This window comes from Oncorhynchus tshawytscha, linkage group LG05 (assembly GCF_018296145.1).
Source record: "Oncorhynchus tshawytscha isolate Ot180627B linkage group LG05, Otsh_v2.0, whole genome shotgun sequence".
Taxonomy (NCBI): domain Eukaryota; kingdom Metazoa; phylum Chordata; class Actinopteri; order Salmoniformes; family Salmonidae; genus Oncorhynchus; species Oncorhynchus tshawytscha.
This window is the reverse complement of record NC_056433.1, coordinates 44898890-44959408: the sequence shown is the minus strand read 5'-3', so window position 1 is coordinate 44959408 and position 60519 is coordinate 44898890. Positions and strand designations below refer to the sequence as shown.

Genomic DNA, 60519 nt, shown 5'->3' with positions numbered 1-60519 from the left:
GTAGGCTTGTGTCACTTGGCAGCTCTCGGCTGTGCTTCCCCTTGTAGTCTGTAATGGTTTGCAGGTCCTGCCACATCCGATGAGTGTCAGAGCTGGTGTAGGACGATTCGATCTTAGTCCTGTATTTAAGCTTTGCCTGTTTGATGGTTCGTCGGAGTGCATTTCGAGATTTCTTATAAGCTTCCAGGTTAGAGTCCCGCTCCTTGAAAGCGGCAGCTCTAGCCTTTAGCTCAGTGTGGATGTTGCCTGTAATCCATGGCTTCTGGTTGGTGTATGTACGTACGGTCACTGTGGGGACAAAGTCATCAATGCACTTATTGATGAAGCCAATGACTGATGTGGTGTACTCCTCAATGCCATCGGATGAATCCCGGAACATATTCCAGTCAGTGCTAGCAAAACAGTCCAGTAGCTTAGCATCTGCTTCATCTGACCACTTTTTTTTATTGATTTATACCTGTGTTCTTATACACTTGTACCTGTGTTCTCTGTTTGTCTGTTGCCAGTTCGTTTTGTTTCATCAAGCCTACCAGTGTTTCTTCCCGTGCTCCTGTTTGTCTCTAGTTCCTGTTTTCTAGCTTTCCCGGTTTTGACCATTCTGCCTGCCCTGACCCTGAGCCTAAAAGTCGTTCTGTACCTTGCCATACCACCCTGGATTACAGACCTCTGCCTGCCCTGACCTTGAGCCTGCCTGCCGTCCTGTAGCTTTCGGACTCTGCTCTGGACTACTGACCTCTGTCTGCCCTTGACCTGTCGTTTGCCTGCCCCCCTGTTTGAGTAATACACTTTTGATACTTCAAAACAGTCTGCATCTGGGTTTTCCCTGAGCCTTGACAGTCTTAACATATTGATGTTGGTTGTTCCTCCTAAAAAAAGCCCAAGAAAGAGGATTTCTACACCCACCATCTCAGATTGTTCTGAAATCGTTTCTGCTGTTAGAAACAGATAAGATTAGCATCCCTGCAACATATTTTTCAGAAATATAATTGACTCTCTGAGAATTTAAGCTAATTGATGGCACCCATACGCTGCTGCTACTCTGTTTGTTATGTATCCTGATTGTCTAGTCACTTTTACCCCTACCTACATGTACATATTACCTCAACTACCTCGTACCCTTGCACATTGACTCAGTACCGGTACTCTTGTATATAGCCTCGTTATTGTTATTTTATTAATCAATTATTTCTTTTTTCTCTTTGCTAATCTTTTCTTCCTTTTTACTCTGCATTCTTGGGAAAGGGAGGTCAAGTCTACGGTAAAGTTCACACATGTGGCAAACACATGTGACATGTGACAAACAAAATAAAATTGTATTTGAGTTCAAAAATGGATTGCCAAATTACTTCTTATCACAATAGAAGGAAACAAATGATTCCCTACAGATGCTCTACTTCAAGGATATTAGATATGGCTTTCATCAGAGCAATCTGTCAGGACATAACACCATCTGCTTTGACAGTTGACACTATTATAGAACTTCATTTTATTGAATGATTCCAAAAGTACATCACACAGCCAGAGGTACAGACAGTGTCTAGGAACGTTTTGCTCTGCAATGTGAGTCATGCCTGGAGATCCATCAAGTTATTGACTATATTTTCCACAAGAGGACCAGACTGTTTCACAAGATGCAATATATCCCTGATGTTACAAGGTTAATTCACTGTGACTCACTCAACCAGGTTCTCTAAATCCTCAAGCCCCGAAATCCGTATTATAAGGATATGTGATGTTTATTTGGGATGAGAGGCACAACTAGACGTCAATAACTTCCTCAGAGGAAGACAAAGGTGTCAATGAAAACAGCACTCAAGAAGCTTTATGGCAGAAACAGGCCAATCAAAATGGGTGCCAGGCACTTCATTTAAGTAAAACTGCCGTACATAAACACAGCAGCCATTATACTGACAGAGTTGCGAGCCGTGATTTCTGGCTACAACAGCCGGGGTCACGTGGTTTGACCTCGGTGATGGATGCTCAATCAGCCCCACATTGGTGCCGATGCTCAGACCTGGAGCCAAGATTGAAGAGCTCATCTCTGGGCATGGTGCACTTTATAGGGACAGAATCAATTCACTTCTCCCCGTCCAAGATTCTCCCTCTATTATTCTTAAGGAAGTAATTCATGTAAAAGAAAAGGACTGAAAGTGACAAGAACATCCCGTAAATAACAGGTGATAGACGACTTTCTCACTCTGCTGGCTTTGTATCTGTCGTGTTGATGAAGGGCCGCTGGCCACGGATCCAGATCCTCATATTTCTGTCAGCCACTACATGGCCCCTCTTGCAAAGGACGGTGGTCCATTGACGAAAGCCATGGTGACTACCTATTGATTGAGTGCACTGGGGTGGAGGGGCCCTCCTCCCACATCTGACAGGATAAAAGTATAGCTGGGATGGACCAAAGGCAGTGGATTTGCTGGGGCAGGTTGAGAACGAGTTGACACTACGGTAAGCACTTCTTTGGGACAGTTGCTTCGCTGACATGGACAGTTTTGTCTCTGTGAACTACTGGCTGGGACTGCTAGCTTTTCTGCTTCTACAAGGGGTAGTCAGTGTGGAGGGAAGAAGCATCTTCAACCCTGGTGAGTCTGCTGGTTTGGTGAATGAATGTGTGCTAGCTGCTGGCCTATTTGAGGCATAGACGGCCTGAAGATGTAGGCGGTCTGAGGACGCTGGTTGCAACTAATGGGTTAATTCCCAGCTGTTTTGCATGCATTGTCAGTTGTTATAATGTGAGCATGCAAAAGCATACGGATAATTATTTTGTTGGTGTTCTACGGCGAAGTCATTTAGTGTTTGCTTGGCAATTCAATTGTGTTCGTCCAACAATACTGTTAATACTGCACTGTGAATGTGGCTCAGTTTAAAGGGGATATTGTGTAATTATATTTTTATGTACACTAGGTGCTTTTGAAGTTGTTTACAGTAAAATCAGATGTACTGCCGTTTTTTCCCCACATATTCAGGAAACCATGTATATCCCCAAAGAGGAGACACAGACACCCAGAACAAGATTCTAGCGTTGTTGCTACATAGAAGCTTAGAACCTATTGAAAGAAATTACGCTTTAGGTAAGGTTTTTACAGTATATCACACACACACACTAATACAGTGTTTGTCAATGTAAAAAATATAAGGATGTGTATATATAATATTACATGGACTGTTTCTCAGGTTTGCCGTTTGTCCTAACACATTTCTTTCTCCTCTGCAGGTTTAGAGTTTGCCAACAAGCTAGCGGAGCTGAAGGAGGTAGGTCATTCAAGTGTTTTGTACACACGGAGTGCAACAGTTTAAGCACTTGCTGCGTCCTGTGCAGTCATACATTTCATCCAGCTGAGAAGACGGCAATGCTTTTAAGCAGGGTTTATGAGATGAACGGGTAAACATAGTTCTCCTTGAGCGAGACACTGTGTACATTCTGTGGAAAATTCCCCCTGGGATTTAGCCTTTACATCGAGCAGATCTGCCTATTGTCTGACGGAGTTCAAATGAGAGCTCTAGCAGCATAATCTCTCATGGCCTTGGATAGTGATTACCTTACCTGAGAGCAGGCACCTCCCATAAAGACCGACACAGGGTTCCTTTGGCCGTCTGTAACCACTGTGTTCTCTACCTTTACAGATAGAGGCTTTGAAGGAGGACTTGGAGCTGGAAAGGGAGCTCTCCTCAAACACACTAGCGGAGGACAAGTCCATACTGCGAAAAAGGGTTGAGCGTACGTTTCTTATCGCCGACTGTCGGCGACGGCACTGATTTTTCCACAGTCCTAACACATTTCATTTCCTACAGTGGTCTTCATTTTACAAACAAAATGATTATTCCTCCTTGAAATCAAGCAAGAGACTGAACAGTGTTTTCTCTGTGTCCACAGCCTGTTTCTGGAAGTACTGTGTATGACAGTACTTCCAGGAGCGCAGTACTGTACATGCAGTACTGTCCTACTTAGAGTGGAGCCTCTGAGTCCCGCTGCATTGCCCTAACGCCCCAAAGACTCAACACGCTCACAGACAACAACACAACTCACCCATTACCAAGTGTTTGAATGTTGTAGTGTAACTAATATGCTAATACTATAATGTACTCATCACTGTGCTGTAACCTCTGCGCTGATGTCGCAATATCGGGCGTCTACAGGTGTTTATAATAAGTTCAATGACGGTTGGGTCTAAATCAGGGTGGGCACATTTTATTTGTGTTGTTTTGCATAATTACCTTGTAGTGCATAATTACCTCAAACGACCGAAATGACTTGATCGCCAGTTCAGTACTGGATGTAACGCTTCAGATGCTTCTCTACAGGACTCCAACTTTTGAGATGACAAGGAGTTATCAGCATTTCTCTAAGAATGGAAGGTATTGTTGTCACAGCCTAACATCGTCTGCTGACAAAGGACTTGGTCCATGTTTCCACACCCAGAGTAACTGTCCTCTTCTCAACATGTTGACTTTGTCTTCCTCTAGTGGTAAATGGGTGCAGTGACGCAATTCATGTACTTTCCATTGTCAAGTATCAGTATTGCTTTGATGAATGTGTTACCGTTTCCTTCATTTAATAAACTATATATTATCATGCTAGCTTGTGTCTCGGCTACCAGTGATTATGTCACTCCAGGAATAGAGAAATAAATGGTTAGATCAACCCCTGAGTTGTAAGTCACTCTGGATAAGAGCGTCTGCTAAATGACAACATTTTGAAATGTAAGGACCAGGGCTGTTTTGGAAATGTTTGGCTATCTTCAGGCTATATCTTTTGCCTGAATGAAACACCTTTACAACTCAGTCGCAAAGACAAGATCTGGCAACAATCGTGTCCAGTATGAGAGCGAGAATGTCCATTGAGGTGCACACGCCTTATAAGTACGTTTTTTGGGGAGGTACCTGTATAGCCTCAAAACATGGTTAAAACTATCATTTTGATATCATGGATGGTCAGTCCTTGCATCCATACCTCTGTCTACAGATGTAGGATCTTCATTTGAGCCCGTTGGAGCCAGTGCAGAAAAAATCCTCATGAGCAAAAGAGTGACCAAATTAAGATCCTACATCTGTATGAATTGGAGAGTGGTTACATTTCTCCAACTCCATCCCGGGCGGGGAGGACACTTTGTTATTGTCTCAACTGCTGATTACCACCTTAAATACAGTATTATTTACACATTGTTATATCAATTAATACATAGTATTTAGGCTATTCAATCTTGCACCAAAAAAAATGTATTGTTTTAATTATATTTTACCAGTTTTATTTTAGTCGTGGTAAAACTATGCAATTTACAGTTCTACAATTTTGGCTCGTCTGAGAATTATTGCTCTGTCTATTACTTTGTTTTTCTGCCATGGTCTCTGCCTCTCTTCCACTCATTGTCACTGTGGTGGTGCATCTGGGAGCCGAGTCATTGGCTCGGTCTGAACATCGGGAGTTGCACCAATGATAGGGCTCTCTGAATCCTACAGAGAGATAGATGGGAGTGGAGGGATGTCTGAGAAACCAGTAAGCCTGTGCAATCAGCTACCCTGTCAGAAAACCACAATGGAACATTGGAGAGAAACGTGTGGCTATGAAGCGCCACTGACTTACCTGAAGCGGTAGAATTGTAGTTCTGACTACAACAGGATAGGGTGAATTATTCGTCACTCGTGGCCTACTCAAAACAAAAACCGCAGACAAACAGCTAAGCTCGCAACCATACACAAATGCACGCAAGCACACCAAAATAGAACAGAGAAAACCTTTTAAACCTACTACATAAGAATGTCACGGGGAACAGCAGCATTGGCAACCATCCAGTCTATAACGGATATATTGTAATGTGGGTCTTATCTCCCCGTGTTCAGCGGCCTGTTGACCGGAACGCGGGCTTGCGTATGGTCTGCGCATCCTGCTAAGATAAATTATACGGAAATGGAGACGCATCCTATCAAGTCTCTCAATTACCAGGCATGTAAGGACCAAGAGCAACACAACAAGAGCAAGTCTGCTGTGGTGCGTCTCGTTTGAAAGGTAGGCAGAATTCCTTGCATCAGTCAACTACTACATTCCTTTTCTGTTTATTATAAAGTACAGAAACTCTAGTACTGTATATTGATTATTTGTTTGTTTGGTTAAGCAAAACTCATGACTATGATTACATTTCCATTATTAGCAGTATCTTAGACTGTCCACTTTGAAGTGCTGAGACAGAATGGCTATATAAGGAATGGAACATATATGACCAGGGCCCCTCCACCATTATAACCTAGACAGCGTTAGATGCGGGCGCTAACAAGCAAGAACTGAGACGAAAAGATAATGGTGGAGAAAGGCCAAGGGAAGTTATTTTCATATAGAGGGAGGGGATTCTATACGTTATGCAAAGACGGAATACTATAAAGCCAGGGCTCTGTGATAAGAGAACTCAGCTGTTCCATGGAATTGCTCGGCTCTGTTACTTTGTAATAAAGTCTAACTGAATCTACAGTTTCCAATATCTGTGCAAATATTTGACTCAATATTTTCCACAACACCTCTCACATAACCATAATGTTAACTCCTGAAGAATTAAGCACTTCTTGCAGTAAAATTATACACCAAATGTAGGCTAAATTTTGACTGGGGAATAGGAGTGGAGGAAAAAAATGATTTCTTTCTTTCAGCATCTTGAGAGAATGTGAATGCGCAGTCAGATAGCACCTCTACTGATGGTATCTTTATCAGCATCATAAAAACCGATAGTATTTCAACCACATAAAATATGCATCCAAGCCAAACTGAAATCTTATCAGAAAAATGTTGGGTCGTTTTTCACAGCTTTCTATTTCCTCACAACTGGTCAAACTGAAGTAATTTTTAGATTTTTTTTCACAGAACATATTTCCTGTATTTTTTTTTATACAGCTGACCAATGTACCACTAACAGGGCAACCAAGCAAATTTCTTTTTTTTTTTTTAAATGGCCAAATCAACTCAAAACTGCTCAATATTTGGTTTGATGTTACTTAAAGGTAATATGGTCTTTAAAAAAAAAAAAACTTTGCTTGACTATTCTTGCCCATTGACTACTTTCAAGGTGAGGAACCATCTAACAAGAAGTTGGAAAATACTGAGCTTCACCTTTTAATCTAGCAACTTGTCATATACAGTACTAGCCTAATATTGATGATCAGCAGATTTTTGATCTTAACACATTTCTCCCTTCAATAGGCACCATGTGGAGCGTATTACTCTTTCTCCTGGTCCAGCCTTTGCACACCGACAGCATGGTCTGCCCTAGCAGCTGCATGTGCAACCTAGAGGGGGCCGTCAAATGTGTGGGCAACATCAGGGACGTGCCCAAAGGCATGCCCACCAACATGTACCTACTTCAGCTGAATGGCACCAACATGAAGGTTCTGAACGAACAGAGTCTGGCCATGTTGCCCCTTATGCTGCGTTTAGGCATCAGCCACAGCCCCCTGGACACCATCCACCCTGAGGCCTTCCATGTGGCCCCGCAGCTCCTCTCCATCAAGCTGTCATCCAACGCCCTCTCCAGCCTCCCTTCCCAGGTGTTCAGCCCCTTGGTCAGCCTGAAGCAGCTGCATCTGGATTACAATCGTCTGGAGTCCATCGCTCCCGTGTTGTTCGAGGGTCTGGCCAATCTGAATGAACTGGACGTCAGTAACAACGCCATCGCTCACCTCGCCCCCAATGTTTTCCACGGACTGAGTAGCCTGCGCTATCTCAACCTGGGGAGAAACTCCCTGCAGCAGCTGCCCCCCACCTTGTTCCACTCATTGACGCAGTTGCAGTTCCTCATGCTCTACAACAACAAGCTAGAGCGGCTGGAGGTGGGTGCCTTCGACGAGCTGGCCAACCTCCTGGAGCTCAAACTGCACAACAACCAGATCGCATACATCTCCCCCGAGGTGTTCTGGGCCCTAGGCAACCTCATGACACTCACCATGTCCTCCAACCTGCTCCAGGGCGTCCCGAATGAAAGCTTCTACCACCTTCCCAAACTCACCAAGCTCACTATCTACAAAAACCCTCTGTTGTCACTGCCTGATAAGTTGATGGGCCAAATGCCCAGGATGAAGGAATTCTACCTGTATGACACCAACCTCAGCACCGTGCCCTGGAACCTGTTTGCCAACATGAGTGGGATGGAGAGGCTCTCCCTGCACCTCAACAACAAGCTGAGGGAGCTGCCCCCTGACCTTTTTTGCTGCCTGCCCAACCTCCAGAAGCTTTCTCTCAAGTCCAATGACATCCAGGATCTACATCCAGATATCTTCTCCAAGCTGGCCAATATGGACACTCTGCTCCTGAATGATAACAAGCTTCGCTCCCTTTCTGAGGACATATTTAAGGGCAACCCCAGTTTGGCCAGCATCGAGCTGAAGAACAACCAGCTGCGGACCCTTCCGGGGGAGGTCTTCTCTACTGCAGGGGGTTTAAGGGTTGTTACTCTGAGTGGCAACCCATGGGACTGCAGGTGTGGCATCAGAGACATTGCAAGTTGGATAAAGCTTAATGAAGGCGTGGTTAGTGATCGGACGGATGTGATATGTCGTAATCCGTACCCTCTACTTCTCCGCCCACTTGGTTCCCTACTCAACGAAGAGTTTAAGTGTGACGTTACCACACCCTCGAGCAGCCGCTCCACCCGCTCTTCGATTGAACTCAGCCATGCCGTTTCCACTACAGCTCTTGAGGAGCAAGAGGTGGTAGACTTCACAGCCACAACTACTGCACCCGAGGCTCCATCAACCCAACAAACAGAAAATCCTACTGAGAGTGTCCGGTTCACCACACCTGGGACTAGGCGCACAACAGCTGCCACACCGACCGCCGACGTTCTCGACATTCTTGACGACGACTATATATTCAAGCCTATGGGCACCGAATCGCTCCCCGTCCATGTCCTATCCCCGCCCTTCCACGACAGGCTGGTGTTTGAGAACGGGCTCGAGTTTGTGCACAACAACCGCCTAAAGGGCTGGGTTTACCTGTGGACGCTGCAACCCAATGGGGCTTACGTTGGTTTCCTCATGGCTCTCCACATCCTTCTAGTGGCCACAGGCGTGGCCCTGATTCTGGCTGCCATGTACGGGATGTACCGTCTCCACCAGGCCACGGAAGACCTAGGAGCAATACTCACAAACAGGAAACACGCCATCATATCAGAGAGGAAGCAGAAAGATGGGTGCCTTCGACGAGCTGTCGAAGATAAACTGTAGCTTCACCAAATGCGAAGATGAAGTACAGTATGTGTCGAGAGTATCATTGTGGTGAAACAGTTTTTAAAAGAATAGCGGAACAAGACCTTGGGAAACCTGTCAATGTAAAGCACAAGCCAAAGCTGTCTGCATTATTTGAAGTTCGTTAGCAGAGAAGAGTGTAACTGACAATTTATTCATTAGGCATATCTCGTCTCCTCCCAGTGGTAGGAGCTTTAAACAACAGGAACAAAGAATGATCCTCTCACAACATTGGTCCAAAGAGCCAGACCGTTATGGAGTTAGGCTAGCTCTTTTTTTATTATTATTATGAAAATAACGGATGACGGTATTGATGACTACGCGGACCGAGCGAACAATTTCTCAATTCTATTGGGTGAACCATATGTTCACTAAGCTGTGGGTAAAATTCACCTCTGGAGTACAAGCTAAGCAACCTTGTCTTACTCCTAAGAGTTTTCCAGTCAATTAATGGCCATATGGTGACAGTACGCATTCTTTCAGCAATACAACGATTGGCAACATCTAACCAGTGGAAAATAACGTTGTCATGGCTTATTAGTTAGATAGAGGTCATACTGTTTCTGCAGCTGGGGAAAGTAAGCCGAACCGCATGAATAGAAATGTCCTGATGTCATAAGATTATCTTCTTCCTGTCTTTCCCACTAGCAGCTATGAGTGATCCTAATATGCCTGTATATTTTACACACGCACGCATGCACACACACGTAAGTGAGGTACTGATATCTTACTATTTAACTGGTCAGAGACATCTTGGTAGGCCGACAGGTGTGAATTATGAAAATTAGGGGACTTTTGGATGACCCCCACAAATCACAAGACCAATTGTAGTCATTTAAATGTATTAAACACATTGAAAAAAAGCAGACAAGGGGACATGAGCTTCATGTATTGTAGGTGAGCCGATGCTTTTCTTTTGACTCACGGGACACGACGGACAGATCCGATGAGGCTCCTATCTCAGTCCTAAAGAATGGGAAGCTCAAGTACACCATTTGTCAATATCATAGTGTAGTAAGACATTTTTCGTTGGGAAATGTTCATTGCAATGTTCCTTCCAAAACAAAAACAAGCACCCACATGAAAAACTGTTTAAGGCATTGGTGTTCATTTATCACCATGTACAAAGTTGCCTATAAAACATTTGTTTTATCCCATTACTCTTGTGTTGGCAGATCATTCTCATGTAGGCTATTTGAGAACTACACTGTTAAGATAGAAAGACTCAAAGCATCGTCATTGTGTAGTGGAACCATGAAAAGCAGTTCACCTAAGCTGAGATCTGGTGTTTGGAGGGTGTTTGAATGTAAACCCAATGCCAGTGTTATAGTACGGTGAATGTATTTGAAAACAGAATGGAGATTCAGAAAGTGGTTCTTCTGTTTGAAGGTTGGTGTTAAGATAGTCTTGTGAAAACCATTTCTGGTGTTTCAGTGCATGTAAAAAGCAGCATCTGAACACAAAAAGCATGTTTTGGCAGACTGTCTCTCATACAATCAAATGGTTTTGAAATGAAAATGGTTTATAGCATAAATATTGATTGGGGATGATTTTATTTGAGTTTAAAAAATTAAGATAATTATGGCAATTGAATACTTTTCCTAGGGTAGACAAGGGCACTAATTATAGGCTACTGTTGCCAGACCCATTGAGATTAGAATGATGTTACAAATCAAAATGACAACTCTTTATGTTGTCAAAACATTATCTTAGTCCACTCAGTCAGTCTTCAGGACTAAACTGTTGTGCTGAACCACCCTTCTTGTACTGAGCACATCGGGCCTGATTCAGACTTGCGATAGACTTAACATGGACTCAATAAAATATGGACTTAACTCAAAAAAATGTTAAAGTCCATGTTAAATCAACTTATCTTTATTTTTTCTGTGCTTTGTTTAGAAAGATTAGTTACTTTTACCCACTCAACCACACAGCCACGTACCGTGTGAAGAACTTGGGCCCCCATATCAGAATGTTTAAATTCAAGGCAAAATTTGAACTTCAGACATTGTGCTTCTTTACTGTTTAGAATTGCTCCAGTCTGGGGCATGGAGGTGGAGAGAGGGCATTCGTATCTGGTGTGCCCTCTAAGCAAACTCTATGGTCAAGTATTAAAAACAGGCAAGCATGCGGGCACCTCCCCTTTATTCAGATCCTTCACAAACTCATACAGGAAAGAGCACAACAAACGCTGAGGTGAAACACTCCAAAATAATCCAAGAAAGTATGCGTCAATGACAATGTGAGTACAAAACGTTATTTACACTGAAGAAACAAATAGAAAAGGAATTCACTCAACAAGAACTAGCCAGCAGATCTGATCCACTTGCTTACAGCTAGTGATGTTACGTTTGATACCGGCGCTCCAAGGTATGCGTCGAAATCGCAAAGCAGCTAACCTCGAAGATGTCTGCCGATGCGTGTATGACTTTATCAGCAGTACGTCATCAATGACCTCTGAAGCTTTGTTTGATCACATGCTTTTTCAAACGGTATGTTGCAAAACGTAAGATCTCACTGATCACGCCGTTGTTCCGGTGCCTTTTCCGATTCCAAGCTGATTTCAAACACTGACCTCTACTGGACACCGCACATACAAATACAGTTAGGATTTTGTACAAAAAGTTTCACCTAGCCGGTAGCTTAGCAGATAGACGAGGGAACTATGTAACAGTCATGGACGTGAGGGTTCGGGTCGAATCCCTTTGAAGGCACACTATTTAGAAAACTATTCTGCACTGTTGCTCAAATTTGTTTTATATAGTATAGTATAAGCTTCTGTCTTACGCATCCTAAATAATGCCATAGATTCAGTTTTTCAAAATAGTCAAGCATGATGTAAGATGTGAACCTAGTATTCCAACTGATTAGGCAACTAAATCCAATGACATACAGCTGTGCCACGATGCTATAATGAAAACAATGGGTGAAAAAAATATCTCTGATAATCACACACTGCTATTTATTGCTGACCAGCAGAGGTCACTAATGTGCATTGGGAACATGAACTGTGAATTACGCAGAGCTTTATTATCGGCACAATTTGGTGAAAGTGCCGAAGCCTTAAGAAAGCCTCGGTTTCCCATCACTACTTATAGCTGCACTAGGGTCAGACAGGCTTCCTGTGTAGATTAAGACACCCCAGAGCTGGCGCGAGATATGGCTCGGAAAACGCACCTCAATTCAGGGATAAGAAATGTGTTGCATTCCGAATTGTCCTCTTATCCCAACTGTTACACCGAAAAGAAACTGTTGTTTTTATCCTCATGCTAGCTAGCAGTAGCCACAGCAGCCATTGTGGAATGGCATGTCGCATTGAACAACAAAGGAACTGATTTGTTGACACGGCCATTCCAAAATGGCTGCTGTTGCTTCTGCTGCCTAATATTAGGATGAAAAGGACTGTTTTCTGGAAAAACTAGCATTCGTTAAATCTTCTACGCGTAACAGTTGGGATAATGGGACAATTAGGAGCACAAGGCACTTCTCATACCTGGATTGAGGTACGTTTTCCGAGCAATATCACGCCGGCTCCGCATTGTCTTAATCTACACAGGAAGTCTGTCTGACTCTTATACAGCTGTCAGCAAGCGGGTCGGATCTGTTGGCTAAACAAGGGCGTTTGTTTTGAGTAGCATTTCGGCTGCTAACGGTTACTGTACGCTTACAGTTAAAGTCAAACAGACGTTTTGATTAGTTGGTTTCGTTTTCTTAATGCTACATGGTAGTTAACTGACACGTCGTGCAGATGTTTTTATGCAAATAAAGGCCTGTTTTTTGTCTTGCCAGGTATTTCTTTTGTTTGGCTTGCCTACTAGCTTTATATATTGTTTGATGCCTGCACCACATGCTATATGTTACACTAAATAGCCACTGCCAATTTAGCCTGCTCTAGCGTTGGCCTGCCTCGCCACATGTTACTGCATCCCACTTTTGACATTCATATTGTTCTGTTGTTGCTATATTTACATAGCTTCATCAATGTATATGCATTTTGCATTCTGCTATTAATGTTTAATAATTGTATATTCGTATAGCAATTTATGAATATTATAACAGTTAATAACTTCATTATGCATTCATGCACCATCATTATTGCTTGTTATTATTATTTGCCTGTAGAGAAACATACGTACTACGTTACCAACAGGCTGGCCATACCTAACCAAAGGAATCAAGACAAGGATCACAGACTAATGCCATCTGACCTGTCAACTGTCAATCATATCGTTAAACTCAACTGTACTGTGATTCAATACATCTGAACAACCTTCCATGTACCATCTTCTGAATTTAAAGACTGAATTCAAATACATTAGCATAATGGATGACTGGTGTATCGCATTGAGCCCTGGGCTGAAGTTTTGTATTAGTAGTCGTTGCCTGTATTTTTGTCCATGAATCTGAAATATAATGCCATTTTTCCCTTGATTTAGAAGAATATGATTAATACCGTACAGATCTTTGAACTGTCTTAATCAATATAAAAAAAATGTAAAAGACCTGTTAATGTTTTGTTGTCATTTGATGATTTGCAAAGAAAAGATAAAGTATTTGAAACTTCAAAATCATCTCTTGAAAAAGTAAATGTTGTACTCGTGAATTACCCTGTACAAACGTATTAATTTGTATTATCACAAAACGATACTCTCGTATCATTTCTTTGAGCATAATACCATACAGTTGACCTTTTTGAAATGTCCAATGACGAGTTTATCATATAAGAGCAGGGGACGTACAATAAGAGGAGGTATTTCCATTTACAGTATTTCGAAATTACAGAAGAAGGGATGTAATTCTGCACTAAACAGGACTCAAAACACCAAGTGTACAACCTTTTCCAGGTTAGTGCGCCCAGTCTCTTGCAATGTGTAGCACAACATGATTAAGTGATGTTACAACACACCATGTCATGTTTCAGAACACCTTAAATCTGTCCCATAGACCCTTACACCCATGTGTTTCAAAACTCCAGCAAAGTTAAGGTTTCGTCTCCTTAACATTGGTGGCAGCTTAGTTGCCACTAGTTTTAGTGTTACAAAACACTTCAATTCTACTTGTACTTACACTGTTAAAATTAAGTCCCTAAAAGGGTTATAAAACACTTCAATTCTACTTGTACTTACACTGTTAAAATTAAGTCCCTAAAAGGGTTATAAAACCTGAAAGTACAAACACAAAATACTTTGGAAAATGAATGACAAATTCCAAGTGATTGAATATAAAACAAACAATGAACAAAAGAGAATGAAATGCTGAATAGCAGACAAGTTCATCACTATGGTGACCGGTGATTAAGCCTTTCCAGTACATTGAACTCACATAACAGTGGGCAGAGATCACACTATTCACATCACTGACACACACTCAAATAGTTCACATCAAACACAGGACAGGAAATAGCAACACTGTTTTTTTTTAACCTGTAGTCTTTACCCATAGTCACAAGTCACGAGAACTGTGCCTTAAAAACAGCCATCATAGATTAGGGTTCCCAGTTTGATTCGTCAGAATACTTTCAGTGAATGGAAGTCATTGTAAACGGGCCAATCCAAACATTTCAATTCACAAAAGGGAATCCCCCCCAAAATGGTCTGTGCACAGCATTTTAGCAGTAGCCAAAAATCAGACCAAAATTAGGCTAGCACTAATGATACTGTATCAGGGCCTACACAAACGTCTGTCTGTGTAAACCTTGCACAACCCATTACCTACATAAGTTGGCCTATTGTTCTTCTTGACTAATACAACTTCCCTGCAAAAACACCCTGTACAAAAGACAAGGACCCGCCCTTTATTTTGCATGTTCCTTAATGGTAATCAGCTACATCTGTATTTTGACCACGCTGGTCACATTAAGTACATGTTCTCGCTGCTGCTGGGCTGAGATATACATTAACTCCACCCATGCTATCTTGTTTAGGGTGTAGTGGGGGTATCCGTGCCCTTGGTCTGCGTAGGAGTCGTAAAACAGATGGATTTCCCTTTTACAGCAACAGAGAGGAATGTTAATCAGAATAGTAAGTTAACGTACAACCTTTCTTTAGGTCTAATTGAGAGCAGATGATTGCCACTTTACCTCTACTGGGCTAAAATTGTTTTTCTGCAGAAGACTGACATTTCTTTGGAATCTTGGAATAGAAGAAGTGAATACCCCTGGCTCTCCATCATATGTTAGTTATTATCTGAAAGGGTTGATCCCAAGTGCTGTATGCCTCTGAGCCATGCATGAGAACCGCAGCCCCTCCCCTTCCACCCCCACAATCAGGCTTTTGGTCATCAGCGCATTGGGCAGCCCCTCCACCCCAACTGAAAGCCCACTGTCAGCATGTCAACGCCTAAAACACACGCCAACTTACTCACGCACAACCACAAAGTCCCATACACACCTACAGTATATATATATTCAAACACGTACATTCATGCAAGTAGTTCCCAAGCACACCCTCACACAAATCCAGTCCTTTTACAGAGAGGGTGGGGCTTCCCCCTCACACAAACGCCCCACCATACTTCCCAAAAAAATGTGTGTGTATGTGAGGAAGAGAAACAGACAGAGCACAGGCGGTGCAAGCCAGCTTCAGTACATGACCTGAAAGTTTCAAGGGCAAAGGGGGAAAAGATTGATTGAGGATGATGAACGTGATGACAAAGAGCTGAACAACGTGAGGATGTGTGGTTCTGGAAGAAACTGGAATCTCTAATTAATTCACATCTGACATTTCTGAAGAGGGAGCACAGTGACAAGAGAGGATACAAGATAGCAGACACTCCCCACCAACTCATTTCTCCGTTCACTCAACTGCCAAGCGCTGTACAAGGTAAGCTCCACTCTACCATATAGCCGACAGCATCTCGTTTTACAATAGTTAGCAGTGCACTGGTTGACCTGGAGATTCCTAATCTCATGTATTCTGTTGAAATTGCTTTTTTTGCTCGTATGAGAAAGAGATGGTCAAAACTGTAATTATTATGAAAACAAATTATTATTAAGTGAGGTCGTCTACTTTATTGTGAAGTTTTAATTGTCCAAGCAAGACAAAAACTATAACGATTATAAAGTAGACGACTGTAGGAGCATGGTTTTCTGAAACTATGATTTAACCATATTATTTAGTCTTTCTGTGCGCATATTACGGGGGGAACAAACAGAAATGTGCTTTGAAGAGAGCTCAAACGCTCCTCTTCCAACCCTTAACCAAGTTTTTTCAGTATTCGTTGCAAAAAAATCGTCTCATGTCATTTTATATTAACTTTGTGATATTGTTAGTCTATGCAACTCTCCCCATAAACTCACCCTCTAATTTGCTGGATATATATTTTGTGACTGGCAAAGTGCTGATGCTTAAGTCCAGGAAATGGGGAGAGAAAAAAAATCACAGCAATTAATGGTGAACTGGAAATGTTTTACAATGTAAAATGTTCCAGCCCAGTCCAGACTGTGGTTTGGTGAGACTGGGACTGATTATTTCAGAGAGGAGATAGTTTAAATGTAAGCGGCCATTCAAATAGGGATCTTATGCATTTGTATTTTGCTGAGGAGTCAGAAGAGGCATGTTTGCCAATGGTGCTGTTCAGTCATATCGGCTATGTCTTCACTCCCAACACTTCGAGGGGAACAGCAATAGGATAAGATTCAACTACAATTTCCTAAGAGGAAACATCTGAGTAAGTAACTATTCTTTAATTACAGTGCATTAGGAAAGTATTCAGACCCCATGACCTTTTCCACATTTTGTTATGTTAGCCTAACATGGATAAAATACATTTTCCCGCCTCATCAATCTACACACAATCCCCCCATAATGACAAAAAGTTTTTTTTATACAAATTTGCAAAAAACAACAAAAACGTAAATATTACATATTCATAAGAATTGAGACCCTTTACTCAGTACATTGTTGAAGCACCTTTAGCAATGATTACAGCCTCGAGTCTTCTTAGGTATGACGCTACAAGCTCGGCACACCTGTATTTGGGGAGTTTCTCCAAATCTCTGCAGATCCTCTCAAGCTCTGTCAAGTTGGATGGGGAGGGTCACTGCACAGCTATTTTCAGGTCTCTCCACAGGATATTCGATCGGGTTCAAGTCCGGGCCACTCAAGGACATTCAGAGACTTGTCCCACTCCTGCGTTGTGTTGGCTGTGTGCTTACGGTTGTTATCTTGTTGGAAGGTGAACCTTCGCCCCAGTCTGAGGTCCTGAGCTATCTGGAGCGGTTTTTCATCAAGGATATCTGTACTTTTCTCCGATCATCTTTCCCTAGATCCTGACTAGTCTCCCACTGAAAAACATACCCACAACATGATGCTGCCACCACCATGCTTCACCGTAGGGATGGTGCCAGGTTTCCTCCAGATGTGACGGTGGGCATTCAGGCCAAAGAGTTCAATCTTGGATTCATCAGACAAGAGAATCTTGTTTCTCATGGTCTGAGTGTCTTTAGGTGCCTTTTGGCAAACTTCAAGCAGGATGTAATGTGCCTTTTACTAATGAGTGGCTTCTGTCTAGCCAATCTACCATAAAGGCCTAAATGGTGGCGTGCTGCAGAGATGGTTGTCCTTCTGGAAGGTTACCCCATCTCCACAGAGGAACTAAGGAGCTCTTTCAGAGTGACCATCAGGTTCTTGGTCACCTCCCTGACCAAGACTCTTCTACCCGATTGCTCAGTTTGGCCAGGCGGCCAGCTCTAGGAAGAGTCTTGGTGGTTCCAAACTTCTTCCGGTTAAGAATGGAGGAGGCCACTGTGTTCTTGGACCTTCAATGCTGCAGAAACATTTTGGTACCCTTCCCCAGATCTGTGCCTTGACATAATCCTGTCTTGGAGCTCTACGGACAATTCCTTCGACCTCATGGCTTGGTTTCTGCTCTGACATGCACCGTCAACTGTGGGACCTTTATATAGACAGGTGTGTGCCTTTCCAACTCATGTCTAATCAATTTAATTTACTTCAGGTGGACTCCAATGAAGTTGTAGAAACATCTGGAAACAGTATGATTGATGGAAACAGGATGGACTTGAGCTCAATTTCAGGTCTTATAGCAGAGGGTCTGAAAACTTGTGTAAAAAAAAAAAAAATATATATATATATATATATATATATATATATATATATACACTGCTCAAAAAAATAAAGGGAACACTAAAATAACACATCCTAGATCTGAATGAATGAAATATTCTTCTTAAATACTTTTTTCTTTACATAGTTGAATGTGCTGACAACAAAATCACACAAAAATTATCAATGGAAATTAAATTGATCAACCCATGGAGGTCCGGATTTGGAGTCACTCAAAATTAAAGAGGAAAACCACACCACAGGCTGATCCAACTTTGATGTAATGTCCTTAAAACAAGTCAAAATGAGGCTCAGTAGTGTGTGTGGCCTCCACGTGCCTGAATGACCTCCCTACAATGCCTGGGCATGCTCCTGATGAGGTGGCGGATGGTCTCCTGAGGGATCTCCTCCCAGACCTGGACTAAAGCATCCGCCAACTCCTGGACAGTCTGTGGTGCAACGTGGCGTTGGTGGATGGAGCGAGACATGATGTCCAAGATGTGCTCAATTGGATTCAGGTCTGGGGAACAGGCGGGCCAGTCCATAGCATCAATGCCTTCCTCTTGCAGGAACTGCTGACACACTCCAGCCACATGAGGTCTAGCATTGTCTTGCATTAGGAGGAACCCAGGGCCAACCGCACCAGCATATGGTCTCACAAGGGGTCTGAGGATCTCATCTCGGTACCTAATGGCAGTCAGGCTACCTCTGGCGAGCACATGGAGAGCTGTGCGGCCCCCCAAAGAAATGCCACCCCACACCATGACTGACCCACCGCCAAACCGGTCATGCTGGAGGATGTTGCAGGCAGCAGAACGTTCTCCACGGCGTCTCCAGACTGTCACGTCTGTCACATATGCTCAGTGTGAACCTGCTTTCATCTGTGACGAGCACAGGGTGCCAGTGGCGAATTTGCCAATCTGGGTGTTCTCTGGCAAATGCCAAACGTCCTGCACGGTGTTGGACTGTAAGCACAACCCCCACCTGTGGACGTCGGGCCCTCATACCACCCTCATGGAGTCTGTTTCTCACTGTTTGAGCAGACACATGCACATTTGTGGCCTGCTGGAGATCATTATGCAGGGCTCTGGCAGTGCTCCTCCTGCTCCTCCTTGCACAAAGGCGGAGGTAGCGGTCCTGCTGCTGGGTTGTTGCCCTCCTATGGCCTCCTCCACATCTCCTGATGTACTGGCCTGTCTCCCGGTAGCGACTCCATGCTCTGGACACTACGCTGAAAGACACAGCAAACCTTCTTGCCACAGCTCACATTGATGTGCCATCCTGGATGAGCCTCACTACCTGAGCCACTTGTGTGGGTTGTAGAATCCGTCTCATGCTACCACTAGAGTGAAAGCACCGCCAGCATTCAAAAGTGACCAAAACATCAGCCAGGAAGCATAGGAACTGAGAAGTGGTCTGTGGTTATCACCTGCAGAACCACTCCTTTATTGGGGGTGTCTTGCTAATTGCCTATAATTTCCACCTGTTGTCTATTCCATTTGCACAACAGCATGTGAAATTTATTGTCAATCAGAGTTGCTTTCTAAGTGGACAGCTTGATTTCACAGAAGTGTGATTGACTTAGAGTTACATTGTGTTGTTTAAGTGTTCCCTCTATTTTTTGAGCAGTGTATATATACACACACAAACACACAGTTGAAATCGGGAAATTTACATACACCTGAGCCGAATACATTTAAACAAATTTTTTCCAATTCCTGACATTTAATCTGAGTAAAAATTCCCTGTCTTAGGTCAGTTAGGATCACCACTTTATTTTATGAATGTGAAATGTCAGAATAATAGTAGAGATAATTATTTATTTCAGCTTTTATTTCTTTCATCACATTCCCAGTGGGTCAGACGTTTACATACACTCAATTAGTATTTGTTAGTGTTGCCTTTAGGTTTCGGGTAGCCTTCCACAAGCTGGGTGAATTTTGGCCCATTCCTCCTGATAGAGCTGGTGTAAAGGAGTCAGATTTGTAGGTCTCCTTGCTTGCACATGCTTTTTCAGTTCTGTCCACACATTTTCTATAGGATTGAGGTCAGGGCTTTGTGATGGCCACTCCAATACCTTGACTTTGTTGTACTTAAGCCATTTTGCCACAACTTTGGAAGTATGCTTGGGGTCATTGTCCATTTGGAAGACCCAATTGCGACCAAACTTTAACTTCCTGACTGATGTCTTGAGATGTTGCTTCAATATATCCACGTAATTTTCCTGCCTCATGATGCCATCTATTTTGTGAAGTTCACCAGTCCCTCCTGCAGCAAAGCACCCCCACAACATGATGCTGCCACCCCCGTGCTTCACAGCTGGGATGGTGTTCTTCGACTTGCAAGCATCCCCGTTTTTCCTCCAAACATAACAATGGTCGTCATGGACAAACAGTTCTATTTTTGTATCATCAGACCAGAGGACATTTCTCCAAAAAGTATGATCTTTGTGCAGTTGCAAACCATAGTCAGGCTTTTTTTAATGGGGGTTTTGGAGCCGTGGCTTCTTCCATGCTGAGCGGCCTTTCAGGTTATGTCGATATAGGACTCGTTTTACTGTGGATATAGATATTATTGTACCTGTTTCCTCCAGCATCTTCACAAGGTCCTTTGCTGTTGTTCTGGGATTGATTTGCACTTTTTGTACCAAAGTACGTTCATCGCTAGGAGACAGAACGCGTCTCCTTCCTGAGCAATATGACGGCTGCGTGGTCCTATGGTGTTTATACTGGCGTACTATTGTTTGTACAGATTAACGTGGTACCTCCAGGCGTTTGGAAATTGCTCCCAAGGATGAACCAGACTTGTGGAGGTCTACAATTTTTTTCTGAGGTCTTGGCTGATTTCTTTTGATTCCCCATGATATCAAGCAAAGAGACACTGAGTTTGAAGGTAGGCCTTGAAATACATCCACAGGTACACCTCCAATTGACTCCAATGATGTCAATTAGCCTATCAGAAGCTTCTAAAGCCATGACATCAGTTTCTGGAATTTTACAAGCTGTTTAAAGGCACAGTCAACTTAGTGTATGTAAACTTCTGACCCACTGAAATTGTGCTAAAGTTAATTATAAGTTAAATAATCTGGCTGTAAACAATTGTTGAAAAAATTTCTTGCGTCATTCACAATGTAGATGTCCTAACCGACTTGCCAAAATGAAGTTTAACAAGAAATTTGTGGAGTGGTTTAAAAACGAGTTAATAACTCCAACGTAAGTGTATGCTACCTATATATATATATATATATATATAAAACCTGTCAAAGGTTTGGACACACCTACTCATTCAAGGGTTTTTCTATACTTTTACTATTTTCTACATTGTAGAATAATAGTGAAGACATCAAAATATATTTTATTTTTGAGATTCTTCAAAGCAGCCACCCTTTGCCTTGACAGCTTTGCACACTCTTGGCATTCCCTCAACCAGCTTCATGAGGTAGTCAACTGGAATGCATTTCAATAAAAAGGGGTGCCTTGTTAAAAGGTAATTTGTGGAATTTCTTTCCTTCTCAACGCGTTTTAGCCAATCAGTTGTGTTGTGACAAGGCTGGGGTGGTATACAGAAGATAGCCCTATTTGGTAAAATACCAATTCCATATTATAGCAAGAACATCTTAAATAAGCAAAGAGAAACAACAGTCCATAATCTGCAACTTTGAAAGTTTGTTCATGTGCAGTCAAAAAACCATCAAGCGCTATGATGAAACTGTCTCATGAGGACCGCCACAGGAAAGGAAGATCCAGAGTTACCTCTGCTGCAGAGGATACGTTCAGTAGAGTTACATTTACCTCAGATTGCAGCCCAAATTTGTTATTTATTTAACCTTTATTTAACTAGGCAAGTTAGTTAAGAACAAATTCTTATTTACAATGACGGCCTACCAAAAGGCAAAAGGCCTCCTGCGGGGACGCTTCACAGAGTTCATCAACTGTTCAGAGGAGACTGCATGAATCAGGCCTTCATGGTTGAATTGCTGCAAAGAAACCACTACTGAAGGACACCGATAAGAAGAAGAGACTTGCTTGGGGCAAGAAACACGAGCAATAGATATTAGACCAGTGGAAATCTGTCCTTTGGTCTGATGAGTCCAAATGAGAGGTTTTTGGTTCCAACCACCGCATCTTTGTGAGACAGAGAAGGTGAAAGGATGATCTCCGCATGTGTAGTTCCCACCATGAAGCATGGAGGAGGAGGTGTTATGGTGTGGGGGTGCTTTGCTGGTGACACTGTCAGTGATTCATTTACAATTCAAGGCACACTTAGCCAGCATGGCTACCACAGCATTCTACAGCCATACGCCATCCCATCTGATTTGAAATTAGTGGAACTATCATTTGTTTTTCAACGGAACAATGACCCAACACACCTCCAGGCTATGTAAGGGTTATTTGACGTAGAAGGAGAGTGATGGAGTGCTGCATCAGATGACCTGGCCTCCGCAATCACCCAACCTCAACCCAATTGAAATTGTTTGGGATGAGTTGGACCACAGAGTGAAGGAAAAGCAGCCAACAAGTGCATATTTGGGAACTCCTGCAAGACTGTTGGAAAATCATTCCAGGTGAAGCTGGTTGAGAGAATGCCAAGAGTGTGAAAAGTTGTCATCAAGACAAAGGGTGGCTACTATGAAGAATCTAAAATATTTTATGATTGGTTTAACCCTTTTTTGGTTAGTACATGATTCCATATATGTTATTTCATAGTTGTCATGTCTTCACTATTATTCTACAATATAGACAATTTTAAAAATAAAGAAAAACCCTTGAATGAGTAGGTGTCCGAACTTTTGACTGGTACCGTATATTTGCAGAAATTTCTAAAAACCTGTTTTCCCTTTGTCATTATGGAGTACTGTGTGTAGGTGGATGAGGGGGAAAAAATATTTTTGAATAAGCCTGTAACACAACAAAATGTGGAAAATGTCAAGGGGTCTGAATACTTTCCAAAAGCACTATATACTGCTGCTATAGTCAATACTGACCTATTTGGACTACCAGGGGAAGCAGTGTGTTGCACACACACCCACAGGTTGCTATGGTTATGATGAGCAACATGCAACATAACGCAAAAATTATTCAAACCTAATCCAAATGGTATGATACCAATATTTTGATAAGAAACTGGAACTAGGCTATGTTGTTTCTACTTTATAGAGAGAAACTCAAAGCAAGTAGGCTACATACTGACTGAACACAAAATCTATTGAAATGGGTAACATCTGGGAAACTCCAGGAACGGTTTTATGTTCCTACTTCTTTGATGTAATAATAAAACCCAATTCCTCTGTGGCTGTGTTCAATGGAAGGACAAACACGCTGGTCTTTCAAACACTCCATCTGCACTTTAAAATAACATTCCGCTGCCATTCGGCTTTAATAATGGACCAGGGTCTATATGGAGAGAGAACCAAACCGACAATAATATTCGCAGCGCTTTGTAAATGCTGCTTCCTCTGCCATTACAAACAGTCCAAACAGTCTACAGCCCCAGAATGCTGCAGTCGCCCTGTATGCTAATGCTGTGGCTATCCTTTGCCTAGAACACTTGTGGTGGTGAATTAAGCCACACTTAAAACTATTATACAGTATTTTATGCTGAATTTTGCACTTCTTGTACTGGTACTTTGAAACTTTGATTCGATTACTACACTTCAGAAAGGATTCACGCCTCTTGACCTATTCCACATTTTGTTGTTACAGTCTTAAATCAAAATGTATTAAAATAAAATAATTCTCACCCATCTACACAACAATACCCCATAATGACAAAGTGAACATTTTGTTTTTATACGTTTTAGCTAATTTATTGAAAAGGAAATACGCTACATGACCAAAAGTATGTGGACAGCTGCTCGTCGAACATCTCATTCCAGAATCATGAGCATTAATATGGAGTTGGTGCTATAACATTAATATGGAGTTGGTGCTTTGCTGCTATAACAGTCTCCACTCTTCTGGGAAGGCTTTCCACTAGACGTTGAAACATTGCTGCGGGGACTTGCTTCCATTCAGCCACAAGAGCATTAGTGAGGTCGGACTGATGTTGTGCGATTAGGTCTGGCTCGCAGTCGGCGTTACAATTCATCCCAAAGGTGTCCGATGGGGTTGATGCCAGGGATCTGTGCAGACCAGTCAAGTTCTTCCACATCGATCTCGACAAAACATTTCTGTATGGACCTCAGTTTGTGCACAGGGACATTGTCATGCTGAAACAGGAAAGGTTGTTCCCATAACTGTTGCCACAAAGTTGGAAGCACAGAATCGTCTAGAATGTCATTGTATGCTGTAGCGTTAAGATTTCCCTTCACTGGAACTAAGTGGCCTAGTCCGAACTATGAAAAACAGCCACAGACCATTATTCCTCATCCATCAAACTTCACAGTTGCCACTATGCATTTGGGCAGGTAGCGTTCTCCTGGCATCTGCCAAACCCAGATTCATCCGTCGGACTGCCAGATGGTGAAGTGTGATTCATCACCCCAGAGAATGCGTTTCCACTGCTTCATAGTCCAATGGCAGTGAGCTTTACACCACTCCAGCTAACATTTGGCTTTGTGCATGGTGATCTTAGGCTTGTGTGCGGCTGTTCGGCCATGGAAACCTATTTCATGAAGCTCCCAACGAACAGTTCTTGTGCTGACGCTGCTTCCAGAGGCAGTTTGGAATTGGAGTGTCGCAACTGAGGACAGACACTTTTTACGTGCTACGCGCTTCAGCACTCAAGAGGTTGCTGTTCTTTGAGCAAATTCGTGGCTGAGCTGTTGTTGCTCCTAGACATTTCCATTTCACAATAACAGCACTTACCGTTGACCGGAGCAGCTATAGCAGGGCAGAAATTTGACTAACTTACTTGTTGCAAAGCTGGCATCCTATGACGATGCCTCATTGAAAGTCACTGAGCTCTTCAGTAAGGCCATTCTACAGCCAATATTTGTCTATGGAGATCGCATGGCTGTGTGCTTTATTTTATACACCTGTCAGCAAGGAGTGTGGCTGAAATAGCCTAATCCACAAATTTGAAGGGGTGTCCACATACTTTTGTATATATAGTGTATCGAATTTTACATAAATATTCACGCCACTGAGTCAATATATGACTCACAGTGATTACAGCAGTCTTTTTGGGTAAGTCTCTAAGAGCTGTGCACACCTAGAATGTACAATATTTGCACATTATTCTTCAAAAACAATTCAAGCTCTGTCAAGTTGGTTGTTGATTATTATGTAGACAGGTCCCACAGTTGTTCTCATCATGTCCAATCAATTGAATTTACCACAGGTGGACTCCAATCAAGTTGTAGAAACATGTGAAGGATGATCAATAGAAATAGGATGCACCTGAGCTCCATTTTGGAGTCTCATAGCAAAGGGTCTTATGTAAATAAGGTATTTCTGTTTGGTATTTTTTAGAAATCTGCCCAAAATTATAAAAATCTGTTTTCGCTTTGTCATCGCTGAGAATAAAAAAACAATAATAATTTAGAATAAGGCTGTAATGTAACAAAATGTGGAAAAAAGTTAAGGGGTCTGAATACTTTCTGAAGGCACTGTATACTGTAATTGTATATGAAGGTTACAAAGATGATGTAGTCATTCAAAAATATTGCACACAAAGTGAGTCCATGCAACTTATTATGTGATTTGTTAAACACATTTTTTACTCGTGAACTTATTTAGTCTTGCCATAACAAAGGAGTTGAATACTTATTTACTCAAGACATTTCAGTTTTTTATTCTTAATTAATTTGTAAACATTTCTACAACCATAATTCCACTTTGACATTATGGGGTATTGTGTGTAGGCCAGTGACACAAAAATCTCAACTTAATCCATTTTAAATTCATGCTGTAACACAACAAAATGTGGAGAAAGAAGTCAACGGGTGTGAATACTGTCTGAAGGCACTGTAGAAAAAAGGGTTCCAACAGGGTTCTGCAGCTGTCCCCATAGGATAACTGTTTTTGGTTCTAGGGAAAACTATTATAGGTTCCATGTAGAACCCTCTGTGGAAAGGCTTCTATGTGGAACCCAAAATGTTTCTACCTGGAACCAAAAGGGGTTCTTGAATGGGTTCTCCCCAAATCTGGCCCTTAAACCATCACGGTCACCTAATAATCCCCAGTTTACAATTGGCTCATACATCCCCCCCCCTCCTCTCCCCTGTAACTATTCCCCAGGTCATTGCTGTAAATGAGAATGTGTTCTCAGTCAACTTACCTGGTAAATAACAAATTAAATTAAATAAAAATTAAAATGGAGACAGCCGAAGAAGCCCTTTTTGGTTCTAGATACACTTTTTTTTTGTAAGAGAGTAACATGTCATAAGTGCACAGGTTTTTCCTCACAATACTTGGTTATTTCACTTTCCTTCAGCTTACTTGAAGTATTTACTGTGAGTAGCTCGGGATAGGAGTGTTTGTTGTAAAAAATGTAGGCCCTAGCCTTCTATGCCAGACCTTTAAGCTGGTGTTAGACTGGTGAACTAGTATGTCTGTTCAGATGGTACTGAGTGTAGGAATAATTTGGTAAGAATGTCGGGTGAGAAATGAACCTTTCTAACTTTAGACTCTGGGAATTTCCTAGAAATAATAGCCTAGCCATTGTGGATCCAATCAAATAAAAAAAATCACATGAAAACAAAAACACCACAATCTGGCAGTATTTTCGGTTTACCCTCATTTGAACAGAAAGTTGTTCATTTTTGCTACTATTAAGTTAACAGTCCCATTAAGCCATTAACTTAACGATTAAGTACTATTAAGTCAACAGATGGACTGATTCCAGTACTTAACGGGAGATGCTAAATGTAGCCCATTTCATGGTCTATTTAGCTCGCACCCTCCCATGCGTGTTATGTCCACATGATCCCAATTTAACAAGACACAATTTAAAGAATCGATGATGCAGCCGTATTTGTCTAATATATTTTTAACCTCACTTGAATTTGATTTATTAGGTCTTATTTTAATGTGGATTTTTTTTATACAGTGTCACACATATTGCTTTATAAACCTGACATGTTGTTTGGGTGTGCATGGCATCAAATAAAGCAACCCACTGGGCACAGACGTGAATTCAACGTCTATTCCAGGTTGGTTTAATGCCATTTCATTGAAATGATGTGGAAACCATGTTGACTCAACCAGTTTGTGCCCAGTGGGTAACCACTCTTTTGATCTTTTCTAGGAGCATCAATGGACCTGCCAATCAACCTCCTCATCTTTCTCCTCCTCCTTGCCATCAGTGGAGTTCTTGGAGCGTGCCCAGATGGATGCCAGTGCAAAGACAACAAAATCCTTTGCCATGGCAGGTCAATCACAGAGTTTCCCTCCTCAGTGCCTGGTTCCACTACCACCTTCTACATCTCCAACACAAACATCACCGCTCTCAAACCTGATGACTTGGCTGATTTTGCCGAGGCCCTTGGCATCTTTGTGGTCAAAGACACTGGGATCAGAGAAGTATTCCCTGGCACCTTTGACCTCACCCATAACTTGGGTGCCCTGGGCTTCACAGGCACTGAGCTGAATGACCTGCCTGAGGCCCTGTTTCTAAATCTGGTGAAGCTGGAATCTCTGACTCTGAGCGGCAACAAGTTCCTGGTGCTTCGCCCCGCCTGGCTCTACTCCCTCGCTGCTCTGAGGACCCTGGACTTCAGCAAGAACCTCATCACGTCTGTACCAGAGAAAGCCTTTCGCTCTGTCACTCAGCTGGAGCATCTCACCCTGGCCAGGAACGGCATCAACCAACTCTATAGGGACACCTTCAGGGGCCTGAGCAAGCTCAAATCCCTGCGTCTGAACCGGAACGCTCTTAGGGCGATCCCTGCTGGAGCGTTTGATGACCTGGTAAGCCTGGAGGAGCTCTCTCTGCAGGATAATGCCATCACTCATCTCCCCGCTAACCTGTTCTCCCAGCTGCAGAGGCTAAAGAAGCTTTATCTCTCCAGCAACCGGCTAACTTCCCTCCCAGAGGGGATTCTCCTCAACCTCCCTAACCTGGCACAGATCTCCCTGTATGAGAACGAGCTCCAGAGTCTGTCCCCAGGAGTGTTCGGCCCCATGGCCGTGAGGGAGCTGTGGCTGTATGACAACCGGCTAACCCACCTGGAGGAACACACCTTCAGCAACCTGACTCAGCTGCGTCTGCTGGTACTGAGCCGGAACCAGATCAGCTCTGTGTCTCCCGGGGCCTTCAGTGGGCTGGCAGAGCTGGGGGAAGTGTCCCTACACACCAACCTCCTCACCAGCCTGCAGGAAAGCACCTTCCAGGGGCTGCATAAGCTGGTAAACATCTCCCTGGAGCACAATTACATCCACTCCCTTCCTGCCAGGCTTCTCCAGGGCCACTCCCACCTTGGCCAGCTGGACCTCCACAACAACTCCCTCCTCAACCTGCCCTCAGAGCTCCTCAGCACCCTCACGGTGGCCAATGAGGTGCTGCTCGCTGAAAATCCCTGGAAGTGTGACCAGGACATCGTGCCACTGCGGGACTGGCTGATACGGAACCCCACCAAGGCTAACCTCAGTACTGTGGTGTGCCTCACGCCCTCTGTCTTAAGCGGTGACAGCATAGCCGAACTGACTGACGAGGAGTTGATGTTGTCCACTCCGACCGCCGTCCCTGATATCACCCCGACAGAGAAGAGGAGGAAGCCCCACACCCCCGCTCCCAAGAGGAGCACCCCCTCCCCTGCTGCAGAGGCCACGCCCACCCAGGAGCAGGGGGAGGACACCAGCAGTGGGCAGGGGAACGGAGAGGGTGTGTCCAGGAACACACAGATCATTATCATCGCGGTGGTCTGCACCGCCATCATCACCAGTATCATTGTCTTCTGCGTCTGCTGGAGGAGGAACAACAGAGGCAGCCGCAACCTTGGCCGCAGGAACAAAAACAACTCGGTCATCTAGACTGGTCCAGAGGCCTGAGAACCACATGGGAGATGTACTGTACAGTTATGCTGAGCATGCCAGAGCAAATATCCTGATGCAGCTGTTCCCAAACATCTTAGCACAGGAACCCATCATGTCTCTATCATGTATCTTCAAGAACTCATGACCAAGGACAGACTAGCTGGGGCCTGATCCTTGGGGAACTCTACTTTGATCGAATAAGTTATTCTGATTGGGATCCCATAATATTATAACTAGACAATTTTGCAAGTCCCTCTTCAGCAAGCTTTCTGAGGTTTGAACACTATCTTGCACAAATAACCAAAAAGAACATCTCATAAACCAACAATAATCATCTGGAAATTGCATGGATGGAATGCACAAAATGCCATTAATCTTTTTTCAATACTGGTAAAAAAGTTGAACGTATACAACTGAAGTCAGAAGTCACCATACACGTGGATTGGAGTTATTAAAGCTAGTTTTTCAACCACTCCACACATTTCTGGTTAACAAACTATAGTTTTGGCAAGTCGGTTAGTAAATCTATCATAATTCCAGTGGGTCAGAAGTTTACATACACTGAGTTAACTGTGCTTTCAAACAGCTTGGAAAAATTCTGAAGATCATGTCATGGCTTTAGATGCTTCTGATAGGCTAATTGATGGATGTATTTCAAGGCCTACCTTCAAACTCAGTGCCTCTTTGCTCGACAACATAGGGAAATCAAAAGAAGTCAGCCAAGGCCTCCACAAGTCTGGTTCATCCTTGGGAGCAATTTCCAAACGCCTGGAAGTAGCACGTTCATCTGTACAATGGTGTGAAAAGTGCAAATCAATCCCAGAACAACAAAGGATCTTGTGAAGATGCTGGAGGAAACAGGTACAAAAGTATCTATATCCACAGTAAAACGAGTCCTATATCGACATAACCTGAAAGGCCGCTCAGCAAGGAAGAAGCCACTGCTCCAAAACCGCCATAAAAAAGCAAGACTGTGGTTTGCAACTGTACATGGGGACAAAGATCATACTTTTTGGAGAAATGTCCTCTTGGTCTGATGAAACAAAAATAGAACTGTTTGTCCATAATGACCATCGTTATGTTTGGAGGAAAAAGGGGGAGGCTTGCAAGCTGAAGACACCATCCCAACCGTGAAGCACGGGGGTGGCAGCAACATGTTGTGGGGGTGCTTTGCTGCAGGAGGGACTGGTGCACTTCACAAAATAGATGGCATCACGAGGCAGGAAAATTATGTGGATATATTGATGCAACATCTCAAGACATCAGTCAGGAAGTTAAAGCTTGGCCGCAAATGGGTGTTCCAAATGGACAATGACCCCAAGCATAATTCCAAAGTTGTGGCAAAATGGCTTAAGGACAACAAAATCAAGGTATTGGAGTGGCCATCACAAAGCCCTGGCCTCAATCCTATCAAAAACTCAGTTACACCAGCTCTGTCAGGAGGAATGGTCCAAAATTCACCCAATTTATTGTGGGAAGCTTATAGAAGGCTACCGGAAACATTTGACCCAAGTTAAACAATTTAAAGGCAATGCTACCAAATACTAATTGAGTGTATGTAAACTTCTGACCCACTGGGAAAGTGGTGAAAGAAAGAAATCTGAAATATATCTGTCCCTCTACTAATATTCTGACATTTCACATTCTTAAAATATACTGGTGATCCTAACTGACCTAAAACAGGGAATTTTTACTAGGATTAAATGTCAGGAATTGTGAAAAACTGACTTTAAATGTATTTGGCTAAGGTGCATGTAAACGTCCGACTTCAACTGTATACTGAACCTGCTCTTTTTTTTAGAAGCTTTTTTTTAATTATTTACTGACTGGAATTAGGCTACTTACTGTGTCATTTTTCTATAGTGTAATCAGTAGATAAAGGCTGGTTTCATCTACTTGCAAATGATTATGCTCCACACACAAATCAAGTAAAATGACGGACTGTTATATTAAATAAATACACTATATGGTAGTGATATTCTGAAATACTCAAGAGACAAGTCTTCATTGTGTGGCACTGTGTGATAAAGAGCTATTATCTTTCCACAACAACAATGTGTTGAACTGATGTGGGGGGGATGCCCGTCTTCTTCAGCCCATTGTATTTGGTCCAGTTGTATACCAAAATCACTTGTTCCTCGGGTAAACATTGGAGTTTTAAGCCTGACTATTTGAATGAGAAGTTATCCCACTAGTGAAATTTGGTATGCACTCTGAGTAGGCTACACAAAAAAAGATTGATGATCATGTTTATGCCAATGGTTTGTGATGGGGTTGGGAGGGTATCAGATGAAAAACTCACAGAGTTTGTGTGTGGGGGAGATTCTGACTTTATCCTTGGTACATTCCATGTGTTTAACGCAGATTGATGGTATAGGCCTACACTTAGCATTGAAATGTAAGCCACCCATCTAACTGAACACACTTAACAAGATAGAGAATAGATAGAGTTTGGTTGATACTGAGAATGGAATGTGTTTTTAAATATATGTTTTTAAATAACATTCTCTGAACATAACTAAAGTTTACTTGTGTTTTTTTTTGTAGAACAATTCCTTTACGTTCTGAGAACGGAATGAATGTTTTTAACAAAATTCTTAGAACGTTGCTAAACTCTTCTTGTGGTTTTTATGGAAAGCTTTCTTAAAACCCTTTACACTCGTGGGAATTGGCCTAAATGGATAGGGATACATTGAAACGTTTCTTACAGAAGAAACATGAAAAGCATTGAGGAACTAGAGCAAGCACACTTGTAGCTGTTTTGTTTGGAACTCAGCCCGGCATCCCCGCCATCACACAATTACTGTTGTTGTTTAGGCAATCCAAGAATGGTCCATTATAAATCGCAATCTGGGTCAGGTTGGCATCATTTGAAAGCTTGTTCTATTGCCAACTAGCTAAGTTATAAAATACGATATTACAGTGTTAGTCTTTCACAATGCAATTTGGGGAAACAGATCCTAATTTTGGTGCGCATAGAAAGGAGTCATGAGTGCAGTGTTGTAGTACTCGGGAACGGTTGCGGACTTACAAAAAAAAGATTGCTGTTTTGAAAAAGTGCAGTAACTGCAGTCAACGGTGGTATTTTGGACACAGTATTTGCAGCATACTGCAATTATCCTTCACTAAAACTGCAGTTATACTGCAGTGTACCTTACAGCCTTATTATAAAATAGTTTAAATAAAAACATTTCCTCACCAACCTACACACAATACCCAATAATAACAAAGCAAAAACAGGTTCTTAGAAATTTTGTTAAATGATTAAAGAAGTAAAACCGAAATTTCTTATTTACATAAGTATTCAGACCCTTTGCTGTGAGACTCGAAATTGAGCTCAGGTGCATCCTGTTTCCAGATGTTTCTACAACTTGATTGGAGACCACCGTGGTAAATTAAATTGATTGGATGTGATTTGAAAAGGCACACATCTGTCTATATAAGGTCCCACAGTTAACAGTGCATATCAGAGCAAAAACCAATCCATGAGGTTGAAGGAAATGTCCGTTGAGCTCCGAGACAGGATTGTGTCGAGGCACAGATCTGGGGAAGGTTACCAAAATATTTCTGCAGAATTGAAGGTCCCCAAGAACACAGTGGCCTCCATCATTCTTAATTGGAAGAAGTTTGGAACCACTGAGACTCTTCCTAGAGCTGGCCGCCCGGCCAAACTGAGCAATTGAGGGTGAAGGACCTTCGTCAGGGAGGTGACCAAGAATCCTGATTACAGAGCTAAGGGAGATGGGAGATCCTTCCAGATGGACAACCATCTCTGCAGCAATCCACCAATCAGACCTTTATGGTAGAGTGGCCAGACAGAAGCCACTCCTATGTAAAAGGAACATGACAGCCCGCTTGGAGTTTTCCAAAAGGCACCTAAAGGACTCTCAGACCATGAGAAACAAGATTCTCTTGTCTGATGAAACCAAGATTGAACTCTTTGGCCTGAATGCCAAGCGTCACCTGGAGGAAACCAGGCACCATCCCTACTGTGAAGCATGGTGGTGGCAGCATCATGCTGTGGGGATGTTTTTCAGCATCAGGGACTGGGAGACTAGTCAGGATCAGGGAAAGATGAACGGTGCAAAGTACAGAGAGATCCTTGATGAAAACCTGCTCCCGAGCGCCCAGGACCTCAGACTGGGGGCGAAGGTTCACCTTCCAACAGCACAACGACCCTAAGCACACAGCCAAGACATTGCAAGAGTAGCTTTGGGACAAGTCTCTGAATGTTCTTGAGTGGCCCAGCCAGAACCCGGACTTGAACCCGATCAGAGACCTGAAAATAGATGAGCAGAGACACTCCCCATTCAACCTGACAGAGCTTGAGAGGATCTGCAGAGAAGAATGGGAGAAACTCCCCAAATACAGGTGTTCCAAGCTTGTAGTGTCATACCTGACCGTGTGGTGCAAAGACAACAACCTCTCCCTCAACGTGATCAAGACAATGGAGATGATTGTGGACTACAGGAAAAGGAGGATACAGGCCGTGAACAATTAAACCAACACACAATTATACACAACTGCAAAAGGATGGACTCTTTTTAGTTTGAGGTTTAGGGGCTTTAAATCTAGAAAAATACACATACACGCTTAATTTCTTTCAAATGAAGCGTTTAAGCTTTCAGTAAACTTTCTGCAGGTAAAGACATCGCCACCTAAAGGCTACTTTCCTAACTAAATTAAACAAACTCTGCTACTACTTCCTAAACCTGCTAGTTCATGAAGAAAATATGTCAATTCATCATTATTCATTCTCTGAACCAATCTGCTACACTTAGAGAGGAATAATGTCCCCTGCTGCATGTGACTTTCTGGAGCGGGTCCATACCATACAAAATGGTGCATTGTTTAGATCAGACCAGTGACCTTTGACACAGCGCTACTGTATTCTGTATCTCATAGTGCGTTCTGGAACTCACTGGATCACTGATCATGGCATAACCAACCAAAGAGCGCATACACATTTCAACTGGAAGTTAACATGACAAAACAGAAACCATAGCTACTGTAATTGAACCTTACTGTATATGGACACATACATAATAGCCTAATTGATTATTAGAACATAAGAATAAAGAATACAGTACTAAAGCATACATAACACCACTGCCATAAGATTCAGAGTTCTAGTATAGCCCCCAATGTGTGATCTATGGGCTCACAGCTCTGTTCCTTCTTATTTCTGACAGCAGAGGGTTCTCTAGCCACGCACCATGTTGCCTCCGGTAGGCACCTAGCACACTGGTAGCCTGCTGTGGGAGTTAAATCAAAGATAGGCAAGATCAGGTGAGTCCATTCCAGCCAATGAGAGGGCAGATACGTGTGTGAACAACAGGCACAACGCCGACATAAAAGTTGTTTTATTCAAAAGTTGCCAAAATGCCACGTACATCCACTTACATCCGTGCGTTCTTAAAAACCGAACCATTATGAAATTTCTATTCGATCAAAAAAGCCTCACGTAGCAAATGAGCAATTACACTTTATGTTGACAAAATGTGTCACTCTGTCATTGACATCCATGTAAAAAGTTTTGTAACAAAAGTCAAACGTATTGGAACACCTACTCATTCAAGGGTTTGTCTTTATTTGTACTTTTTCTACATTGTAGACATCAAAGCTATGAAATAACACATATGGAATCATGTAGTAGCCAAAAAAAATGTTCAACAAATCAAAATATACTGTATTTTATATTTGAGATTCTTCAAATAGCCACCCTTTGCCTTGATGACAGCTTTGCACACTCTTTGCATTCTCTCAACCATCTTCATAAGGAATGCTTTTCCAACCGTATTGAAGGAGTTCCCACATATGCTGAGCACTTGTTGGCTGCTTTTCCTTCACTCTGTGGTCCGACTCATCCCAAACCATCTCAGTTTGGTTGAGGTCAGGAGATTGTGGAGGCCAGGTCATCTGATGCAGCACTCCATCACTCTCCTTCTTGGTAAAATAGCCTTTACACAGCCTGGAGGTGTGTTTTGGGTCACTGTCCTGTTGAAAAACACATGATAGTCCCACTAAGCCCGAACCAGATGGGATGGCGTATTGCTGTAGAATGCTGTGGTAGCCATGCTGGTTAAGTGTGCCTTGGATTCTAAATGAATCACAGACAGTGTCAGCAGCAAAGCACCCCCACACCATCACACCTCCTCCTCCATGTTTTACGGTGGGAAACACAGTTCATCCGTTCACCCACACCACATCTCACAAAGACACAGCGGTTGGAACCAAACATCTCCAATTTGGACTCCAGACCAAAGGACAAATTTCCACCAGTCTAATGTCCATTGAGATCAGGTGCGGCAGGTAGCCTAGTGGTTAGAGCGTTGGACTTCAAGATCAAATCCCCGAGCTGACAAGGTTAAAAAAAGGATCAAATATTTCATTAAAAAATCTGTCGTTCTGCCCCTGAACAAGGCAGTAATAATACATAAAAATATGTTCTTAACTGACTTGCCTAGTTAAATAAAGGTAAAATATATATATTTTTTAATTCTAGTGTTTTTTGGCCCAAGCAAGTCTCTTCATCTTATTGGTGTCTTTTAATAGTGGTTTCTATGCATCAATTCGACCATGAAGGCCTGATTTACACAGTCTCCTCTGAACAGTTGATGTTGAAATGTGTCTGTTACTCGAACCCTGTGAAGCATTTATTTGGGCTGCAAGTTCTGAGCCTGGTAACTCTAATGAACATATCCTCTGCTGCAGAGGTAACTCTGGGTCTTCCATTCCTGTGGCGGTCCTCATGAGAGCCAGTTTCATCATAGGGATGGATGGTTTTTGCGACTGTACTTGAAGAAACTTTAAAAAGTTCTTGAAAGGTTCCGTATTGACTGACCTTCATGTCTTAAAGTGATGATGGACTGTCATTTCTATTTGCTTATTTGAGCTGTTCTTGCCATAATTTGGACTTCGTCTTTTACCAAATAGGGTTATCTTCTGTACTCCCCCATACCTGGTCACAACACAACTGATTGGCTCAAATGCATTAAGAAGGAAAGAAATTCCACAAATTAACCTTTAAGAAGGCACACCTGTTGATTGAAATGCATTCCAGGTGACAACCTCATGAAGCTGGTTGAGAGAATGCCAAGAGTGAGCAAAGCTGTCATCAAGGCAAAGGGTGGCTATTTGAAGAATTGCAAATATGAAATATATTTTGATTTGTTTAACACTTTTTTGGTTACTACATGATTCAATATATATTATTTGATAGTTTTGATGTCTTCATAGTAAAAATAAAGAAAAACCCTTGAAACTTTTGACCGGTAGTGTATATATATTCGTGGACAAATTTTGGGCAGAGTAAACCCTCTACAAAACAGTGCGTTTGCCTGACTCTCTCTATAACTGTCCTGATCGCCTCTCTCAGTTATGAGCCTCAAGACAAGAGAAAATAATCAGGCTTAGCTGTTTTTTTTATGTTGGACGGCATATAAATGACCTCGCATTAAATGGCTCCAGTGTATACTGTCGTTGCTCTGCTTAGCGTTTTGCTGCAGGTATCAATTTAGAGATCCCTTTTCTTTGTGAATCAATGCAACCTTTGAATATATCAAGTTAAATGCCATATCAAAACGAAATCTTTCCATAAAAGGTTATATATATTTTCAGGAAAAATGGCTAGAGGGCACATAATCTGTCTTCTGCCTTTGTGGTTTGGGTATTAGTCTCAGTCCTGTGAGAAGGAGACTGACTGCCCCAAAGAGAACCAGGAAGTTGATGGCAAGGATGTATCACAGATCCCGGTAACTCTGAAAGCAGGTGCCACAGAGGTATTCTTTGTGGACAGTCAAATCACTGTCATCACAAAGGGGGCCTTCACCACCAACCCCAGCTGGAATAGGAGGAGTTTGTTGTCTGGACATAGGATCGTTTGATGGCCTTAAGAAACCGAGAGAACTCCAGTTACACATAAACGAGATTTACACCATCGAGGAGGGATGTTTGATGACCTTGAAAACATTCAGATCCTCCATCTGGCCACAAAACACCTACGCCCTGTTCTCAAAGCTGCACAAACTACAGGTACTGAGACTCAGTATGACAACCAATTGACCGCCGTTCTGGACGGGATATTAGAATGTCTATCCAAATATGAAGGAGATCACTCTACGCGGTAACAATATCACCGCAATCCCACCCAAATTGTTCCCGCATACATGTAAAGACAAATTAAACAAGATACTTTCGGGCAATAATCTTTTAACTGAACTGTCTCTGAGATGTTTGTGGGCTTTCCTCTGCTTAAAACATTGACACAACAGGAAAATAAACTTGCAAGTCTACCTCCTGTCCTCTTTGGAGAGATGTCCAAACTGTCTGAGTTGAGTCTCACTCAAAACAGTCTTACAAGACTTACACAGGGTGTATTGAGACCTCTTAAAAAAACCTCTTCAATGCAAATGCGCTACGCTACACGCTAATAGTATTAGTTAAACGCAAAGTCATGCTTGGTATTGAAATTACAGTCAACCGAGTCAGACTTACGTAGGGGATGTAAACAAAAGAATTAGCATAGGGTCAATATTTGAGACCATTTTTAAAAGTTAAAAATTCGACGATAAACTTTCACAAAACACTTGAAATACCTTTCTTCGATAGTTGGTCGTGTGGAAAAATGTCCGGAAAAACACAAACAATGCCTCACGGAAAGCTAGAATCTGTCTATACAAAAGGTACTGCAACATGTTCACCTTTAACAATGGGTTGAAGCATGGTTATTTTTCCCATCTCAGTGATCAGAGGCTTGATGAAACAGACGTTCTAAAATTTAAACAGTTTTGGAAACGTCTGAGTGTTTTCTATCACACATACTAATCATATGCATATACTATATTCCTGGCCTGAGTAGCAGGACGCCAAAATGTTGCGCGATTTTTGCACAAAGCTAGATCTGTCTATAAAAAAAATCCAACATGACTGAAGCATATTTCAAGAGGCTTGAGAAGCTAAAATAACTTAGGGAGTGAACATCTTCTATTGTACAGAAAGTGAATAGCTTAACTTAGGGCTGAAATCCCGTTAACGGGATGATATGACAACAGCCAGTGAAAGTGCAGGGCGCCAAATTCAAAACAACAGAAATCTCATAATTAATATTCTTCAAACATACATGTATTTTATACCATTTTAAAGGTAATCTTGTTGTTAATCCCACCACAGTGTCTGATTTCAAATATTCTTTACAGCAAAAGCACCACAAATAATTATGTCAGGTCACCACCAAGCCACAGAAAAACAGATTTTCCAGCCAGAGTCAAAAAGCACAAATAGAGATAAAAGTAATCACTAACCTTTGATGATATTCATCAGGTGACACTCACAGGACTTCATGTTACACAATGCATGTATGTTTTGTTTGATAAAGTTCATATTTATATCAAAATCTGAGTTTACATTGGCGCATTACGGTCACTATATCCAAAAACATCCAGTGATTTTGCATAGCCACATAAATGTAGATGATAATACACATGGAATTATAGATATACCTCTCCTTAATGCAACCGCTGTGTCAGATTTCCCAAAAACTTTTCGGAAAAAGCAAACCATGCAATAATCTGAGAAGGCGCTCAAATAAATAATTAAATTAGCCCCCATGTTGGAGTCAACAGAAACCAGATATTACATGATAAATATTCCCTTACCTTTGATTATCTTCATCAGAATGCACTCCCAGGAATCGCAGGTCCACAATAAATGTTTGTTTTGTTCGATAATGTCTGTTATTTATGTCCAAATACCTCCTTTTGTTAGTGAGTTTGGTATACATATCCAAACGCTTGTTCTGGTCGAGCGTTACTTCGGACAAAACTTCAAAACGTTATATTACAGCTCGAAGAAACATTTCAAACTAAGTACAGAATCAATCATTAGGATGTTTTGATCATTTTTATCATAAATCTTCAATAAAGTTCCAACCGGAGAATTCCTTTGTGTCTTGAGGAGCAAAGGAATGCTAGTAGATATCATGTGGAATGCGTGTGACCAGGAAATGGCTGACTGCCAGACACATGGCTCATTCAGTCCCACAACACAGTAGAAGTCTCATTCAATTTCTATAGATGGTTGACATCTAGTGGAAGCCCTAGGAAGTGCAACTTCATTCATATCTCAATGGGATTTCAATTGGAAATGTGTTGAAAATCTACCAACCTCAGATTTCTCACTTCCTGTTTGGATTTCTTCTCAGGTTTTTCTCAGGCCTGCCATATGAGTTCTGTTATACTCACAGACATCATTCAAACAGTTTTAGAAACATCCGAGTGTTTTCTATCCAATACTCATAATAATATGAATATATTAGCAACTGAGACTGAGGAGCAGGCCGTTTAATCTGGGCACCTTATTCATCCAAGCTACTCAATACTGCCCCCCAGCCATTTAATCAATTGATAGTGAAGGAACTAGATTACTTCCCAAGCAAAGTCAATGTTTTGTCTTCTCGGCTATAGAAGGTTGTAGCTCAGCCTCTGAATGTCAAAGAAATGAAACAATGATATCCCCATGTCTTTCCCTGGTATTTTACAGCTTGTTTCTAGCTGAAGCATTGTGGACCAAACCGCTATTATATACGTATCACTTTATATAATTGGATCTGTTTTATTTTCCTAAATCTTAAGTTAACAGTGGGTAGGTTTGTGCTTTTTGACATTTACTTTCATAAAAGGTAGGCCTTTGGCATACCCTCTCATACCCCTTCAATTCGAGTCCTGGTTTTAACTTAACAGCCCTTCACTGACATGGAGGTAGGCTATTTAAAGAGTGCATGGTGAATGGAGGAATTGGCCAACACATCTATGTATATAGCAGTTTATGGCCTTATTTAGTCTGTCAAACAGGTAGGCCTACCTTGTATTTCTTAAATAGGAAGAAATAGGCTCCAACACAAAGCTTTCTTGTTGTTAGTAAAGTCTAATTAAAATGAAGACGTTCAAAATGAATTATGCCTACCAGAACTTGCCTACTTTCATCATCATGAGCTGTCCGTTTCAGAGTGAATGTCACCATTATTTAACAAGGTAGGCCAGTTGAGAACAATTTCTCATTTACAACTGCGCCCAGGCCAAGATAAAGCAAAGCAGTGCGACAAAAACAACAGCACAGAGTTACACATAAACAAACGTACAATCAATAACACATCATTGTTTCATTTGAAAGCTATGTACAGTGTGTGCAAATGTAGAAGAGTGGGGAGGTAGGCAATAAATAGGCCATAGAGGTGAAATAATTGATAGCTGTGCTGATGATGATGTGCAAGTAAGCATAATAAGCATTTCTCTACGGCTGGCCATGCTTTCCTCCTGGCTACCCCAAACCCGGCCAACAGCTCCGCACCCCCTGTAGCTACTTGCCCAAGCCTCCCCAGCTTCTCCTTCACGCAAATCCAGATAGCTAATGTTCTGAAATCAGCTGGGCTAGGCAATTTGGACCTTCTCTTTCTAAAATGATCCTCCGCCCTTATTGCAAACCCTCTTTTGTATCGTCCGGGACCCCTAAAGATTGGAAAACTGCTCCGGTCATCCCCCTCTTCAAAGGGGGTGACACTCTAGACCCATACTGTTATAGATCTATATCCATCCTGCCTGTCTTTCTAAAGTATTCGAAAGCCAAGTCAATAAACAGATCACTGACCATTTCGAATCCCACCGTACCTTCTCTGCTGTGCAATCCATTTTTCGAGCTGGTCACGGGTGCACCTCGGCCACGCTCAAGGTACTCAACGATATCATAACTGCCAGCGATAAAAGACAGTACTGTGCAACTGTCTTCATTGACCTGGCCAAGGCTTTCGACTCTGTCAATCACCGTATTCCTATAGGCAGACTCAATAGCCTTGGTTTCTCAAACGACTGCCTCGCCTGGTTCACCAACTACTTCTCAGATAGAGTTCAGTGTGTCAAATCGGAGGGCATGTTGTCCGGACCTCTGGCAGTCTCTATGGGGGTACTTGGTTCAAAAATGTTTGAATTGCACATGCTTATTTAATGGTGAGGAAAGCACTTTTGAAGAGAAACAAGGCATCCTCTACTGACGGGTTGAGGTCAATATCCTTCCAGGATACCCGGGCCAGGTCGATTAAAAAGGCCTGCTCACTGAAGTGTTTGAGGGAGCGTTTGACAATGATGAGGGGTGGTCGTTTGACCACGTACCCATTACGCACACAGGCAATGAGGCAGTGATCACTGAGATCCTGGTTGAAGACAGCAGAGGTATATTTAGAGGGTAAATTGGTCAGGATGATATCTAAGAGGGTGTGTGAGATTGAGGGCATCTAATTTAGATGAATGTAGATTGTAGGAAGGCCGGGGTGTTAAGCGTGTCCCAGTTTAGGTCACCCAACAGTACGAACTCTGAAGATGGATGTGGGGCGATCAATTCACATATGGTGTCCAGGGCACAACTGGGGGCTGAAGGGGGTCTCTAACAAGCGGCAACGGTGAGAGACTTGTTTCTGGAAAGTTGGATTTTTAAAAGTAGAAGCTCAAATCGACTGCTGCTTTAAGTTTCAGAACCACAATGTAAGTTACTTGAATCTGGCTTAATGTAATGTCTGTAATTTATCTGACTGATAAATACATCATGGGCAAGAAACATGTTGTTTATTAAAATCAATTATAGTAGTAGGTATCAAAGTTGACCTCCGGTCCTCCTCATCTTCACACTCTCCTGATTTCGGCAAAGTATTCAGACCCCTTGACTTTTTCCATATTATGTTAATTAAGTTACAGCCTTATTCTAAAATTGATTAAACTGTTGTTTTTTTTTGCAAATTCTCCCATTCTTCTTTGCAGATCCTCTCAAGTTCTGTCAGGTTGGATGGGGAGAGTCACTGTACAGCTATTTTCAGGTCTCTCCAGAGATGTTCGATTGGGTTCAAGTCCGGCCTTTGCTCCTGCGTTGTCTTGGATCGCTTAGGATCGTTGTCCTGTTGGAAGGTGAACCTTCGCCCCAGTCTGAGATCCTGAGTGCTCCGGAGCAGGTTTTCATCAAGGATCTCTCTGTAATTTACTCTGTTCAACTTTCCCTCGATCCTGACTCGTCTCTCAGTCCCTGCCACTGAAAAACAGGCATACCCCGGTTTGGCTGGGGTAGGCCATCATTGTAAATAAGAATTTGTTCTTAAAAAAATTAGCAATCAGACGCCGAGATTGTTGGCATTAGCATTCTCATAGACTTTGAATGGTGGGTTAGCTAGTTAGCTTTGTGCCACAACAGATTGCAGATATCCTAATGTTATCAACATAAAACATTTACAGTTGAAGTCGGAAGTTTACATGCATCTTAGCCAAATACATTTAAACTCAGTTTTTCACAATTAGGTCAGGTAGGATCACCACTTTATTTTAAGAATGTGAAATGTCAGAATAATAATAGAGAGAATGATTTATTTCAGCTTTTATTTCTTTCATCACACTCCCAGTGGGTCAGAAATACATACACTCAATTAGTATTTGGTAGCATTGCCTTTAAATTGTTTAACTTGGGTCAAACATTTCGGGTAGCCTTCCACAAGCTTCCCACAATAAGTTAGGTGAATTTTGGCCCATTCCCCCTGACAGAGCTGGTGTAACTCAGTCAGGTTTGTAGGCCTCCTTGCTAGCACACACTTTTATAGTTCTGCCCACACATTTTTTAGAGGATTGAGGTCATGGCTTTGTGATGGCCACTCTAATACCTTGACTTTGTTGTCCTTAAGCCCTTTTGCCACAACTTTGGAAGTATGCTTGGGGTCATTGTCCATTTGGAAGACCCATTTGCGACCAAGCTTTAACTTCCTGACTGATGTCTTGAGATGTTGCTTCAATATATCCACATAATTTCCCTACCTCATGATGCCATCTATTTTGTGAAGTGTACCATCCCTCCTGTAGCAAAGCACCCCCACAACATGATGCTGCCACCCCCGTGCTTCACGGTTGGGATGGTGTTCTTCGGCTAGCAAGCCTCCCCCTTTTCATCCAAACGTAACGATGGTCATCATGGCCAAACAGTTCTATTTTTGTTTCGTCAGACCAGAGGACATTTCTCCAAAATGTACCATCTTTGTCCCCATGTGCAGTTGCAAACCAGAGTATGTCTTTTTTATGGCGATTTTGGAGCAGTGGCTTCTTCCTTGCTGAGCGGCCATTCTGGTTATGTCGATATAGGACTCGTTTTACTGTGGATATAGATACTTTTGTACCTGTTTCCTCCAGCATCTTCACAAGGTCCTTTGCTGTTGTTCTGGGATTGATTTGCACTTTTCGCACCAAAGTACGTTCATCTCTAGGAGACAGAACGCGTCTCCTTCCTGAGCGGTATGACGGCTGCATGGTCCCATGGTGTTCATACTTGCGTATTACTGTTTGTACAGGTGAACATGGTACTTTCAAGCATTTGGAAATTGCTCCCAAGAATGAACTTGTGGAGGTCTACAATTTTATTTCCGAGGTCTTGGCTGATTCTTTTGATTTTCCCATGATATCAAGCAAGAAGCACTGAGTTTGAAGGTAGTTCTTGAAATACATCCACAGGTACACCTCCAATTGACTCAAATTATGTCAATTAGCCTATCAGAAGCTTTTAAAATCCATGACATCATTTTCTGAAATTTTCTAAGCTGTTTGAAGGCACAGTCAACTTAGCGTAGTAAACTTCTGAGCCACTGGAATTGTGATACAGTGAATTATAAGTGAAATAATCTAAACAATTGTTGGAAAAATTGCTTGTGTCATGCACAAAGTAGATGTCCTAACCGACTTACCAAAACTATAGTTTGTTAACAAGACATTTGTGGCGTGGTTGAAAAAGGAGTTTTAATGACTCCAACCTAAGTGTATGTAAATGATAAGAGAATTGTGTTCCCCAGGTACATCACCAAATTTAATTATATTACTCTCAGTCTGCAAACCAGAATTTGTAAAATCCTGGTCGAATGAAACAGACGGAGGCCCAGCTAAATAGTCAAAGGTTTATTCACGGAACGTTCTGAAGTCAAGAATACAAATCAATTCCTTTTATACTGACTTCTCACGCCCACACATACACACAAACATACACACACACATACACACAAACATACACACACACATGTCCTGCTACGCACACACTGTCTGTCTCACTTCCCAGCCAACAGAGATGGTGACCTTGTCCTTGAGATGTACTCCCCGTTCTCTCCCAAATCTCTAGTCAGGTCGGGACCAAGCTCAGGCAGTCTGAGTTTGAAATACCATAAAGGCACATTGTTTTACCCTAATTCTGACTAGGACTACACATTTATTGATTATGATTTTATACATTCTAATCAATTCCATACAAGTATATGTTTCAGGGCGGAATATTATAATCATTCAATTAACAGACAATCCTCACCTATCAGTAAACTTCCGACTTCAACTGTAGGCCCCGTTTCTCTCTTTTGAATTTTTTATTTTTTTTAACCTTTATTTTACTAGGCAAGTCAGTTAAGAACAAATTCTTATTTTCAATGACGGCCTAGGAACAGTGGGTTAACTGCCTGTTCAGGGGCAGAACGACAGATTTGTACCTTGTCAGCTCGGGGATTTGAACTTGCAACCTTCCGGTTACTAGTCCAAAATTGAAGGTCTGTGTCTAACAACATTGCCAGTTCAAGCATTGATTTTTGATTGAAAAGGTATACAGCCTGTATGGATAACAACCATTAGATACAGTCTAATATGCTAACTACCTAACCCGCCATTCAAAGTCTACGAGAATGCTAACAATGTCAGCTTCCAAGTGCTTACACTATGTGTAAACAAATGTTTACATTTTGTTTTCAAGAATTTTCCTCAACCTAGAATTTACATAGCTTTCAAATTATGTCCACCTCATTTAATAGTTTTGAGAAATATAGTTTATATTTAACTAAGTTTTGTGAATGGGCCGGAAGGAGGAAGGAATCACGTTTGATCAGGAACTGGGTCAATTACAAGGTGATAGGAGTAGCAGGCCTATATTTCCTTCATAACGTTACATCTTAATTGGCAAAGTAATATGTGCCATTTGCAATAACTTTGTTAGACTATATTTGATTAAAAAAATATATATATAGTTATATTCTATAACTAATTCACGATTGGCTTAATTTAGTTACATATTTCAAATATTGACAGTGCAGGGATATCTTTCCCGATAATGATAAGAAATGACCATACTTTTTCCGACAAATTGTAATTAATGGATTACATAAATTAGAAACAACATTTTTAGTTGAGTAGGCTAAACCAACACTAAACCAACGCCATTCATAAAACGTGTAGGGTCCATTGCCGCAGTACATTTCCTTTGGTAAACAAGGAAATATTTTATTTAAATTGTAAAGAATCATTTTCCAATAGTTAAATCTATCCTTGGTCTGTAAAAAAAAATCAGTTTTAATTTATACAGATGATAATACCCATCGGAGGGGCGAAAATATCTTCAAAGATGTTGACAGCAAGCAGGACAAAAAAATTAACACTGACATCAGCTTTAGGGAGCAGTAGTTTGGTGGCCAATGACAGTTGAAATTGAGATCAGGTGTTCAGGTGATATTTAACATATATTGATGGTTTAACGAGATATTTGTTAGCACACTGGCCAATGCTGGTTGCAATAGGCCCAATGTGTTTACTCATGACTACAAAGTTATTTAATGTACCTTTTTGCCACGGTGTGCCGTACTGAACATGAGTCCGTGAGTGAAACATCATGTTGCTTTTGACACAGGGTCCATCTGACACAGGGAAACTGAGTCACACCGCCTAATTCTAAATCCGGGACAGAGGGAATTGTGCAGTTTTGTAAGTTTGTCATCAGCGGAGATGGTGTAGATTGACAGAGTACCGGTCGGCCAGTCCAGGTACACTCCTACTTCCTACTCTGTCGGAGCGTGTGTCACACCCTGACCATAGTTTGCTTTGTATGTTTCTATGTTTTGGTTGGTCAGGGTGTGATCTGAGTGGGCATTCTATGTTGGATGTCTTGTTTGTCTATTTCTATGTCTGGCCTGAAGCAGGTGTTAGTCATTGTCTCTGATTTGGAACCATATTTAGGTAGCCTGGGTTTCACTGTGTGTTTGTGGGTGATTATTCCTGTCTCTGTGTTTTGCACCAGACAGGGCTGTTTTTGGTTTTCCACGTTTATTGTTTTGTAGTGTTCGTGTTTATCTGTTTTTATTAAACATGAATCAATATAATCACGCTGCGTTTTGGTCCGCCTCTACTTCACCTAAGGAAAACCCTTACAGCGTGAGGCGTTTACACCTACAGAAGTTTCCTCATGATTGTGCCAGGAAATGTACCATTCATCAAAGCAGCCCAGACTCCAGGACTTGTCATTGTCTCCAGGCCCAGAAGTCATTAAGCAATCCTCTCCTGCTGATTCCTGAATATGCTACTCCTATAACAGCTTCTCTCCCTCTCTACTCTGCGTCCCAGTAACAGCGGCCAGTCAGTCTGTGTTGGTAATCCTGTCTAACGCAGCCTTTCATTTTTCATTTATTGCATAGTAGAACTGCATAACTGTTGCTCTATACTTTCTTGAGGATAGAGTCCTATCCCTGGATCATTTCTACCAAATATCTACTGGCTACATGTGCTTATTAACGTCCTGTTTGAGGAAGACTGTCACTAACTAAAATGAAGTAACTTTAGATATCACTAGTAATCCCTTAATCCAGGTAATCACTCTAATTAACATTTATCCTTTACTCTCTCCAACAGTATAAATATATTGCTCTATGTATTCACGCTTCTCTTAGACAAGCAACACAGTACCTTACAGGTTTATTTTCTGAAACACTTACCGTGTCTGTTCTCTCCGTTTTAAACACGATGCTCTTCTCAGTATTCTCAAAATGTATCCGGAGATTTGAGATGTATGTGTAGAGATGTACGTGTATGTAGAGACGAACATTCCTTCCCCCCTCCCCCCACCCCCCCACACACATGTGACATGCCAAACCTGTACTGCTTCATTCCCTGCGTGATAACCATCGTTTTAACCATCCCCTTGCAGGCACGTGTGGTGGGCACTTTCATTGTCGTCTGATGTAATGCACATAATATCTACTGTATATCTCTACATTCTAAAACATGATAATAATAGTTTTCTTTATACACAGTTGAAGACACTATATATTTTTCTAAAACAAAATACATTTTCTTCCTGTAAGCCACAGTCACGGTAGTAAGGTCTGTCTGCATTGTCTAATCAAATCAAATCAAATTGTATTGGTCACATACACATGGTTAGCAGATGTTATTGCGAGTGTAGCGGAATGCTTACGCTTCTAGATCTGACAGTGCAGCAGTATCTAACAAGTAATACCTAATATCTAACAAATTACACCACAAAACCTAATACACACAATCTAGTAAAGGAATGGGATGAGAATATATAAGTATAAAATATATGGATGAGCAGTGACAGAGCGGCTAAGATGCAATAGATAGTAAGAATATATAGTTAAGGATACAGTATACAGTATATACTGTACATATGAGATGAGTAAATGCGAGATATGTAAACATTCTTAAAGTGGCATTATTAAAGTGACTAGTGTTTCATTCATTAAAGTGGCCAATGATGTCAAGTCTGTAGGTAGGCAGCTGCCTCTCTGTGCTAGTGGTGGCTGTTTAACAATCTGATGGCCTTGAGATAGAAGCTGTTTTTCAATCTCTCTGTCCCAGCTTTGATGCACCTGTGCTGCACCTGTACTGAACAGGCAGTGGCTTGGGTGGTTATTGTCCTAGATGATCTTTCTTGCCTTCCTATGACATCGGGTGTTACAGGTGTCCTGGAGGGCACGTAGTTTGCCCCTGGTGATGCGTTGTGCAGACCGCACCACCGTCTGGAGAGCCCTGCGGATGTGGGGGCGGTACAGTAGCTGTACCAGGTGGCGATACAGCCCAGGGATGCTCCCAATGCTCACACAGGATGCGCCCAATTGTGCACCTGTAAAAGTAAGTGAGGGTTTTCGGTGACAAGCCACATTTCTTCAGCCTCCTGAGGTTGAAGAGGTGCTGTTGCGTCTTCTTCACCACACTGTCTGTGTGCTTGGACCATTTCAGTTTGTCCCATGATGTGTACACCGAGGAACATAAAAGCTTCCACCTTCTCCACTGCTGTCCCATCAATGTATTTTTTTAAACCTTTATTTAACTAGGCAAGTCAGTTAAGAGCAAATTCTTATTTTCAATGACGGTGGAACAGTGGGTTAACTGCCTGTTCAGGGGCAGAAAGACATATTTGTACTTTGTCAGCTCGGGGATTTGAACTTAAAACCTTTCGGTTTGCTAGTCCACCGCTCTAACCACTAGGCTACACTGCCACCCCAGCACTGTTTGTATTCGGCCATGTTTCCAGTCGCCTTGCCATGATTAAATTCATGGTATCTAGTTAAGGAAGGTTTTAATAGCCACAGTGGGTACAACATCTCCTATACACTTCCTTATAAACTCGCTCACAGAGTCAGCGTGTACGTCAATGTTATTGTCTGAGGCTACCCGGAATATATCCCAGTCCACGTGATTGAAGCAATCATGAAGCTTAGACTCATTGGTCAGACCAGCATTGGATAGACCTAAGCACGGGCACTTCCTGTTTTAGTTTCTGCCTATAGGAGGGGAGCAACAAGATGGAGTCATGGGCGAATTTGCCAAAAAGAGGGCGGGGGAAGGCCTTGTATGCATTGTGGAAGTTAGAGTAGCAATGGTCGAGGGGGTTACTCGCTCGTGCACTGCAATCGATATGCTGATAGAATGTAGGTAGCCTTGATCAAAAAAAATACCTTTGTTAAAATCCCCAGCTACAATAAATGCAGTCTCGGGATATATGGTTTCCAGTTTGCATAAAGTTAAGTGAAGTTCCTTGATGGCCTTCTTGGTATCCGCTTGCGGGGGGATATACATGGCTGTGATGTTAACCGAGCGGATTCCTCAATAATATGGTTGGTATCTGATTGTGAGGATTTCTAGGTCAGGTGAACAAAAGGACTTGAGTTCTTGTATGTTGTTACAATTACACCATGAGTCGTTAATCATGAAACATACACCCCCGCCCTTCTTTTTACCGGAGAGATGTTTATTCCTGTCGGCGCGATGCACTGAAAATCCCGTTGGCTGTTTGGACTCAGACATCATGTCCCCAGCTAGCCATGTTTCCGTGAAACAGAGTATGCTACAATCCCGGATATCTCTTTGGAAAGCAACTCTTGCCCTGTTTCGTTGACTTTGTTAACTAGGGACTGGACATTATTAAAGTTATAAGACTAATATACTAAGAAGCAGTGGGTGCATACGGATCCTCACTAGAAGACCACTCCGGCACCCTCTCCTCCAGCAGCGTTGTTTTGGGTCGGCCTCTGGAATCAGTTCAAATGCCCTGGGAGGTGCAGGCAAAGGATCCGCTTTGGGAAAGTCATATTCCTGGTCGTTGTGCTGGTAAGTTGACATCTCTCTGATATCCAATCGTTCTTCCCGGCTGTATGTAATAACACTTAAGGTTTTCTGGGCTAACAATGTAAGAAATAATACATTAAAAAAAACAAAATACTGCACAGTTTCCTAAGGACTAAAAGCGAAGCTGCCATCTCAACACTAAAGGAGCATTAGATGGTGTATTTGGACCATTGTTTTATATATCCACACAACTAACAAACCTTACACATTAAATAAATCTGTGTCAGCTCCCTGCGGATTCTGGAAGTTGTCACAGTGGCACAGCTGGCATCCACATGGCACATCTGTAGCACGTTACACACAACTTTATCCTCTAGCTATAAACTTTCCCCAGGAAACATTACATGGAAACATCTGCTTAGATGGTTTGCATGTCTGCAATATACTTCAGAAAAACACATATAAGTACTGAGACATTCCTAATATGTACACCAGTATGTGGCATGCAATGTAATTCCTCATCAGCAGGTGGAGCCAGAGATTCATGAGAGGTGGTTCATGCTGATACCGCACTGTATTTATGTCATCTGAAGTAGACCAATAATCCTACTCGTTACAATTGTGTATAGGGGATGCCTGGGAAAGACATTTGTTCAAAGCACAGATGTTGTATGAAAAGACTGGTTCAGTTCTCAAACGAAATCAGTTCACTGAGCACTTTTAACCACATGGATAAAGTAGTGAAGAAACTGTGTAGCACAAAAACATGTTTTGAACCTTTCAATCACACAGACTGGGGAATCATCAAGCACAAGGTACTTGAGTGGAACCCCTGAGAAGGGCTGTCTGTTGGCGGTGACCCAGGTCAGTGCACGGGCATGGCCCTGGAGGGAGGGCGTCTGCTAGCCAACCGCTAAACACCTCAATTAAGCCTTTTATGACGAGCTTAGCTAGCAGCTAGCACAGGTGCAGGACAGGAAGCCAGCCTCATTAACCAAGGAAGAAGAAGAGGGGGAGCATGGGCCAGCGGTGAGGCCACTGTCGTCACATGTTATTGGAGGGCTGAATGAATGCCATTGTCCTTGCTCACAGAGAGGGAGAAGGGGGAGAAAGTGGAGGGGAGAGTTGACCAGTCTTAACCTCTTGCCGGGTAGAGCTGCGACTCTCTCAAGGACTCTTCAAAGCTCTTCAAAGTGCCTGGGACTGTCAGCTGTGTGGCTGACAGGGCCCAGGTCACATCATCCCAAATGGCACCCTATTCCCTATTTGGGGCACTACTTTTGACCAGGGCTCTGGTCAAAAGTTGGTTTGTGGGAAATGAGCGGTAATAGTGCAGGCTATGTCATCCATTTGTCCGACTGCCGTCGGCATCAAAGATCATACGACCAACTTGAATAAACACTTGGAGGTAAGGACAGCACTGGTGTAGAATATGAGCGATACGGATATCACTTTGACCTATTATTGATATCCACTGTAGCAATTGTGTGAATCACACGGCTGCTCTCTCAACGATTTGCACTTTACGAATTGTGGTTGTGGTAGATGGCTGTTCCCAAATCAATCATTGTTTATACAACCCGTGGACAGTCAGTGAAAAATGCGCTCTTGGTTGCTGCAGATCCCAGCCTATAGACTAAAGGTTTAAGGGAGTTCCTCCCTTGGAAACTTCTCCATGGCATTGTGCTCCACACATACTGTCAACAACAAGTTTAATTTAAGAAGACCACAAGAAGGGCTTTTATTTCTCAATCTAATTCATGCTGATTAAAAGAATACAATTCATAGGCCCAACGGACACGTGCTTAAACTCGCACACTTTTGATAGACTTTAGTAGCTGCAAATGGTCGAGATATCGAACTTGTCACCCATAGAGATTCTATTAAATGATTGACGTATTCTGATTCCTAAATCTATGGTGCCACCAACAAAAAATGTAAACAATAGGCCTGTAGCAAATGCAGCACATGGAATTCATTTTTCCCGTCATGCAAATGGCACTTTTTGGTACTGCTCAACGCATGCCGTTCCAGGAGAGCAGCATTTCTCTTTGAACCATGTTTTCAACTAATGACAGGAAACGTGACAGACTTTGGTTTTTGAATGTAAATACAGTGTCTTCAGAAAGCATTCAAGTCCCCTGACTTTTTCCACATGTTGTTGTGTTACAGGGTGGGATTCAAATGGATTGATGGATAATGGTGAATTCCACTTTGACCTTATGGGGTGCTGTGTGTAGATCAGTGACACAAAATTAGTGACACAAAATTAAGTGACATAAAATTAGTGGCACAAAAATCAGTGACACAATGAATCCATTTCAAACTCAGGCTTTAACACAGGAAAATGTGGAATAAGCCAAGGGTTGTGAACACTTTCTGAAGGCACTAATCGTTTAGCCTAATATTTTTATTCTCCGTATTGAAGTAGAACGCAACGGGTTAGAAGCCTACATCACCCATGAAGTAAAATTCAACATCCCATTCATAGCCATCAAACGTAAACTCTAACATTGATTTATCCTGCAATAGATGTCGTTCAATTGGTAACATTCATTTGTCTTCTTCTTCTAATGCCTCTTAAGGGGAAAGTCATCTAAAAGTAATTGAAAGTAATCAGACTATGGTAGTGAGTTACATTACCGATGAACATTTTGGACAGGTAACTAGTAACTGTAGTTTCCGTTTATAATCAAATAACTTAAAGCTGGAATCCTTAATGGTGAAACTGCCACGTCCGTTTGCGATGTTACAACAAACAAAGAAGTTACTGCAAACATCGAACACTGGTTGGTCCCTCGGACATCACCGAACACCGATTCCCCAACTACATAAAAAAACAACGTGCAGCCGTGAGGCGGACAATGGCACTGCTTCCCCTACTGCGGATTCCATCTTGAATGGTAAGGTCAAAGAGTACAAGCAGAGGTCGGCACATTTAGTAGGCTATATCTTTCCATTCTCTTGATTTTATGGAAATTGCTTTCTGACATTATAGTATAGAATAGCCATTAGATGGCAGGATTAGATCATCCTTTCAGACTGACAGCTGACATTGGCTTCATACACACACTCAATACAAATGGCTTTGTAATATGTGTATACGCATATCTCTTAGACTTTCTGGAACAAATCATGCTATATTTAATATAAAGCATAATCATTATTGATGCTGTATGTGTTGTATGTCAAGTTATGTTCCTCCTATTTCATTATTCAATCCAGCATAAATACCGCTGACATACTGTCCCCATTCCCATTCTTTCCGCTAGGTGGTGCTGTCTTCCAATGACCACCAACAAGAGTTTGCGAGAGATACAGTTCCTCCTGTCCAGTTTTCAGTTACCACTGCTATGTCAAAGATGCAATCAGCTCAATTAGAGGAAACGCTAGAGACCCGTAGTAGACATGTACAAATATCAATATGCACGACACCACCGGAGCGCAGCTATAACTCAGAGTACATCTGAGTACATCTGAGTACATCTGCCAGAAGACCACCAGGAGAAGCTGGATGTAAAGGGCGGATTGCTATGTTTATAAAGCCATTTGCATTTCAGCAAAGATCACTTGCATTCCAATCACCGAACGTTGCTATAAATGCCTACACCCATTGCACGTTCTTTGCAGCCAAACGACACGTATGGTGGAATGGCATGTATGGCCATTCTGTTTGGAAAATGATTTCCATATATCTTTATGAGTTTGAGTGTTCATGCCTGAAGATGATACATCCCAGATTGAAAATGTCATCGCTCTGTGTCCTAAATGGCACCCTATTACCTGTAAAGTGCACTACATTTAACCAGGGCCCCCCTAAAAAAAGTAGTGCACTACGTAGGGAACAGGGTGCCACTCGGAACGCAGGCGTGACTGTGTGTCACTGCCATGTTCTCCATCTGCAAGGGTTTAGAGTGAGGGGATGGTTCCGTTGTTGATTTGTGCAATGATCGTCCCAAACGAACCACACAGACGTCAGAAGCATCCCTAAAGAGGACGCATCCCAGTTTCACGGTCTACTCAGCGCCTTTCCCCTCGCACGTCAACAGTCAAAACCAGCACATACCCGGAATGCTTGGGAAACTCAACGCAGATTTGAAAGACGCACGGACTCAAACCCACTTGCTCGGATGAAATCATACGCCCGCAACTTCACGATACCCCGTCCACACACTTGGATGTGTGCAAACAATCCCACGTGTACATGAGCACGCGCGCACACACACACACACTGTATCTGCCACTAGAGATCCATCAAAAAGTGGCCTTGGACATTCTAACGGCACTTTTATTTTTTTTTTTTTTAAAGGTTGAAAGTCATGCGTCCTCCGATACACAACCCAACCAAGCCGCACTGCTTCTTAACACAGCGGGCATCCAACCCGGAAGCCAGCAAGAATATCCCTACCGGCCAAACCCTCCCTAACCCTGGACAACGCTGGGCCAATTGTGCGTCGCCCCCACGGACCTCCCGGTCGCGGCCGGTTGCGACAGAGCCTGGGCGTGAACCCAGAGTCTCTGGTGGCACAGCTGGCGCTGCAGTACAGCACCCTTAACCACTGCGCCACCCGGGAGGCCCCCCGGCTCTTTTCTTTGAGTGAAAGTAGCCGAAAGTAGCTGAAACCGTGTGCTTACGAGTTATGTTCTGGGTATGGAGAACCTAAACAAATACAAGGGTTCTCAAAGGAGCTGGCTTCTTTTCCTCCTTCCGTCTCTTTAGGGTTGAAGAGTTTGACAAAGGCAAACAAAATAAGGGCACAGTAAGCAACTTTTCCATGCCAGCAGCCCTGGACACAGCATGTAGCCTGGAGAAAGAGGGGTGGAGGGGGGACAGAGTCAGTCATAGAGGAGGGGGGGGGACACACACACAGATGGTAACACCTTGAATACGTCGGACTAAACCCACAGTGTGGCTCGGGGTCAAAGGGCACCGGAGTCGACAAGCGCACACAAACCTGAATGGAAGGCCAATTGTAGCCCCAATTGAAACAAGAGAACAGACAAACAATCCTCACTGGACTATAGTCAAAATCCACATGCAAATAACACCCAGTGGAAATAACTCTTACTGGCATGTTAAAGAGAGAGTTAACCTAAAATACAAAATGACATGTTACGTTGCGTATTCTGTAAGGAGTCTATGGATAAAGTAAGACAGCAACCCATTGGGTAAGGAAATCGATATGTCATTTTGTACTTATCCCTTTAACTTAGGTGGAATTTCACTGAGTTGCTTGGAGTTTTGGAAGGGTTTTATAACGGGTTTATCGAGACCTGAGCAATAAGACTTACTTTCTCGTGTCATTTCCAAGGTTCATTCTGTAAATGGCATCGCTGATCAAAAGTCCCGCCCCACAACCCCTTGCGTCTTGGCGAATGTAACTGTGGGGTGTTTTGTTTTGCGTCTCGATCGAAGTACCCTCCACTGAATAACAGTACATCCACAGGTGGTACAAATCCATTACAACCTTACAGTATATCATTCTGTGTGACCTCCATGGACAATCCAATGAGATACTGATGGGATACCCCCCGCCTCCCCCTTTTCATTTGCTGTGCGTGAATTACCCTTCGGGGACACTAAAGATCTATTGAATTGAATTCGATTGAACTGACATTTAATTGAAAATCCTGGTATTGAAAAGTCTGGCACAGTAAAAAAAAAAAAGATGTAGATGTGTCTTTATGATAGATCTACATGACAATATGGGGTATAGCTGTAGCCATGGAGATGGCCTCGTTTAGCAGTGTATGTACGTATAGCTCCTCGTTACCAACATTCAATGGATCAAAAGTGATTAGACCTTCGGCTGCAACGGAAAGCTGCAGTTTTACGATGCAAATCACAAACACGCACAAAAAAGGGGGGTTGATATGCAAAACTGGGATTCATTAATGGAATTATCCCCCGAGTCTGAGCTGGAGGCATGGCGCCACATGCAGAATGGGTTCTGAGTCCGAAATTGCACCTTAATCCCTTCATAGTGCTCCTCTTTTAACCGGGGCTCAAACAGCCATTTGGGACTTATAGTCTGGGCCTTCTAGAATCAGCCCAGTCAGTACAATCACCAACCTGACTAACAGAGTACTCTGACTGGGACCCATGTTAATAAAGAGTCTCAGAATGCTGTTCTAGGATCAGGTCATCCCCGGCCATGTGTTCTTATCCATTATGATCTGATTGTAGATCAGCACTCCTATTCTGATACACTGATCAGGTGTTCTCAACCAGACAGTCAATAAGCACACTTTAAAATAATATCAGAAATAGTCTAACCAACATTCTGAAATTACTTTTTCAGTTGGCAATGTAAATCAACATTCTGAAAAGAGTTTTAAAGTAGCCATGCAAGGTTTGATGAGTCATGACGATGAGTAGCAACAGATAGCGTTTTAGCCTCGAAACCTTTGTTATATCGTCCTATTTCCCATACACACTCAACACCAACGGTTGGATAGAGAGAGAATCTATGAAGCAAGGGCCCGGGCCCGCTAATTAACCAATTACTAGCACTAATTGCTGGTCTCCTGAGGAGAGGTTAAGGAGTGGGATCAGGGACTCCCTGTGCGCCACTGGCTGGCTGTCTGCCACCGTGTCATCCATCCTGGGGCCTAATCGAGTTATCATATCAACAAATATCTCATCAGGGGCCCCGCGCCTGACACTCCCAGAAAGAGACACAGAGGGGGACGACAAATTTCCAGCAGCAGGACACTGGAGCTCGCCTGCCAGGCTGGATGAAAGGGTACCTGCAGCCCCCGGTCAAGCTCCCGTTGGGAGGAACACTCACGCTGGGCAACACGGCCACAACTCTACCCCTCTGCTCTGGAGGTTGGGGGTGTGAGGGGGTTAGTAGAGGAATGAGGATCAATGAGGAATAGAAGGAGGACATTATTTAGTGGTGACAAACAATGACTAGGGAGAGCACACAATGTGGTGGCCATGCAGAGTTTGGAGGGGCGCGCAGGGGGAACCCTGTGGTTGTGAGACTGGGGGGGGTCAGGGTTATAAGGGCCGTGTGGCCCCTGACTGGGAGGAGGTTAATGTACTGTTAATCTGGGGTCAGGGACGCGCCTCAGACCCTCATACATCACTCACTGACAGCAGCAGCACTCACTGATGACCATACCAAATCCTCTGTCATAAATTCTTGGCGGCTGCATGAATGAGGCTCTCTCATCTCTCTCATCTCTCTCATCTCTCTCTCTCTCTCACTGACCGACGCTAGTTGATGGCTTTCATTCTCAGAAAAGAGCCTTTGCGCGTGCACTTTCTAGCTGAGGTGAACAAAAAAACAGCTGATTGATCAAAATTCGATGCTTGCGGAATACATCGAAGTGGTAGGGTAATGGCAATGGCTTCAAGCAAGTGTGAACGAGTGAGAACAAGAATGAAACAAGCATGAAAAGGAGCATGTCTGTGCATGACAAGCTATATCTAGTCAAGACAATGAAATAACTCTTCGATTGTTGTGTTGAAACATGAAGTTAAACCCAACTAAACTAACTGAAGTGCTAGATAGAACTGCAAGGTGATTCATCGAGGTTGAGAACATTTTGTTATCTCACTCTTTAAAGGAAAAGGTGATGAGTCCGGTGTCGAGAGAGAGAGAGAGAGAGAGAGAGAGAGAGGAGAGAGAGAGAGGAGAGAGAGAGAGAGAGAGAGAGAGAGAGAGAGAGAGAGGGGAGAGAGAGAGAGAGAGAGAGAGAGAGAGAGAGAGAGAGAGAGAGAGAGAGAGAGGACAGAGAGAGAGAGAGAGAGAGAGAGAGAGAGAGAGAGAGAGAGAGAGAGAGAGAGAGAGAGAGAGAGAGAGAGAGAGGAGAGAGAGAGAGAGAGAGAGAGAGAGAGAGAGAGAGAGAGAGAGAGAGAGAGAGAGAGAGAGAGAGAGAGAGAGAGAGAGAGAGAGAGAGAGAGAGAGAGAGAGAGAGAGAAGAGAGAGAGAGAGAGAGAGAGAGAGAGAGAGAGAGAGAGAGAGAGAGAGAGAGAGAGGAGAGAGAGAGAGAGAGAGAGAGAGAGAGAGAGAGAAGAGTGTGTGTGTGTGCGTGTGTGCCTGCCTGCCTGCGTGTGTGTGGTGAAATGTTCCATGGAAGCCAATTCCACATTTCTGTGTGGTCAAAGAAAAGTGTGTGTTTGTGTTTCTCTTGCTGACGGTGCATGCAGGCGTGAGACTGAGAATTCCCGGGAGGCACAGGGGTGTGATAAGGAGAAAGATCAGGGAGATGAGGTGGGTTTTTGGCTTAATGCACATCCAAATGTTTGGCGTGGTCTCTCACCACACCATCCTAGACCCCCATTCCCCTTCACACACACACACACACACACACACACACACACACACACACACACACACACACACACACACACACACACACACACACACACACATCCTTCACATGATTCACACACACCCATATCAACAATGGAACTTATCCAGATACCATCAGAGTTTTCTTTTTTTTCCAGCTGGAGAAAAGATTTTTATCATGAAAAGTGCTGAGGTATAGACTTCTTCTGTGCTTAGCAACAAGCCTCTGACCTCACCACTCGTTACTGCCTCTTACGGGCCCATTAATTGAATTACCTATTCATCGAAAAGTAGAGACTGCACGGAATTAGCCTCTCCCGCTCTGCTACCTCTTAATGTTAAGAGCCTCCTTTATGCCTTCTTGACTGCTCTCTATTGAGCCTTCCTCTCTCCTCCCTGGGAGTGGAGTGTTGCGGAGGGCAGGGCAGGTATGGAGCAGCCCAGAGGGGGGCTGACCTCTGGCCCTCACTCTGGAGAGGGACTCAGGCCCCATCCAGCCATCACAATGCAGGCAGGACGCAGCCCTCCGTGGCTGCCTGCTGATCCCCACAATGAGGCCCTTTGGCTGGGCCGCTGTGGGCAGAAAGACCCCCTGGAGCTCCAGCCGCCATCCGGAGGTCTTTCACTGCTCTCCCTATTTCGGCCAGGGCCAAACTTCCAGTCAGAGGAGGGGGGTTCACACAGAAAGAGAGGGAAACTCTCTTTCTGAAATAATGAAGGAGATACAAGAGGGACAATGGTCTTTTAGAGGGGCATCTTAACCCGCAACAAACAGTGTCAACATCTGTGGTGGTGGAGGACACAATGTCCGCTCCGAGAGAGAAAAAAAGCCTTTCCTTCTGGGCAGTCAAAGTGAAAAGGCTACAGTGTTTGTTTTTTTTGTTTTGTTTATGAGAGGGGATTTGGTCGAGTCTTTGGCCCATCTCTTTTCAGCGGCAGTTGAACCGCACCGTGATGCTCCATGGACGACTTTGTCTCACTCGAGAGCCGGAGCCAAAGATGAAGTGAAGCTCGGAGAGCGGGAGCTTTCTTCCCATGGGGCGAAGCAGATTATTGTCATACACGTCTAGTAAAACGCATCAAAGTCCCTGGGGGAGTGTGGCAGGGTGGAGATAGTGCGGGATGATGTGTGTGTCTGAGTGTGTGTGTGTGGGGTGGGGGGGGGGGGGGTTGTGCAAGGACACATGGTGTGCGTGTGTTGAGTATGTGTGTGTGTGGTGCGGCCACACGCTAGCCCAGACGTGTGGGAGTGTAATAGCTTTTCAGGGGGGAGAGACGGTCGGTCACAGTCCCTCTCTCTCTCTCTCTCTCTCGCTCTCTCTCTCTCTCGCTCTCTCTCTCTCTCTCTCGCTCTCTCGCTCTCTCTCTCTCTCTCTCTCTCTCTCTCTCGTGTGGTCACCCCTCAGACATGCTAATGCTAACCTACAGTGCTGTAGTGACGTAAAGACCCTCTTCATCTCCTCCCACCTCAATGTGAAAGGGACGATTGACTGTGCCGCGGTAGGCTGCAGCCTCATCCCACTCAACCCAATTTATCAGTTGCCGCCAATTGGGCCTAAGTGAGAGCTTATGGGGATCCAGGTGCTTCCCATTAATTCTGCTTTGTTGTGGAGGGGAGGATAGCGGAGGAAGTGCGTGTCCCTGTCCCGACATGTCTGTCTGTAGGAGTTATATGATGCCACCACACGCTGACTGGCACAGCAAACCTGTCATGACGCGGTTCCATTTAGTTTTTTACACCAAGCAACAAATGGGTTTCTGCTGTTTTTTACTGGGAGGAACTTCCTTGGTGGTCAGTCAGATCTGGAAGGTTGTGTGTGAGACCACAATGCCTATTCCACCCATGCTCTACCAAGGTTTTCCAGCACACAGCGTTTGACCTACTACAGTAGCTAAGGGAGGAAGCCTTTTAGGTACTAGCCAAACAAAAAAAAAACACAGAGAAGTCGCTCGGAGTCCTGTGGTCACCTGAGTGGAGTTTAGTAGTCGGCTGACTGTCTCGCCCCTCAATTCCTCCTCTCCCTCTCAGACACACATGGACAGGCAGACGGATGGAGTGACGGACGGACGGATGGACAGACAGGCAAACAGAGGGACTTAATCTCTACAAGCAGTGTGGACCGTTCCTGTGACATGGGGGATAACCACTCCAACACTCCAACACATTGAAAGGCTCGTCAAAGAACTCAGCCTCTTTGAGCGGCATTAGCTGTCGGCCCCCTGAGCAGTGGATGCCTGCGCGGCTTTAGCATGCCACTGAACCAGGCAGTAATGTTCATTACCCGAACCCGAGGGAGGGGAACACCTTTGTTCACCCGGGAGAGCCCGGGCAGCATTAGGGATGACTGACCTGTAGCTAATGGCGCTGGGTGAGAGAACGAGCGGAGATGAGGGAGAGACGGAAGGGAGACGGGGGGGAGATGAGAGGGGTGCCCTCCAAATGATAATCTCTTGTATTCCCCCCGCGGTGCTCCTCATTTACCCCCCCCCCCCATTGGCGCCTAAGCTCCTTATCGCCCAAATTACAATTATTGCCAGAGAATCCCATACACCCCTCTGCTCCCTCACGTCCCCCGTCCACCCCCTGGAGAGGTAGGCCCGCTCTGGGAAG

The 60519-nt window shown here is 43.1% G+C and overlaps 2 protein-coding genes across 2 annotated transcripts; both read left to right on the top strand.

The window, feature by feature from the left end:
• The first annotated feature begins 1533 nt into the window (after positions 1–1533).
• uts2d (urotensin 2 domain containing) lies at positions 1534–4573 on the top strand. Its single transcript, XM_042322742.1, has 4 exons — positions 1534–3077; positions 3221–3258; positions 3631–3724; positions 3881–4573. Exons 1-4 carry the CDS (start codon positions 2942–2944, stop codon positions 3904–3906), a joined length of 294 nt encoding a protein of 97 aa, XP_042178676.1. The 5' UTR covers positions 1534–2941; the 3' UTR covers positions 3907–4573.
• Positions 4574–5496: 923 nt separating this feature from the next.
• LOC112251532 lies at positions 5497–30052 on the top strand. Its single transcript, XM_024422516.2, has 5 exons — positions 5497–6010; positions 7190–9206; positions 9605–9610; positions 15883–16049; positions 27480–30052. Exons 2-5 carry the CDS (start codon positions 7195–7197, stop codon positions 29201–29203), a joined length of 3909 nt encoding a protein of 1302 aa, XP_024278284.1. The 5' UTR covers positions 5497–6010; positions 7190–7194; the 3' UTR covers positions 29204–30052.
• Positions 30053–60519: the final 30467 nt, after the last annotated feature.

Coding starts and splice junctions, on each gene's coding strand:
- uts2d (XM_042322742.1), top strand. CDS start 2,942: ATGTACTGCCGTTTTTTCCCCACATATTCAGGAAACCATGTATATCCC. Junction 3,259..3,630: donor AGCTAGCGGAGCTGAAGGAG/GTAGGTCATTCA, acceptor CTACCTTTACAG/ATAGAGGCTTTGAAGGAGGA. Junction 3,725..3,880: donor ACTGCGAAAAAGGGTTGAGC/GTACGTTTCTTA, acceptor CTGTGTCCACAG/CCTGTTTCTGGAAGTACTGT.
- LOC112251532 (XM_024422516.2), top strand. CDS start 7,195: ATGTGGAGCGTATTACTCTTTCTCCTGGTCCAGCCTTTGCACACCGAC. Junction 16,050..27,479: donor ACTGCCAAGCGCTGTACAAG/GTAAGCTCCACT, acceptor GATCTTTTCTAG/GAGCATCAATGGACCTGCCA.